This window comes from Adelges cooleyi, unplaced genomic scaffold, assembly GCF_023614345.1.
Source record: "Adelges cooleyi isolate 19-005CV unplaced genomic scaffold, UGA_ACOO_1.1 ACOO_flye_CR_arks_rails_tigmint_CR_PRNA_38, whole genome shotgun sequence".
NCBI classification, from domain to species: Eukaryota; Metazoa; Arthropoda; class Insecta; order Hemiptera; family Adelgidae; genus Adelges; species Adelges cooleyi.
The window spans coordinates 1169252-1241340 of NW_026096056.1; the positions used below are offsets into that span (position 1 = coordinate 1169252).

General features: G+C 30.5%; 4 protein-coding genes across 5 annotated transcripts; 1 reads left to right on the top strand and 3 right to left on the bottom strand.

Annotated features, from left to right (window-relative positions):
* Positions 1-4024: 4024 nt before the first annotated feature.
* LOC126841235 (putative serine protease K12H4.7) lies at positions 4025-9918 on the bottom strand. Its single transcript, XM_050577572.1, has 9 exons — positions 9717-9918; positions 9465-9646; positions 9059-9294; positions 8167-8302; positions 7898-8078; positions 7383-7509; positions 6360-6492; positions 4360-4529; positions 4025-4247 (listed from the first exon to the last, which is right to left on the bottom strand). Exons 1-9 carry the CDS (start codon positions 9903-9905, stop codon positions 4093-4095), a joined length of 1509 nt encoding a protein of 502 aa, XP_050433529.1. The 5' UTR covers positions 9906-9918; the 3' UTR covers positions 4025-4092.
* A 10180-nt stretch (positions 9919-20098) lies between these two features.
* LOC126841224 (trypsin-1-like) lies at positions 20099-23114 on the bottom strand. 2 transcript variants are annotated; one of them, XM_050577558.1, is made up of 7 exons: positions 22975-23114; positions 22245-22392; positions 21525-21699; positions 21233-21447; positions 20972-21165; positions 20472-20526; positions 20099-20370 (listed from the first exon to the last, which is right to left on the bottom strand). In XM_050577558.1, exons 1-7 carry the CDS (start codon positions 23056-23058, stop codon positions 20246-20248), a joined length of 996 nt encoding a protein of 331 aa, XP_050433515.1. In that variant the 5' UTR covers positions 23059-23114; the 3' UTR covers positions 20099-20245. The 2 variants fall into 2 exon arrangements, with proteins under 2 accessions (XP_050433515.1, XP_050433514.1); XM_050577557.1 differs by having other exon boundaries at positions 22963-23114.
* Positions 23115-36146: 13032 nt separating this feature from the next.
* On the bottom strand, positions 36147-40459 carry LOC126841223 (probable cytochrome P450 6a14). Its single transcript, XM_050577556.1, has 4 exons — positions 39421-40459; positions 38672-38896; positions 36757-37008; positions 36147-36591 (listed from the first exon to the last, which is right to left on the bottom strand). The coding sequence occupies exons 1-4, from the start codon at positions 40322-40324 to the stop codon at positions 36422-36424; spliced, it is 1551 nt and encodes a 516-aa protein (XP_050433513.1). The 5' UTR covers positions 40325-40459; the 3' UTR covers positions 36147-36421.
* A 6142-nt stretch (positions 40460-46601) lies between these two features.
* Positions 46602-53013, top strand: LOC126841229 (uracil-DNA glycosylase-like). Its single transcript, XM_050577564.1, has 2 exons — positions 46602-46796; positions 51952-53013. The coding sequence occupies exon 2, from the start codon at positions 51978-51980 to the stop codon at positions 52863-52865; it is 888 nt and encodes a 295-aa protein (XP_050433521.1). The 5' UTR covers positions 46602-46796; positions 51952-51977; the 3' UTR covers positions 52866-53013.
* Positions 53014-72089: the final 19076 nt, after the last annotated feature.

Below are 72089 nucleotides of genomic sequence, written 5' to 3' on the forward strand. Positions count from 1 at the left end.
TTGGGTCGTTGGACGTTTACTTTTTAGAAAAATGAGGAATATATAATAAATGTTTGTTGCGAGTGTAGTGGTTATTGACTTTGAAATTTGATTGACTTAATAAAAATGAATCATCGAGCTCGTTATTTAGCAATCTGGGGAGAAAGGTTTTGTACGATATATTTCTAAGAATTTTTAAAGTTCCTAAATTTTTAAAATTGTTTCGTAACCAGTGTGAGGAGTTCTTGGAATATTATATTTATGACATATAAATCTGAGGACTTTATTTTGCACTGTTCATTATGTCCTGCATTGCTGTGGTCCCAAATTAATGGAGGGTATTTTAATAGGGAAGAGACTAGTGAGGTATATAGACATTTGAGAGCAAGTGAATCATGCAAATCTGAGCAGTTTCTTATCATACCAAATAATGTTAGGGTTTTATTTTTTATCGCTGATACGTGAGCATTGAGAAATAATTTAGAATCAAATAAAATCCCTAAATCTTTAGAGGTATCGTGCTTTTTAGAGTAAGTTACAATTTGACATTTGTCGATATTCAATGAAGTGCCGTTTGAAATACACTATTCGTTAAATGCAGCTAAATCACTTTGAAGGAGTTTAATATTATCATCAAGGGAAGTGATGGATTTGAGAATTTTTGTATCGTCACCAAAAAATAGTATGTTGGAGTGTGCAACTATAGAGAGGACACATGTAACAACCCTGTAGCTCTATACGTATGTATTGCAGGCTGTTTGGGTCTTGTCACAACCGTGGTAGTAGGTTTTTAGATATTTAATAGAATAACTTCAGAGTAAATCACAAACATTTAATTTAATATACTTATAAAACATGTACAACGACAAACAGTTAATAGCATAAGTTCAGTATGCTTCATAAATATGATGATTAAGACAATTATAAGCCGCTTAAGACTTCAAAAGAAGATGATAGGTAGAAACTTCAAGTGTAGTGTGTGGCGGACCCAACTCATCTGGCCTGCTATGACTCAAGTTCTCCCTTATATGCTGGTCCGCTCGGTGAATGGCCGTGGGAATCCTCGCAATTATCGAAAGTCCGCGCGTGGATGACCTCGCTCGTCCATGACATCCGCTTATGTCAACGGTGGAGGAAGGGTAGAGGCATGAGAGTGCAGCCTTCGCATGGTCGAAATTGGCTAGCTTCGAAGTGAGATTCGCACGGTAGTTGCCAAAATCGTTAAGTTCCTTTTAGTGGTTGGCCTCGTTGTTGAGGTCAACTGTGAACAGAATTACAAGTTGTCTGCTTTCGCAAGATGCTGTAATGACCTTTTGGGTCTGATGTGAAATCGGCACGTGTGGTACATTCATATTTAGCAATATTTAACAATGAGAAGTTATATAATATAATATATAGATATATGTATATGTTAGTCCAGATAAGTTGTACAATGTAATATATATATATATGTATCTATTAGCCCTGATAAGGGTGGGTTCGTAACACATAACATAATTTATAAATAAGTTAAATAGGATAGAGGAGAGGTACTCCAGACATAACGTTTATAGGTGTTGATATAAAATTTGTATATTTAATAAATTGGGTTCGATGACGTATGAAAGAGTTAAACCATGATAAAAGGCATGATAGGCAAAGCCAATTTCCTGCAGATTATTGATTAATAAAGCGTGGTTTACTAAATTAAAGGCTTTCTCAAAATCGGGATAAATAACATCGGTTTGTTGATTATTGGAAAAAGATTATATTATATGCTTTATAGTTATTAAATTAGTAAGAGATGATTTATTATTACGAAATCCTAGTTGCTGTGGTGCTAAACTATTTTCAAATATAGGTGTAAGTTTATTATTTATTATTTTAGAAAATGTTTTTGTGAGGATAGAAATTATCGATATGGGACGATAGTTTGAAATCTATGATTTATTACCTTTTTTAAGAATTGGATTAATATAGGTGGATTTCCAAAGCTATGGGAACGAGCCACTATTTAAAGAAATATTGAAAAGATATGTGATAGGGGGAGAAAGTATAAAGCTGCAGTTGAATAAAAATATAGGAGATAGACCATCAGGACCAATAGCGTTTTTATATGAGAGTATATTATCTAATTCATTGAAAACTTCAAGCAGTTCAGTATGAAGTGTATTTAGTCGATTAATAGATTGAACTATGTTAGACTGAAATTATTATTTGTAGGAACTGTATCTTTATAATATACTGAAGAGAAGTATTGACTAAATGAGTCAACAATTTCTTGACCATTTTCAGCTGTCTTTTGGTTAAATGACATTGAGTTGAGCAAACCAGGTGACGTTTTAAGGTTATTAATAAAAGACCGAAATTTCTTAGGATGGGATTTATGAGATTTTTGAATATTACTTAAATTTCGGGAGTAATCTAGTCTACTTACTACTATATATATATATATATATATATATATAGATTAACTATCGAATTGCTAATTATATTTACTGTAATATAATTCACCAAAACGTTTAATCCTCTTACCAAAAGGGGGAAAAACACAGTGATCTTGAAATAACATTGTATGATAAATACCAAACATGATTCACACAGGTCGTTGATTCATAAATTTAAAAAATCGTCAACAAGTCAGGCGGATCATGAAATTCTAAATACTTTGAGTATTTGCCAGCGTTAGGTGCACATTATTATAACGCATGTTCAATATGGGTGTCTAAATAATGTTTACAGCGTTTTAAACGTGTACAATTTTTTTTACAGAAGCGGTTATTGTATTTTCATTTATATAAACAGTGAATCATATTTCTAAATATTCGTTTACTTTTGAACTCGGTGTCACTTTTAATACACTGCAACTTTGTTAATACTGGACCAATTCATTTGAGTGGCAACTCTATAAATCACAAAATTTATCTATTTGGTATCGAGTTGAAATGTACAAGGAATATTTACTTGATAAATAAAGCCAGTACAGTCCAGACCATGCACAGTATAAACCAGCAAAGTTAGAAAGTATTAAATTGAATCGGTCATTAAAAAAACTACTGAAGTCACTGATTTTTCAAAAATGTCTGTTTGTCAAATTTGATAATTATAATATACTTGGTTACGTATTCTGTGTGAAAACTAAATTTGCCAGACTCGTGTTTAATACAAATGTTGAGTACACGAAATTAGAATCACTGCAAAAACTATTTATGAAGATATGAATTTTTTTGTGGGTAGTGTAAAATTTCGATTTTGTGACTTGTGTCTTTTTTGAAATGACCGATTAAATTACAAAATAAAAGCATCAAAGCGTTTATTTGAAAGTGATTTTATTCACTTTAATTTATAACAATTCCTGTAAACCTGTAACCTCCCCGTCTTCACTATGCCACGTTCCCACTATGCCCTGACCCCACTGTATTAGTTTTTTTAATACATTTTAGATTTATAACCAATAGGTACTATTATTGATTAGTTAATCTGTTTTACTACCATATATTGTACTACTTATATTGTAGGGCGCACACTAGTTGCCTCTCAAAAACAACCAATTGCTTCCCTTGCTTATCCTAACTTTTTGGGTCAAAATGTACTAGTGGACTCCCGTGTCGGGAACTTAATGATTTTCATCCGAGTTGCCTCTCAAAGATATGAATTATTTTTATGGTTAATGGTTTAAATATTAATTTCTTTACTATAGTAAGTACTCTGTATTCTGCAACACAGAGTTCTCGTATTGTATTATTTTTTTATAATATATAACATATCCTGGATATCATTCATTTACATTATCATCCATTTATCTTTTTATGAGATTTTAAAAAAAGGTTAACTTTGGTACAGTAATTGAGTATAGATATTGATAATCTATACACAATGGTTCTGTGTACAGTGTATTGAAATTTTTGTAAATTTTCACATTCGTACAAATATCCATACAGATACACTAGACAATAGTAAACTACTCTTACTAAGCAAGTCAGCTATATTCGATAGTCATTGATACGCGGGTGTCACGTATCTTTGTATTTTTAAAAATGTCTAAATCTCGAGCGTAAGCCGGAATAGTTTATCATGAGTTAAAAAACAAATACGTTTTAAAAATTGTTTTGAATAAAATTATTTAAGTGTCAGTTAATCGAATGGAACGGTCTCCTGATTCGCGGAATCCAAGTCATCCGAGATGGTCAACCAATCAGTCAAAAAAGCTTTTATGGTAGCCCGAGCTTTGGTCAGCTGCGGGAGATCCGTGGTAGCCGATGGATACATATTTGCACAGTGAGCCGTTCCTGAAAGAGAACCAAGAAGTCAATAGCGATTCACGGGCTTCACGTCCTACATAGTATATTCTTATAGTACATTAAGTTGTTTCTTGCAAGGGCGAAAAGTCGAAAGACTCACCGACAATATAGATTGCAGCTGTTTTCACTGTCTTCGTACGAGTCATCCCTAACGCGTGCCACGGATCCACCGAACCATGGACGTAGACGACTCTGGTTTCTTTGATGTTCAATTCTCCGTACATCCAGTTGGTTCGGTCCACGCCTTTAGCCAACAAATCTGCGTCGAACCTGTTAAAAACGCATTTATTATTGCTCTGGGCAGTGTATTTTTTGCCGGTTGTCACTGGTTTCAAAACTCGGTCAAGCGGTTCTTTCGGCTTAGTATTTCCAAATAGACAAGATAAAAAATCACATAGACCACGATGCTAATTGATAAAAAACCACACGAAGCTGTGGAGGTTCGGAAGCGGACACCGGCCTTTATATAATTCTCCAAGTAAATGGGAAAGGCAACTAACTAGATATCAAGAAATAGCCAGTAAATATAAATGGTTCGTACAGTAAAACCATTGATTGTTAAAAATTTAGATATGAACATCATTAGAAAGAGATAGATAGAGTTATTAGGTTTCCTGTGGAATAAAAATTGAGAAGACATGGAGTAATAAAATGATAAATATATATATCATAAATAAATGGCAATACACACACATGGAAATATATTACGATAATTAATTCATATTTAATTATTATTCATTATTGTGTTATTCGAAGTTATAAAGCATTTAAGGATACGTATTTCGTTATTTTTTCGGGTACCCAATACTTTCGTATGATGTATTTTTTTGAATAGACATGTATAGTATATCGGTAATAAATACTTAAGAACATTACAATTTCATTCAGATTTTATCAATGAACACTCTTGCTCTCTCTTCCAATCCCTCCAGCTCTACATTGTCTCCCCTTATTCTTAATATAAGATCTCTTTTGTTCCGCATCTCGTCCTCTGGCAAAACCGTTCAATTCTTTTGGGTTCCAGGGCACTGTGGGATAATTGGTAATGCAACTGCCGATTCCCTAGCCACTTCCACCGCTTCCTTCATATTGCTTTAAGGCCTAACCACTCCCTTTTCTGACTTCCTTCCGGGTTTAAATAAAACTACATTACAAGCTTGGCAGGACAAATGGTCCTCCCTACCTCTTAACTTTTCCACTTGGCATCGCTCAATCAGCCCTATCATCCCTCGCAGGCCTTGGTTTCATGGCCTCAATCTCTCACGTAAAGAAATTTCTTGCTTTTCCCGTTTAAGATTTGGACACAACCTTCTTCCCGCTTTCTCTTTTCTCACCTCTTTGAACTCCTCTCCTTATTGTACTTTGCATGATCTACCAGCCATTTGTGATTTTTCTCATCTCCTTTTTCATTGTCCCACTCTCTCTCCCCATAGAGATATCCTTTTTAACCTCCTATCCTCTTTGGGTATTAACGACCCTAACTCCTATACTATTCTTAACTCCCGCTTTGTTCTTATCATCCAATCCGTCCTCAAATTCATCCTTGACGCTGGGTTTCATATTTAAGTAAATAACTTTATGTTATATTTCTATGTAATTATGTGTATAGTTTGTTTTTTCTGTTTTAATTTTAGTCTGTATTGTAGTAATGTTATTCTTATAATCGTTGAGCTATAATATTTTAAATAAAATCTATAAAAAAATTGTTTTTAAAAAATGAGAAGGTCAAACTCAGAGTACTTAAAAGCGGCCGTCGAGTTCCAATTATACATTGGAAAACCATTATGAGAAACTAAACTGATGATAATTAAAATTCAATATTTATAAGTCTATGGCTATCTATATTTTTAATAATCAATGGTTTTACTGTACGAACTTTTTATATTGTGTAATCCGCTGAACAAGCAAACCAAGATAGACGTGCCGAGTTCAATGGCTAATATTAGGCTGGCCTGAAAAGTGTGGTTAGGAGGTCTTTTCATTTATTGTTACTACATTTTTTAATTATTTAATATTTTTTATGATTAACTGTAACGTAGTCTATTTATATCTTTTAAACAGGAGCACAGGACCCAAAAACGCGATATCAAACTAACTTACTTTTCTCCGTAAACTTCTGCGCACATGTCGGTAAAGAAATTCACGGGGAATTTACTGCCGAACACATGTTCGTCTTGATTGGATGTTTGATAAAAACCAAATTCCGTACATGTCTGGTACGTCCATTGCCTGCCTATCAAAATAGTTTCGTGAACATTACAACATTGCTATGTCTTAAACATCATTATGGTCATGTACACTGAACAGCAGAAAGGGCATGGTTATTAAAAAAAATTTAACTCAATACAGGCAAATTAAATTAACTTTATAGCTTCTAGTTAAAAGTTAATAAATTGTTAAACTGGTTAAGTTAAACGTTTTTTTTTTTAAATGTATTAAAACTTTGACGACTGGGCTATTATTATTATTAAATAAGTTCTATTGAATAATTGTCCATCGTTTGCCGTATGAATTATTGCTTTAAAAGGTAGCTAGGCGATTGCTTATTTTAACATGATACTACTACAATAGTAAAACCTAAAATAAATGCAAAGTACCCGCACACTTATCTTATTAATAATTCACAATTAAAAACATGTAGGGTTAGATTACATGTGGAGTAAATGATAACAAAGTAAATACTAAGCTCGTTTTTTTATAAATAAATAAATTTAGATTAATATATAGAATAATTTCAGTGTTATTTGAAATTGAATTAACGCCTTTTGATTGAAAGCATTATTTGTTTCGACGAAAAATAAATATTTTAACTTGACTGTGTTATTATGATAATTAACTGAAAATGTTAAGTTAACTATTTATAAATGTGAACCGGTTAAGCTGTATACGTACTAACTAGCTAAGTTAAAAGTTTAAAAATAATATTTATTTTTCTAATTCTGTTTTTCTCCCAAAATTGGTGACATATTACAGGAAAACTGGCAATTTTCAAATTTGTATTCTTTTTCATACAAGTACTGTAGCATAATACCGTTTTACCCCCCCCCCCCCTCCTCCCGAATAATCAAGAGCAAGTATGGCCGCAATGGCCTACAATTGTAAGTACATAAATATGATTATTACTTGAGGCGTACGGGCTTTCCCAAGATATATTTTTAAGGATATTCACTGTGTTTTCGTACACGTAATCCGTACAAGTCAAGTTGTTCGAGGATAACATTCTGTCGTTAACCGCTGCGTACTTTTCCAACTAAAAATAAGAAATTCGATTTACTATTGAAAGACATTTTTTTTTTTTATTTATTAGAAAAATATACAATCTGTACGGTTATAAATTAGTACAATAAGCATATGGTATTACAACAAGAAAGGCATATTAGCTGTGTATGACGAGTCTAAGGATACACCAACGGCTGGACCATTAAAGAAATTGAATACACAAATTTATTGTGCTCATTATTTTCAATTTCAACCCAGCATCCTTAGTTTTGAAATTAACACCTCCAAAATTGTCTGTGTTCAGCACTATAATTGGTAATCCAATATTTTTTATGATATTAAATATGTTTATTGTTTATCATACTTGAGTATAAGTACTTATATTTATAACCAATACAATTATACTCGAGATTTCGTACAGGAGACGCAATTGATTCGTTAGTCATTATGTCGCACAAAGTCTCTAATGTAATTTCATTCGTCCTGTTGCTTAATCTGTTATCTTTATTGTATTGCACTATTCCCGCAAAGTTACCGGCTAACGTTTCAAACAAAATCGACACGTCTTTATTGTTTTTCGCGTTCAGCGGATCACACAATCTAATATAACATATTAAGCAAATGTTAAAAAAAAAAAAAGCAAGAGTATACCTTTGGTGGTGTTATTCAAATATTTAAACGCGAATACTTGAATTTTTTATTGATATATTTTATTTCCTTGTCACTTTCGATGATGGCGTTCAACATTTGATTGGCTAGTTTTATTTGCGTCACACAAGCCGGCTTATACGTGGACAAAGCGTCTTCCACTACTTTATAATATTCTGTAAAATATAAAAAAAAAAATATAATATATACAGGTTAAGAACCTAATTGATTTTTTGAGTTCCGTAATGTGTAAACTAATGGTAAGGGTTCAATTGTACCTACCATTCAAACGTCAATGGTCAAATTTTATTTTCTCATATCTCGCCTAATACAACAATAATATTTATTTAATTATTCATCAGACCTTTTTCGTATATTCGTATGTCTGTCGACATTGATTAGTGTTCCGTTTGTATTGCCGACATTCAACAAACGACCAAAGCATGGATGTATTGGTTAAAATGCTACCAGTATTGGTATAACATTTACACGGGTTGCAGTATCACAAAGATCTGACAAATATACATATGGTACATTTATGTTACATTTATCTCAGTAATCCTAAACTTTTGGATTAGGGATTAAATTTAATCCAGTAATCCCTTAGTTAGTGGGTTGCGGATTACATTATTAATCCTTAGTAGCCTAAAGGGAACAGAAGAGGATAATACGGTAGTAAACCTCTTCCCCTGCCCTAATCCTTTATTGGCAGAGATCCTCTTCTACTATTCCTCGTCTCCGTGTCATCACGGTTGAAGCGATACGAAAGTTAAGTTTTTTTTTTTTACTCGAATGTGTCTTATAATCGTTTACCAGCCTCCAATGAGCCGTGAGACATATCCATGGTACAATGTCTTTCCTTCGAGGAAAACACTAACCCTCTGGTCTAACCGTTTTTCTTGTAATATAATTATGATCAATCGAATTGTTACCGTGAAAATCAATTTTGGCCAGAAGAGGAGCGCTCGATGAAACAGCAGCGTGAACGAGATGCGGATACTTCATTCTCAACCATGCGGCCAACGATCCGGAATACGACCCACCGAACGCTATCCATTTGCTCTCAGGAGAAATATTATATTTGGCTTTCGTGCCGACCATGAATTCCGCTAGATCGGCCAACGCTTGTTCGGTGCTTAAGTACACCAAATTGGCAGTGCTCGCGTCTCTGAACAAACACAAAGCGATCTCTATCGGTTATAAGTCAGCTAAATGCGATTAAATTCTGTACAGTCGGCGCAGTGACATTGCGAAACAGCGTTATGTGAATTTGATTACCGTTAAAAATTGTACGTGTACTATTGTAATATATGCGTTATACTTTGTAAGTATCATTACTCGGTAGGGTGGCTATCGCCGTAAAATCGATGTTCCAATTGAAAGCACACAGCATTGAATTCTCCGGCGTACTCTATCCAAGCACCGGAGTTGGTCCATTTCGATGACATCTTGTCCTCGCCTCCTATCATAAGAAATACCGGACCTCCTGATTTGTAAAATTGTTCATTAATTTGGTACCTCTAAAAAAAACAATTAACAATACATATTTAGCCACGTTTACACGGTTTAGGGTTTTTTTCGGCTACCAACCTGTTTCCATGTTCTCTTATCAGTAGCGTTGAAATGATCTAATTTCTGTTGGAACCAATAGTCAACGACAGGTTGTGCGTTCCGTGTTTCTGGCGAATTTGGTTCTCCCAAGCCGAGCTTAATTCTGCGAGCTCCGGAAGTGACGTCCCACCAGACGCAGCCCAAAAGCGCATAAATAATAAATCGCATTTTACTTTTTTGGAAAATCTGAAAACAATGACGATTTACAACATTAATAGCATGATTTCATAATAAAAATTAAATTTCAATTAAAAATAGATACGTACTATGTAAGATAAAAAAAAAAAAACTGGGAAAAAAATATTCTCATAACTTTGAGTGACAGTTGTTACTTCTTGCTGAACCATTTCTAATATTATTTTAAACGTATTTTTACTCAAACGAAATCTAGCAAAAAAGTCTCGGTCGTCCCATTTATATAGGTGGTCAGTTCTTGTTGAAATTAAATAAGGTTTTCGAATTTTTAAATATTGGTTTATGTAATATAAAAATTCAACTTCGTCGCCACTACTACTGTCACTACTACTACTACTTATATGAGTCATCTAGATTTTTAATATACATACAATTTATATCAAATGAGTATTTAAATAGTTACAAGTTAAATATTTGTTTTAAATTAATTTGGTACTTACACTGAATTGAAAAAACTACTTAAAAAAAAAAAATACAAAAAATCTATTAAATGTCTGAGTAAAATGTAATATTACCTGATAATATTGATGTTAATCTCAGTTTAAAATCTCTAACTGATCATAATATGCAAGTTAACTTAAACTGTGATTAAGATCCAGTTAAAATTCAACCGAGAGATCATAAAACCAAAATTGTAGTTTAATTAAAGATTAACATTAACCAGAGTTTAATGCCTAAATGGAGACATTTATTTTTAACACGAATTTGTTTGACACTAAGCCTTATTGTTTATAATAAGACATTTATAAGACTGTGTATTTGGATTTTTTTGTTCTTAATCATAAAACTGTGACTAGAGATTTTTGAAATTAAAAAAAAGAAAAACTCACGAATACAAGGTAGATACCTAAATTGACTTTTTTTTATTTGAAAATAATCTACTGAAAATTGTATTTGTCAATTGACCGCATTCATTCCGCATCAAAGCTAAAAAATACCTATTTTATGATTACATTTTTTATTGTTTTTTTTTTTTGCGAACCGATATTATTTTAACCACGTACCCGCAAGCGCATAAAGCCTTGGCCTGGCGGACCTAACCTCTGAGTTTAAACAGAACAATAAAATCATAGGTTGTTAAAATCATTTAAAAATCGGACATTAATGAAAAAATGCCTCTCCTTGTCCTTACTCTAAAATTATCCCGACCATCCTCACAAAAAAAAAAAAAATATATATTTAAAAAATACAAATTGAACTGATCTGTGAGAAAATGTTGGAATACAGCTAGATTGGCCGTATCTCGATGACACAACAAATACAACCACTTACATAAAATGTGAGGATAAGTTCATCTACCTAGTTCTAACACTATTATAATGTGTAAGTATATTCGGTACATTCAATTGTTTGTATGTAATTAACATAATCTACAATATAGAAAAACATTAAATATCAATGATTTTCACGAAGTTAAAAATACATTAAAAAAGTTACTCAATGAAAGGACATTTCTACTTATTTTGTTTTATCAGATGCATAGAAGTTTTGAAATAAAACTACATTAAGGGGTAGTAATTAATATCAAGACTGCTTTGTAGGTTTCAAATTTCAGTAGGTCTCGCCAAATTATACTATTGACAAAACCTTCTTTCTCTTAAAAATGCATTTTTTTAATATTTCCTAATAGTATACATATTTTGTCATACTAATAAGTTCTAAATTCTTTTTCAGGTTTCTAAGGATTCATATTAAATTTGTATAAATTAAGTGATAGATTATTAAAGTAAAAGATAGATTTTTTTTATGAGATAATTTTTTGTTTAATAATTACTTATATTATTTATTATGTATTTTTAAATTACCCAATAGATATATTTTTTTATGTAAAACAAATCACGTGTCGAGAAGTAACGTGTCAAACTTGGACAATAATAAAATATATACTGTAAACATTCTAGACCCTAAACTATGATTATTATATATTAACATTATAACTATTAGTTTAAAATTGAAAACCACACGCACTGAATGTTTAAGTTTTGTAAACATTAATCATTAGTTCCTATTATTAAAATTTATAATTTAGGTTTTTTTTTTACATACAGTAACAGTAAAGTATTTTTTATGTATTAATTCATTTTAAACTCAAGATCAAAACTTTGATGACCGCAAAAATTGTATAGCTAGTTTTTTAAGATGGTACATTATAAATAAATTAAATGACCTTAATATTGCCTTGTTAAAAAAACAATTATTTTGTAACAAAAATGTACATTTAATTAGACTCGTTTGTTTTAATTTGTATTAGTGTTTTTTTGTTGATATATTTACATATCAACTAGTAAGTAGTTTTTTTTTTACTTTTGTAATGATAAAATATACTCATTTCTCTCAAAACCATATTATTTTGAATAATTAGTATTGTAATATGAAGTGTTTATGTATTAATTTAGAAATTGTAATTGCTAATTAAAACAATGCAAATAGTGAATAATATCGGTAAACTTATTTTAATTCTTATCCTATTTATAAATTTATATTTATTATAAATATATGTACTTTTTTTTAAATCGTTGATGCAAACTGCAAACTCAATAGGTGGTAAAACAAAATGTTTTTATTATTGTGTTTATCTAAACTCTAAGGCGAAAGAAGCGGTGTAGATCACAATCACTACTTCACTTGTGTTGAGACATTGAATTCGTTTACACATTATAAATTCATACTTAAAATGTTACGTAGTATGTGATAGCTTGGGGGTAATATAAATAAGTTTTGAAAATTTCAGATTGATCTGTTGAGGCGTCCTGACTACTGAAGTTATGGACGTTCACGGTTTAATAAAAGTCAGTGTATAGTCAGTTTTTATTTATTTTATAAAATATTTAGCTAGAAACAAAGATTGTCAGTAATTGTAATTATTATTTTCGAGCGTTCTTTGAAAAACCGCACACGTATTGTTCTAAACCACACATTCCACTATCGCACGCACATTTTTCTTCGGTTAAACATTCATTTTTTTTTCCGAATTTAATTATTTAAAACCACACGCATTTAGTGGATATTAAAACAGTAACCAGGTTTATTTAAATTTCATTAAATTGATGTCAATAGTATAATAAAACTCTTCAATCGATTAAGCGATTTACCTACCTACCAAGTTTTAAAACATAAACCGTTGACCTTAAGAAAATAATTGTAACAATATATGTTAAATGGAAATGCTTAAGGAAGCATGCCGTTTGCTAAAATATTTTTTTTGGATTAAATTGTCCAAACTTTCGAAGAAACATCCTAGCTACGGCATTAGTATATTGTCTACACGGACAAACTGTTTATATATTTTTTAATATAGTGATTTATCAATTAAGTATAATATCTTTTATTATCTTATTCTTATGCCCACGTCCCGCCTGTCAAAGTATAATCATTGAGTATTTATTGTAATCAAATATACCTATTGTGTATATAATAGGTATGTTTACAATAATATAAAACACATTTTATAACTTTTAGACACCGCGGTGTAGGTAACCCAAAATCTATAATAATAGATATATATGACCATTGGTAAATAAATGTATTACACGACTCACATGACTATAATGTATCATTAAAATCAGTAATAATTAATAACAACGTGACTTACCGGTAATTTGTAAAAATAAAATGACCGTATAAAAGTAAATGTATACCTTTATATTATGTACCAAAATTGCGGTACTCGAGATGAATCACTTTTTCATACGGTATTTATAGATCCACCTTCGTTGAAAATATAAATTTAATACACTTTATTATAAATCGTTTAATGGCATGTGCCAATTTTTTTAATTCATTGCTCACTGCGGACGTCTTTGCAGCGCGGCTATTCTAGTAAGAACAATAATTATTTACAGACATTCAACAAAGGTTACAGTTAGCCGTCTATGACAACTAACAGGGATACTGTACAGTGAGTAGTAACTACAAGTGAAATACCGGCCATTCCCCTTCTTTGTACACTGAAGTATTACTTAATTCGTTTTCAGGAACCATAAAAGGAGGGTGGTGGATCATTGTCGGTCTAGTCAGTCTATATGTTATGCATGATGTGCAGCGTTTGTCTTATCTTAATAAATCATAATAATACAAAATATATTATTAGATTACTATCAGCTATGTGTGAGCTATACTAAACGGTCAATACCGATGACCGTTATGTATACATTTGCCCAAACCAACATATACAATCAGTAATAGATTTTCTCTACTTTGTACACAGCATAGGGGTCAGGTATTTCGAATAATAACTATCGCACTCTGCCTTGGATTGTTAGTGGATATTTTTAACGTCAACTTCAGTACTCTTATTAAATTTCTGAAATACACTTTTAACCTCCAGATGAACTCGGATAGACAAGTAAGTACTAAACAATCAGGCACAGTCATAGATGCAGTATTCCAGCGGAATTTAGACAACTTACAGTCTCGTGTTCATGTATCTTATTATAGTTAACACAAATCGATAATATTTATGATATAAAATATTAATTATTTCTCAATAAAGTTCTAGCATATGATAAGTTCAGCTATATTTTCAAATTGTATTTTATGTAGAACCCGAAACAAGATGTTAACACATAACAGCTATTGTGAGTACTTTTCGCGGCTCACTCGGGGTTTTTTTTTAATTGATCTACAGACTGAAATGGATTCCCATTGCATCGTTCCTCAGTTATCCTTAATATAAAAATCAACAATAAGTTTATACTTTTTAATTTTTTTTTTTTTTTTAATTTACCATTACATAAATTGTTTTATAAGAATAAAAAGTTTTTCTTTTTCTTAGCAAAGAGGTATTCACAGACAGAACATCATTAGAATCACATCATCAGCTCGTATGATCGAGGTTATAGTCTTGATGGATAAAAATGATTTAAGTTATTAATTTGTTTTTAAAATTGTTTTTCCAAATAATATACAGTACCTGTACTGTACAGTATTTACAGTTGTAAAAATATATATTTTCTGCTTTAGGAAAAAGAAGATAAAGATTATTTGGAATGGCTGAAAGGTAATAAGGATGAACTCGAAGATGAAGAAACCAAAAGAGGTCTTCAACATTTACATTCCGATGAAAAATTGAATGCGGTCAATAAACCATCTGTTCTGAAAGTAGATAAATGCACGACCAAACGAAAATTCAAGATTCTTTAAACGATTACTCTGAAATCAAATAATTAATACAAATTCAAATTACAAATTATTTGTAAATATTTATATGTATAATTTTTTTGTCACACATTCGGTACCACATAATATATTATAATATGATGTTGCTCGCGATTGTATTTTTGTATTGTTTCTTTATAGTCACCGTCCATCGTTGCGCATTGTGTAGCTTTGACTCCGATTTACCTCTCCAGGACGGAATTAATTATTTAATTAATGCGTTTTAAATGGGTGCAATATTTTAAAGTTATGCCTATTGATATGAAATAAGATTCTTGGAATGAAAAGTTTATATCGCACCAAATGGCGTAAATTAACTTCAAAATATTTTAAAAGTAAGTTCAAAATGAGCTAAGCAATCAAATTATTACTCTATCAGTTATTGTAATTAATGTTCCTTGTAGAATGACAAATACTGTACATTCTGTTAGGGTAATGTTTTTAGTCCATATTCAAAATAACACTTTTGTTGAATATACAAAAATAAAATAATCCTAAATGAAGCATTTTTTTATAATTATTGTTTTTTTTTTTAATAATTTATATTGAGAAATTACACATTGTAGGTACTATGAATAATAAAAACTTATTTTGTTGTAGTATTATATAATTTTGATAAGATGTACTTTGTCAGTAATTATAGCTATTTAATTATCATTGTTACAACAAATTAGAATAACAAAAATCGCCGAACATGTCAATATTGAACATTGGCCTTTTTAGATTCTATTCCATAACGGATAAAAATACATTTATTTATTACAGACTATTTCATTAATTTATACTTAATTATTAATAATATTATAATATAATTTTATACAATTATACTGATACCTAATATAATATAAATAATATAATATATTAATATTATAAATATAACAATAAAAAAAAATAATTATAATATAAAATATATATTATAGTATAATTATACTTAAATATTAATAATTATTATATTTACTTAGTTTAATATAAATACCATATATTTAATAAATGTTAATTTTTGAACATTTGTTTTAATTACAGAATTAAAAAAACTAGTATACAGGGTGTCCTACGAATATTGTTTATTTTTTGTTATACCTGCTTGGGAATTGAGATTTTTAAATTCAGTTTATACTTTCTTTAATCATTAGATTATAAAGAATATTAAAATTTAAACACAATCGTTACGAATATTGTTACTATTTTTTTTTTTTTTTTTAATTTAACGGGATTGACTTAAGAGAGACTTCAACCGCACACCCCATTTTATACCTTTTACAAAATTTTCGACATTGCGACAGTTAAAAACCTATCTGAGAAATACCATGTCAGAAAACCGTTTAAATGGATAAGCTCGTACGAATATTCATAGAAAAATGTTAATTAACCCCGAAGAAGTGTCGGATCAAATGGCTCAGAAAAAAAGAAAAATTGATTTAGTATTGTAATATCATTTTACAATACATATACATACGTAATACATTTTACTAAAATGTAACAGCTATTTTAACTCGGACTGTCTTGTATTTTCTTTTTTTGCGTATTACACAGTTCAGAACTTAGGTCGTTTAAGTTTGTCGAAAAAAAAAGTCCTGGATACGCGCCTGAGAGCCATTGATTTCTTCTTCTGCTAGAAGATCATTCGATTGGCCACCGCGCTCGTCCTCGGGTACCGTCGACCAGTCAATCGGCTGTTTGCCCATTTTATTTAATATTTCGTTAGTTTCTGCAAAATGTCGGTTAGATTTCGCAAAAGGTTGGCCCTTGAAATTTTGGTCTGCCGCCGCCGCCGACGGATGACGGGAAGTTAGTGTTGTCCATCAGTTCCCTGTCGTTCTTGCGAGGTCGTTTTCGTTTCCAACAAAAACCCTTTTCAAAATCTCACTAAACCACTTCCGGTCAACGTCACTCGGATGTCGGAAAAGCCTCGGATACTTCTCGGCAAAATACTCCATGTCTTTGTCGGGTCGAGTCATCTTTGCGGAGCCAATGAAAAATCGACCTGTAAAAATAAACAACCATTTTATAAATAACACGTTACTCATCTTTACAACTGCTACAGCTCGACTGAGTGCTGCGTTAGTATCAGTTTTGTCGAGTTTAAATTCTGTAGAAGAACAGTCAGCAAATTGATCTCAGTTTAAAAACTTAATTAAATACACACGATGGTTCGAAAGTTTATTATCTCTAATTAAAAATCGTGTTTAGTTATTTAACAAACTATCTTAATTTATTTTAAAAGTGGAGTTTTTTTGTATTACCCATTATATAGTAAACATATAATTTTTAGTACATTGTTTATAGGGTATGTTGTATCTAGTGTATACTTAACCTACACATTTTTTCAAAAAAAGTAAGTTGTTATTTTAAAATAATGAAAAAAATTGTGGAAATGCTCCAAAAATATTCGAAAAAAATACTCGGTGGTTTTATCCCGATCGGTTGTTGAGCATAAACATTTGAAGTTTTTAATTAAAAAATATATATATTATACATAAAAGGATAGTATTGTACTACACAAGGATCCGCTGGTCGAAAATTATAATACTAATTGGACTAACACTAAAAAAAATAAAAAACAACTTAAAAAAGTAAAATAGTAAAGTGCAATAAAAAACGTGGTGCTTATAAATTAATAAAAAAAAAAACAAATCTTAAAAATATTCACTAGAACAAAAGTGTTATTTCATTTGTCTTATCTTTGTGGGACGCCTTGTATAATTATTATCGCATGTCTTCAGTTTTGAAAGTCAAGTAGCCGATGAAATTCATATTTATGTTTGCATTGTCCGATAGGCGAGAACACCGATAACCAAAGTCCAAACACAATGAAATGTTTTGAGATAATGATAGACAAACGGATCTTATCTAACTTTTCAAACACAGCGACAGCGACAGTATGTACGGGGATCAATATTATTATCTAATGGCAAACTGTTTGGCTCCTTTTGTAAAGACCAAATGAATATTGATCTCGAATTGAAATCTTTACCATGTCATAGCAAAAGAAAAGATTGATAAAAAATTCAAGATTCAAACACTAACATTTTTTTTAAAATTTGTTGTCTACATATTTGTGTAATTAAAAATATATGTTCCCGTTTGAAAAGCCAAGTCCACACTTCTTTTACGCATTTAAGCAAACGTTTTCTAAATATGGAAAAATATAGTAAGTTTCAAAATATTCATATTTTCTGAGCAAATGAGTGTCTTACATCAGATGGATGTACGATGTATATTATAATCTGACTTTTCGTCCTACTTTCGACATGACATATGAACTTTTCATTAAACTTGAAATTTCGTCCGGGATTCATGCGTTGCCATTTATAAAGCTTAAGTTCATAAGGCTTTAACACATAATGGATTATTTTTGAAAACTAACTTAAAGCTGGGCGAACTAATTGCAGCTATAAAAGTACAAAAGAGAATAATTTGAAAAAGGCTAATATTTTATAGAATGTATAATGGCAACTAACACATTCTTTTAGTTTTTCAAATTTGTAAAAACACTAGTAAATGTATAACTATTTAGAAATAACCGTTTTATTTTGAAATGTTTGCGGATTATACACCGATTAATATTTACTGTGTTCAGTACTTACAATCTAAATTTTATTTAAAAAAAACACACTACTGATTTGAACCGTCAAAGAGTATATACAATTGTCAAATATGGTCAATATAATTTCGATGAAAGTCCAATTATTATCGCCAGTGGTGATGAAACATTTCTAACTTAAAAAATTCATATTACAGATTTTTTACAAAAATGAAGTACATATATTAACTATTTTAAGCAATACATTATGTCGAAAAAAGTAAAAAAAAAACAACAGATAATATCTATATTAGGCCATGTACAGTAAGGACATCAAAATGAGAACGAAGTCAATTGTTTGAGTGCTTTCGGTTCAACTGTGTAATTGTAGGTCGTAGGGATGCCACACCCTTCCAACAATGAAACGTTTTTGTATTGAAAAAAAGTTATATCAAAGTTTATATTGCAAGCAGCTGTATGCACCATAAGTGTATGATAATATAATATTATGCACGTACAAAGCAAAGTTGTATTATGTAGCATTTGGATAAGCCAATAATTGTCTTTAACCGTATTACATTGTAATATTATTTCTGTTGATAATAATATATTTAATTTTTAATTTTTTTTTTTTTTATCAAACTGTCGGTAATTTATATGGCAAAATGATTTGTGAACATATCTATATAGTGATATTGTATGCATGTTATCCTTGCCAATTTAAATACTTTAGACTTAAATTGTATTCTTGGTGGAGACTCTCTCGACGCTTACAACAATTACGTAGAAAATAAAATAAAAAACAAACTTACAATCATTAAATGCGAAAATAATCTTGCTGAAAATTTAATATGTATTTATGTGCGTGACATAAAACCGACCGCACATCTAAATTGACTGGCAATACTATACTGTAACATTTAACTGACGTACTCACTCTCCACGGCATTAACACAAAAGTGGGAGTGATATGACGTTGGCTGGTAGCTGCAATATTACATTACGTTATTATATCATATTCTTTTTTGTTTTTTACTCTGAAATTAATGACCTACCGAAATGAGATTTTCAAAAAAATTGCTGCCTATTATTGTTGTAAGCACAGGGATTATACAGGGTGATCAATTAAACGCAAGACACTCATTTTCTAGGGAAACATTTACAAGTTGGAATGGAAATAAAAGTGCAGTGTAGTACATACAATTTTTATCCGTGCGCATTACTCAACCGCACTCGACCTCCCGTATAAATTTTAAAATTCTAATGACTTTGAAAGTACATATTCAAAACCGGTTATCGACCAATCGGTATTTAATAGGAAATAATTCTCAATTAAATAGATTCAAGGTAACGCCATTAATTTTTAAGCGACCAAATACCTGACAAGTGACAACCCGCTTTGAGTTCATACTTATATTCTGCAAAGGTGTAAGAATCCATATTATAGTCTATATAAAATTGGTTTTAAACCAAAAAACGTAAGGTGTAATGCAAAACCGTTTATTCGACAAATATGCAACATTATGCAAATAATTTGAATACACATGTATTTATCATAACCGTTGCAATCGATTTTCGTTGATAGCATGGCTATTGTAAAATTCACAATTTAACATTCGAACTTGTCTTCCGTCTAAATGTCGTCACACCAACAAGCGTCTAATGTGTTTTCTTTGATCCAATCTAAGTAATTGTTCACTTTAACATATAACCCGGGTTTTTTTGGTACAGCACATCCATCGCCCCACGACGTGACACCTAAAAGGTACACATAACGATCGATGTATACATTCTGTATTATTTAAAGTAACCATTTCAATGATGTATTTGGAAAATTAAAAAATGTACGTCATGCTTACCGACCAGGCGATGAACTGAACCGTTCGTGACGGTCAATGGGCCGCCACTATCGCCCTGTATAGTTGTAAAATTTTTAATTATTACATTTCGACAATGCCAATGATGTTTTCAATTGAAATTCGCTTTATCTAGTCTCAGTTTCGTGTATTTTCAGTTTAAAAAAAAAAAACCAATTTACACGAATTGTGCGGTATAACAGGGTGTCTCAAAAAGAACGCCGGATGTGTGATCACTCGATCACACATTGCCCCATCAAGTTCGTTGAGGACACGAAGGATTACTTGCTTAAGTTCTTGCTCAAGCGGATACATTTTATGGAAAGAATAATCGCCTGTAGGGCTAGTACGGGGGGGGGGTCATATGCCCTAAATTGTTTTTCACTGTTAAACTTCTCCCGAAGAGAATGATATATTTGTTATGTTTTTTTTTTTTAAGAGAAATAAATTTAATTTATAGCAGATTTAAATCCGGCGTTCTTTTTGAGACACCCTATACTTACTTGACACGTGTCTTTTCCCCCTTCTGGTAATCCAGCGCAAAACATGTTTTCGGTTACCATACTGCTTGTCGCTGCACAACTGGCATGGTCCAATATCGGAACGGTGACTTCCCGCAAGACCATAGGTTTCTTACCGCCTTTTTTTAGCTTTCCCCAGCCCGTGGCCACGCCTAGTCGGTGTTCGTAGGTGAGTCCTGAGTACACCACGTGGACGTGTGAATATTAGTTGAAAAACCGGACTATTAAAAAAACAAAATGCACCTTCTTTCGGCATACAAACGGGATGAAGGTTTTCGCTCATCGGTACACCTCCGTCAATGTCGAGACGCAGTAGGGCAATATCGCTGTCGTGTTTTCTAATATCGTAATTTTCGTGCATTATTAATTGCCTCACTTTGAATCGATAAACGTTGTCCACGTTGTTTTCCAGGTCGTGTTCGTAGAGCCGTACTTCCATTAAGGGTAAAAGCATCGGCCTTAACACAACCAAAACAGTTTAGTCAGTGACGCACAACATTGCAGCAGCAAACGTTTCAAAACTGCATATTATTACTTTATACAATGAGCTGCAGTCACAACGTATCTATCATTGATCAAAGCAGCGCCACATAGCCGGCCATAGGCTTCATACCCGATAGCAGCTATGGAAGCCATCCAAGGATATTTATGCGCATACTGCACTTGTGTGCCTCCCACTATTTTTCCCTTCTTACCTTCAGTTCCGCATTCTGAAATTCAAGCAACTTTAAGGCGCATCGCCATGCACATAATAAACTTTATAATATTTGTATGTATGTAGGTAAACGGCTTATATTTTTCCAGGTTAACCGCGAGATCGCCAAATTTGTGAACAGATTTCCAATTTTTTTTTTTTTTTTTTAATATTTACAACGGTTTTAGTATTATTGTAATTTTTAAATCAATGGTTTGAGAATTAACTAATTTATGAAGACGCGAATTTCTTAAAAAAAAAAAAAACCGCTTGCCTTAAATGCATATTTACAATTTCTACACACATAGGGTTTAGTATTTCTTTAATGCAACTAATGGTATACACTGTATAAATGATAATTAACATAGTATTTATCCAATTAAGTTATAGATAGGTTAATACAATTATAACACAGTTTTTTATTCTTCCTACAAAATGAAAAAGCAACAAGAAAAACATCTTCCAAATGCTTTCTTGATATTTCAGTTGATATTAAAGGCAACCAGTGTTTTCAGTCGTGTTTAAAATAAATAGATAACGATTAGGACATGAAATTCTTACTGCAAACTGGACATGCATGTAGATCGCTGATTGTTGGCGGTTTTGAAGACCGATCCAACATTAATGCTAGAAGTTTATTCCTGATGTTGTTGATCTCAAATATCACTTTGTCACCCATCATTCCTATTTTGTTCAATAAATTGGTATTCTGTAAAGAAATATCGAACAAACCATTATATTATGTAAATTAACTTAGATGCGGAGCTGAAAACGTTTCGGTCTTCCAACGATGAGTATTTTTCCATGTCTGTTATTATCTTATATGACAAATTATATAATTAACAATAAGCGGCTTACTTTGTAAGTAAAAATAAGCGGCTTAAGTCAAAGTCGTTGTTGATTTAGACATCAGCTTTTGAGTAAAATTTAAGTCAATTCGACTTCATTTAACATACATATGCATTTTAGGTGATATTATTAAAATAATTCAATATTTTTTAAATGATTTTGTTCTAAACTTATTTTTAAAACAAAATATGTATATAAATGAAAGAGTTAATAAAATTATTAAACAAAAAAATATTTGTTTTATGATGCATTTCGAGTATGTTGAAAAAATAAACAAAATCTTCACTTTACTATTTTTATTAGTAATATAATGGAAATTGTGGTTAAGAAAATTCAATTGACTTTAACAAATTTAACTGAGTATGAGTACAAATACAGCCCATTTTATTTCATCACAGTTAAACGCTTATACGCAAATCATTTTTCTTACAGTTTGGTTTACCAAATTTGTATGAATTGGACTTTGAGGCAATGGCTTGATCAGCGAAACAGGAACCACGATAAAGAATAATATTTTCCACATCATTGTTATTTTTTTTACAAAAGCACAGCTTCACAACTTAATGATTATTCTATTACTGAACCTCTTAATACCGTATAGACGACTGTCTTTATACTACTTGTATACAAAACACTATTAATTTTTTTATAGGTGGTCGATGGTAATAAGAACTAATTGAAATATTTATTATTCCGATAAAGAATATACTAGGTCACATAATGGAAATATGTAATTGTTAGATGACAATAAATACTGGTTTAAGGTCTTAGGATAAATTGAATTCGAATTAAAATGGCAAGTTTGACCTACTTAAACAATGAGTTATACATTAATTAAAAGTTTTTAGCATCATATAATAATATTTAATTGCAACTTGTGTGAACAAACTACTGGAGTATATTTGAGATAAAGTGATAATTTAAAAGTTCCACTAATTAAAAAATGTGATATAATTAATTTTAAAATTCTGTCCCAAATAATGATCCGTTGCAACGATACATGTTAATTATAGATAACGCCTTCCATAAAAAAAAAGTTGAAATATTTCACTGTAGACTTATTCCAAGCTTGGCTAATTCGGAATAGTAAAACACAATAGCCATATTTACCTATATTATAATAGACCCATATTAAAGCGGTATATGATCTGAAGAAATGTAGTGTTCACATTTATTATTTATTATTAAAATATTTTATACTACCACACATTAAACAAACAATGAATAACACGAATTTTCTAAAAGCTTTTATTTGAAAAAATATAGTTAGCACAAAAGCACAATTTTATAAATATTTTACATTAAGATGTACATATAAATATAACTATGTAAAAAAATGTTGTAGTAGGGTTTTCGTTTAATCCATTTAAGATGTTAAAACAGTTGGTATTATCACAGATTCCTTAATCTTTTTTACTATTATGTTCAACTAATCTATGGTACTAACAATACTTAATCATTATTTTATTAGGTTTAGTGGGATTTGCGTTGTTTTAGCTTAAGTATTGTCGTTTGTTCTTTACATCTGAATTGTGAAGGTTATGCAATTTATCGTGAAATTATAGGAAGAAAATGTAAGTAAAAACGTTGTTGTTCAAATCGAATTTCCAAAAATTATATCTCATTAATTTATTGTAATATATTTTAACTATAGCTTGTATAGTATGAAATGGGTTTACTCTACTATCTAATTAATAAATTAACAAAAGAAAAAACAAATATTTTATATGAATAGTAATAATTTTCAGAAAACCTTGTATTAAATTATACAGAATGCACACAATATTTATCGAGTATACAATTTTAAACAAAGCATTAATAAAATTAAAAAAAAAAACTAAATAAAAGTAAATTTATTGTATAAAAAAAAAGAAATTTCTTCTTGGCGGGTTTTTTTGTGAAATTGCTCTTGGCACAATAAATAATTTGAGGTTATGTACCATTTGATTTTTTTCATGAATTATCAGTTGTCAGAAAAACTGCTACGTCAGCTAATTCGCGGATGTGTAATTTTCCATTATATAATAGATGCTGTAAATCCGTTTGTTATTTTGCCTACAAAAGAATAATAAGTATTGATTAACATGCTATTTGAATTTGTATTTTTTATGCTCAGAACTATGTTGAACTATCGAATGAACTGCTAAACGTAAGTACTTCATATTATTTTATTATTGATTATATATTCTGCGCAGATTTCATAAAAATAAACGGCAATTTCATTTCTATTATTGTGCGAAATCCTATAAGATTATTTAAGATTTGTGCTGAATAAAATTCATCTTATTATTACTATACCGCTCGAATTGGAATCACTATAGATGTTATTGGAAATTCCAGTCATAATGTGTATACATCGAATAGGTATTTTTAATCCTTTTGCCCAAGAAAGACTGTTATTATAGGTAGCTGTGCTTATCTAGATTTAATAATCGTTGGATTAAGTATGGCTGGTTAGATCCACAAGTACAGAAGCTCAAGATCTCTAAATTGAGTCGTATCCGAATTATCTTTATTTGTTTTATTCCAAATTTCCAGTTAGACATTTTGTTTTTAAATAAATTATTATTTTTTATTCTTATGTAATTAATAAATAATATTAAATTACAATATTTCTTTACAACCAACGTAGTGTAGTATAGTTCTTGAAGACCAATGTATTTTAGCAAATAAGCAATTAAATGTAGGCCAAACAATCAAAACAAAACTACACAAAATTGTCTACACAGTAAAAATGTCAATAATGTTTATTATTTAAGGCCGCCCAAATTACTTTGTCGGGGACACTCTCCCGTAAGCGACCGTTCTGTTACGAGGAGGGTATTGTCGCGTGCATTATTGTTTTTACATTGTTTTATATTTCAATAAAATGATTTCAAAGTAGGTCGCCGTACTATTTTTTGGTAATATTTTCAATCTTGAAGTCATATTAAAGTAAAACCATGGAACGGTAATCATACCGCAAGAGTGAAATAAATTAAATGATTTACTATAGTGTATGGGTTCTCTTTAGATGTCTTTTAAATAATAAAACATAAACACATTAATTCATAATATTAGTATTAGATGCACAGATCATTGCCATAAGTTGACTGTAAATACTAAATATTTTTTTTGAAATTCCATGTTGTGCAGTTTGATTTGAACTGTACACAATTTTGAGTAGTTATCTAAAACAAAACACAACAAACAAATTGATTGAGTACCCGTTTTATAATTTAACATTAAGTAATAAGTTGAAACAGTTTTCAAATAAAAGTTATCGTGAAATTGATGTCAGTGGTGTCAAATTACATTTTGACTACAGTTTAATCTAAAATGTAATTAAATCGACTTGCAAATAAAAACAAGTTGTAAGTACTTGTAAATCGTAATTATTAAAAGTTAAAATTATTACTAAATAGTCATAAATAATATTTTATTTTTTAGTTTTGAACCATAATTTAAAAACAAAAAACTTATCATCACGTTTGAAAATCAAAAGTTGCTATCGAAACAACTAATTTGAAATCACATTGTATAATAACAGTATGGAAAATTAAATTATATTGACTGGTTCCTGATAAAAGAATTACCCTGTATATATATATATATATATATTGTTAGGAAAAGATTTAAGGGTTACCGATTTACGACACTAATAGAATAAAAAGGCTAGTTTAAATTACACACACGAACAATACTATATTACGGTACACAATCTACACCTCATCGGTAGACCGCCACACAGGCACTAACTAACTTATATAGTTTAACAGACAACAGGAAGCCCTCTCCCCCCCTGTATTAGGTGTAACAGTGTATTTTAACGCTACATTCGTCCATTCTGACGTAGGGACGTCCTCGTACATGAACGAATTAAGTTGAACAATAATTAATAATTCAACGGTGGTTACTAATAAGAATGATAATAATAACAGTATAATAATTAATAACATCAATATAAAAATATTAATATAGAATATTTAGTAGTGGATTTTCTTATATATAGTCCCGTAAGTAAGTAGGTGGACGTCGTCGTCTGTTTCCTCGACGCACAGTCGTATGGATACCTTCATTGTCCGGTTCAGGCCCTGCGGAGTCCGTTTGTAGTGATAACTCCTCTTTGGTTTCGTTCGGTTCATCTTGGTCTTCTGGTAGGCTCTCCAGTTCACTTGAATCATTTACGATTTTCCAGGACTTTAGATTTGATACATGAGCAGTTGTGGCATGGACCCTACCACCTCGTTCAGTTGTGCCCATCACTATGTACGTGTCTCCTGGTAATTTCTCGATAATTTGCAATGGCCCACGGTATTTGGGTTGTAGCTTAGATGACTGCCCCGGGGTCGGGACCCGCGGCATTACCACGACTTCACCCACCTCGAATATGGGCCCGCAAGTGTGTCTGGCGATCATGGTCTGTTTTCATGCGTACTTGAGCCAACTCAATGGCTTTCCGTGCTTCGTCCTGAAGAACCGCTGGGTCAGACCATTCCGATTGAGTTCTACTTAAGCTGCGCAGTTGCGTCGATTATAATTTCGGTTGATATCCGTGCAGAAGTTCAAATGGAGTTTTTGATGTAGTCTTATTAACTGCTGTGTTAAGCTCCATCTCGATGTCCTTGATATCTGTGTCCCAATGTAACTGGTCGGTCGCGTGTATAGCTAACATTGGTATTAGTGTTCAATTAACTCGTTCGACTTGTCCGTTTGCCCTGGCATGGTTAGTCGAATTCAGTACATGGTGTATTCCCTGATCAGCACAGAACTGCTGGAATGCAGTTGACGCGAAACAACTTCCTCTGTCACTTATAATCCGCCTAGGATATCCACGTTGTTTGACAAAGTCCGCCATTATGCGAATAATAGTATGGGTATCTGTACTCCAGGTTGGGTATAATAAGACATATTTGGTCAGATTATCAATGATAACCAGTAAATATCGATTTCCCTTAGTACTCGTCTCAAATGGTCCCAAATGGTCCATATGGATTGTGTCAAATGGTCGTGTACCAGGTGGTATTGGGTGTAATACCCCCTGCTTCTTGCCAGATTGTTTCTTAGTCATCAGACAATCGATACACATATTTATGTGCTGTCTCACGTAACGTCGCATGCGCGGAAACCAATAGTCCTCGGTTATTTTTGCTATAGTCCGCTCCAATGCAAAGTGACCACTTTGTTCATGGGCAGCAATGGCAATTCCCTTCCTCATCGACCGCAGTATCACCAGCAGCTCCCTTCCATCATTGACTCGGTATAACAGCTCATTCCTAAGTACGAAATTGTGGACCACACTCCTCTTGTATTTAGATTGGTTTTCTCCTGTCTCTTGTAGTATATGAATGAGTCCCTTGATGTCACAGTCTCCCCACTGCATAAGCCTTACGCGTTCTTCAAGCGTCAAAAACGTGTAGACATCGTAGCGTTGGTTGATTATTTCCTCGACGTCCGTCACCGCTTCGTTAGACGGGGCTCTACTCAGCGCGTCGACATGAGCCATTCTTTCACTTGGTCTGTACTTGACATCCATGTCATACTCTTGTACCACATCGAACCATCGAGCAATCTGTGGCTTGGTAGTACGGTGTATGTTCAAGTACACTAGTGCCTGACAGTCTGTGACTATCGTAAAACTCAGTCCGATTAGAAACGGTCGTAATCTTTCCAAACTCCATATAATGGCAAGTAGTTCTAGTTTTGAGGAATGATACATACCTTTGAAATTCTGAATCCCAAATACCGTAATTCAGTAGCTCCGAACACACACTTGGATGGTTTGAGAGTTAAGTTGGCCCGTTGGAGCGCTTGTAAGACGTCACGTAGGATGCCCATGAGATGTTCCCAGTCCTTGCATGACAGTATTATATCATCCAGATAACAATGGACTGCACCCGTCGACAGTACATCCTTCAACACTTTGTCCATGAGTCTTTTAAATTCGGCTGGCGCATTCTTCAGTCCAAATGGCATTCGTTCAAACCTCGCTGTTGTATCTGGTGTTATGAATGCTGTCTTATCTTTAGCCGCTTCCGTTAATGGTATCTGTAGATACCCATTAGCCAGGTCCAACGTTGCGAATACTTCTCCCTCCGACAGTGCACTTAATTGAGTATCAATATCCGCCATGGAGTATGGTTCCCCTTTCGTTTGCTTGTTAAGGCGCCCGTAGTCAATACACAGTCGCTTTGACCCATCTTGTTTTCCAACTAATAGTACTGGACTAGCATAAGGCGAGTTTGAGTCACTCACTATTCCAAAATTGTCATTATTTCCTGTTGCTCACTTGGTGAAACTTTGTACGGACGACAAACCACAGACTCGCTGTGTTCTACCTCGTGTATGTCCATTCTTGCAACATTAGTGCAACCTAGTTCGACCAAACTCTTAGCAAATGTACCTCGGTATTCATTTAACAGTCCAAGTAGCTCCTGTCGTTTTGCCTCGGTGACATTATCTCCAATAACAATGTCTTGCTCACTCAACGGCTTCCTCTGTAGCACGCGTACGTCTGGGTCAACTGCTCGGGTACACTGTTCTCGATCACCGGAGGTCCCCTCAACAGTAAACTGGTGTGTAGGCCAAGTGTCCACCAGACAAGCGCGCACAGATGAACTGTCATCCTTGTCCTCGTTCGGCATTTGTTCCAAGTCCCTTGTGTCGTTGGTCAGTGGCTCTAAAACAAATTCATTTTCCCTTTTAAAATAATTTACCTGGGGCAGATCAAGCCAAGTTCGGCCAACAAGGACATCATTTGGAATATACTTATCTGGTACTACAAGTAAGGTCGACCAACAACGCCATTAATCGCAATCGAACCCGTTCCTACCCCAACTGCGGCGGCACCAGGCTGCTCCATGTCTCCCACAACATACAACGGCCGAACAGATGGTGTCATCGACAATCCACAGCGAATCGCAGCACTCGCCCGGACCAAACAACCGGAACACCCAGTATCCACTAGACTGTTGAACTGCGTCCGTTGTCACCACTCCTTGACATAAGCCTTACTGATGTTTGGACGGTCAATATCGGCGTGATAACCCTGCGCTCCTTTCCTGTCCTCCGCCGGCCTTCCCGTCTCTGTTCATTTGATATATGGGAACTTCTTCTTGCTTGCCCTGTAAGCCCAGTTGTGCCATCCATCACCGTTCTCTGCGGCGGTTCTTCCGTGTTCTTAACTGGACGGGTAAAACGTGGGCGTTCTTCACGGGCGGCCGATAAGCCACGCTGTCGACGGTTGCCTACTAACCGTTCATACTCGAAAATGTCACTCAATAGTTCATTTTTGTCAACGTGGTTGCGACCTAACAAATACACCGATAACTCTTTCGAATACAACCCTTGAATAACTTGGTCTCTAGTGTCGACGAACTCGAAGCCTAATTCTCCGCACAATCGACGGTTATCATGGAAGTAATCTACCACCGGTTCCGTCCGGCCTTGTACACGGCGCTTCATCGCCTCCCACTGATCTGGCTTACTAATCGTGCGAATAAATGTTGCCTTGAAGTCACTCATCAGTTCTGTCCATTTGACAAACTTTCCCATTAATAGCCAATTTCGAGCCGCTCCTACTACATTATTTCGTACAAACTGTATCTTGAACGCTTCCGGCCATTCGTTCAAATTCGCCATACCCTCTACGGTCCCTAGCCAATCCTCCGCTTCTTGGGGACTATCCCGGCCATTGATCTCTTTCACTGTTTTGTCGAAATCAAACCACGCTATCCGCTACGCAAATATTACCTCGACGACAAACTACAACACTCGGCAAAACTCACGACACGGTAGACGCTAAGTAATCCCACTTCTGAAATGTCAGGAAAACATTTAAGGGTTACCGTTTTACGACACTAATAGAATAAAAAGGCTAGTTAAAGTTACACACACGAACAATACTACATTACGGTACACACTCTACACCTCATCGGTACGACAGGCACTAAATAACTTATATAGTTTAACAGACAACAGTAAGCCCTCTCCCCCCTCTATTATGCGTAACGGTGTATTTTAACGCTACAATAGTCTTACCATTTTTTGTGTTGGACATTAAAATTACTATTATTATAAGTAAAAGTAATTTAAATATAAGATGATTAAATGAAAGAAACTAACACAGGAGACAGGCAGTTGATTTAAAAAGTATTCTAAGCCTTAGTGCATTGGTTATGAAATGTACAAGTTTTCCAAATTTATTTGTATTTGCTAAATTAACGGTCGGACGTTGTGTGTAAAAACAGTTTAGTTTTGGCCATTTTCATGTTTACCGATTTCGTTACTTACGGCGCCGCATTTCAGTGTCTCGTGTGCTTTAGTAATACATATATTTTCAACCAGAGGACGCCACACAATCTGCTTTTACTGTTTATAGAATTGCGTACAGCAATGGAAAAATACTGCTGTTTCGGAGCCTCTTGATAATTCGTCGCTTGGGGTTTTCCTCTGACCTCGTTTGAGACCACTACAGTTTTTTAAATTTATCACATAAAAGCGGCGATGGTCAATCGCGTTTTATTGCGGCAAGTGTAGCATTTTAACGGTTTCAATCTAATTGCGTTTTCTTTTCAAGCCAAGTTTTACGGTTTATTAAAGAAACGCAAAATTATGGCAAAATTATGACAACTACTACCGCGTGTTCGTTTCTCGATATTGGCAAGGTATATATAGGAGTTTGCATTCAGTATTGGCCAGGGGGCGCGATGGCAGTGAACACCGAACTAGCCACATGGCATTGGCCTTGTGATACATACGATTTAGGCGTTTGCTGCCGTCCATAATCCCCCGGCCAAACATTTTTTGTTCACCAACAATATGGATTTTTTGTAAAATATGAAATATATTTTATTCTTTTTGCAATTACGGTTTTTGTACTATGCTTATGACTTAGATTTGTCATATATATTATTGTAATACATTAAGAGTATTGTAATATTTAGGGTATTGCTCCGGTCGGTTTTTTTTTTTTGGCGTTTTAGACCCAAAAGCCAGACAAAATTTCGTCTACTTAGTACGGTACGATTTCAAATCTGTAAATGTATAAAATTTCTTTGGAAACTTTACTAGGTTGTGTGGGAAACGGATTTTTGTGTTTTTTATGTAAAAAAATTGGGTTTTAATATTACATTTTTTTTTGTAGTTGCGTTAAAAAAGTTAAATATTATGTTATCGAAAAACAAATTTAAAAAGTTCAAGTAAAAAATAAAGATAAACATTTTAAATTAAAAAATACATATTCAATAAAATATACTCAAGATTTTTTCGCAAATACTCTTGGAATATTATTTATATACAGGGTAACTACAATTTAATGATTCAAATAACTTGCTTTCATGTATTCAAATTATATTACAAATATATTTTAAATATAAAAAAAAATTAAGTTATTGCCTAAACGTTGTTTAATTTGTGTGTATTTTCTTGAGTATCGGAATGAAAGATCCGTGTAGGTATATAAAAAAGTATTTGATAAGGGTTTTTACTTTTTATTGACTTAGAACTAATTTTTAAAAGCTCAAAAGCGGAGGGTTAGATAAACACCGAACAAATTCAGAGGCATTAAAACTATGGTGACCAGATGATATAGATGATGATAAGATTTTGTAGGTATTCATTTTCTTATTCATGACCAATTATTATTAACACTATTAAACTATTAAACATGTTATTTGGTTGCGCTTAAACATTTTTAATATTAACAAAACTATGTAGGTATGTTTTTTTTCCAGATTGGATTACAGACAAACGTCAAAAAACCGTTTCCTCATCAATGATGATGGACATTTCAACAGTTCATTCACTTCAAAACTTAATGAAACAAGTAGAACAAATTATATAAAAATATTCTTAACATTTATGACAAAGACAATAATTTATATTAGGACTTTCTTCATTAAGGTGTATTTATAAAAACAACTCGATTTTTCTAATCTAAATAACCAACTACTTCTTTTAATACCAATGCACTTTAAAAGACCTAATTATGAAACTAATTAAAATTTTGAAAAAATAATACTTTATCAGATACTATTAGTCCAAGACATATATAAAAAAAAATAGAGCCCCAAAGTTAGTTAATTCAATTGTTTGCAAATATATCGATTAATATTGAATTAAAAAATTACTCAGTATGGCTGATATGTTGAAAAAACAGGGTTTTTCAATTATTTTGGCTATGACCGTAAAGAGTGGTTTGAGAATTTGTCTAATCACCTCTTTTTTTATTAAAAAAAATCATTAAAAATTAATTTCTTATGTAATATAAATTTAGCTAAAATAATTTTAATATTTTTGAAAAAAATATATAAATTCTCATACTTTGGGTAAAAATAGAAATATTTCTTTAGATCATAAACTTTTTTTAATAGTTTTCTGTTAAGTGAAAAGAAAAATAAGTTTTTTTTCAGAAAGCCGAGTTTATTTAACATGAGAAACTGGTTATTAATTTTTTTTTTTTTAATGGCTGAAGATACTATAAACAAACAAACAATAAAAAAGAGTGTTAAGATAAAAACTCAAAATACTTTTTAAGATTATGGCAAATATAATCATAAATAATCTAAAAAATTGAGAACATATTTTTTTTATTGTAACAGACATGCTGTGTAATTTTCAAAATATTCGCCAGAGTTTGGTCCAAATTTTCGATCATACTTTGCATTTTTACTCATATAATGTAGTGTCAGTTTTTTGTTTTGTGATTATCAAACTGATGAAAGTAAAATTGCACTTACGCAGTAGAAAGAGTATTCACATATTTGTCCTTGATAAGTGCTATATCTTGATTTTCTTCAATTTGTATCGTAGATTTGAAATAACAATCATTATCGATTTCGTCGACCTCCCATTTATTTACAGACATGGTGTTTAATTTGCTAAAATTAAAAAATCACATTTGTAGAGTAGTAATGAGGTAATATTTAGGTGGCTCCTAAAATATACTTTTGAAATTTAAGTTAAAGGAGAAACTCGTTATATTAATAATGATGGTTATTTAAACAGTTAACAAATAGACTTACTCAATAGATAGCAGCTCTGGAACTAAATTTGTGGAATCTGAAATGTTGTCGACTTCAGTTTTTTCAACTTTAATGCTTGTCGTATCGTAGTTTGATTCAACAAAACTAAAAAAGACATTACGTAATTGGAAATAAATCAAATACTTCTTATCTAAAAGCAACAAACTTATCTTTTTTACACACAATTATTAGTAAAAATTTGATTTTTAAACAATTTAAAATGAGGAGAATCAGCTCGTTATTAAAATTGCGATGAAAAATTGAACTTACCCAGTAGTATGGGAGTCCATATATTTTTCCATTATGACTGATAAACTTGATTTCTATCTTGAATCTGAAATAATAGTTTTAAATTAATTCAAATTAAATTACCGTCACGCTTTTTGAATTGCTAACAATACAAATGTTAAGACTGAGGTTATATAAGGTATATCAGAACATTTTTTTATACTTTTAAAAATATATTCCAATTAATTATTCCAAGACTTTTGAATGGAGTCTTAAGGAATGTGATAATTGTGTAACGGGATATAAAAAAATGATTAAATAGACTTACACTGTAAAACGAGACTCTAAATTTGATAATATTAAATAAGAATTGTTTTTGAGTTAAGATTCTTCAAAAAACTTATTACTAGTTGTATCGGTTCGATAAAAGCAAGTTAAATTATATAAGGATTTAATCATTAAGAAGTACTAGAAAAATAATTAGAATCTATCAATGAAATGATGTATTATTTATTGATGTATTGATTTAGTCTGTAATGTATGATGTAAAACCAATTTTTAACTGAGTTGCACAAATAGTTGAAATAAAACTCATTCATATCAATATAATAAAATATTATTTTTTAAATTAAAAAAAATATATTTAAAAAAGTTTTTCACAATTTATTCACATAAAAAATAAAAAATAATTATAATGTTCTCGTGTAATTTTATAGTAATCTACTTTGTTTGTATTTATATCTATGTATAACAACTAATTTTAATATATTTTGTAATATATGTATACAAAATTATGTTAAAAAAGTAAAACACTTCTTTAACAATACAATGGTATATTATAGAACAATATATTATTTTGTTGATAAAATATCTTACGGATTTACATAATTTATTATGTGATGGAAAAATTAATATGCGCAAAAGAGCTGATGAGAGCAGTTTTTCAGGAAGCACGCCACGGAGCCACCAAAAATCGACACGGAGCGACTTGACAAACAGCCACCCGAGTGATGCCAACATAATATATAATATTTGTATAAAATGCAGGATTGTTATTTGTATATGTCATGCGGCCGATACCACGTATTATAACGGAGTAATATAATTGGATAGCAAAAAAAAAGTCATAGTCTACATAAAACCCAATTGCTTAAATTATAAAACATGGAACGTGTATTAGCCTGCTGGCTCCTGAATATTGATTATTACTGATCTTTAATCTCCTTGCGATTTACGATAGCTAGGCAAAACACAGAGCTGAGAATCAGCGAGAACGAGTCCAAGGACAAGATAAGACCTAACCTAATCAGACTTTTTAGTTTTTTTTTTATAAATTTCAACAGTAAAAACTAATTTGAACATAACTTAAATAAAAAACACTCAAAAATGTATTTTTTAATGCTAAATTTGAAAATAATTCGACAACGTACTTAAATATTATATGTTAATAATGTTATATTTTTTATAGGTCTATGATATACGGATATTATATCGGGAATATCTGATTAGTCATTATGTTTGATAGTAGTGTTAGGAAAAGATTTAAGGGTTACCGATTTGCGACACTAATAGAATAAAAAGGCTAGTTTAAAGTTACACACACGAACAATACTATATTACGGTACACACTCTACACCTCATCGGTAGACCGCCACACAGGCACTAACTAACTTATATAGTTTAACAGACAACAGTAAGCCCTCTCCCCCCCTGTATTAGGTGTAACAGTGTATTTTAACGCTACAATATATATATATATATATATATAAATAAAATGTTTGAATCATTTTTTTTAAGTTTGTATACGTAATACATAATATATTAATATTTAAATATTTAAAACAAACCCGAACTTTAGTAAAATGTGTAAGATATAAAGTCCCAGCTTAAAAATTATTCTTAATATTTATAACAATTTTATTGCCTCTTTAATATGATTTGCTTGGAAATTATTTATAGTTTTTAGAGATTTTTACAAAAAATTTGTGCACTTCTTGATATTTTATGTTCTTTGAACCTAACCTCTATGATATCACAGATTTTATCTAATCTGTGATGATATTTCATTTTGTCTCTCCTACATAACATTTATCACATTTTTCACATTGTATTTTATAAATCACTAATTTTTTTCTCTTCCCCTAACTTATCTTTGAACTTTTAACTTTAATCGAAAACCGTTATGATCGTAATACTTCTTATGATCAAAAGAAAAAGACAATTTTAAATGCCATAATATTATACAATAATAAACCGGTCGCGTAAAAACACAACCATCTCAAAATCTGCTTGCCCTTCACTGCTCAATATTCCATAAATCATGTTATTGTCATCTACAAGTCCTAATATGTACTTAGATTTTTCCAAACTATTAGATGTACTCTTTTTAAGAGGCCATGAGAATTATTGTCCCTACATTGTAGTTGTTGTTTAAATATTACATGGATATAGTATATTCAGGTTGGCGCTTGCTTCTAGACTCATATTAGCACAACTCGTCCAAATGTCACAAAAGGACAGAAAATATTAACTTTTTAAAGTAGATAAGACAATGAAAAATAAAATAATAGCAATAGACAAAACGGTGTACACTTTGTTAGTAGTCGTTCAAAATATTATGAAACAATAATTTGTTTACAGTTTCTTAATGATGTATAATTAGGAATCAAGGCTCTTAAATTTCAACCATATTCCATTTTCTGGTACAGTAGTCAAAGTTAGTTTTTTAAATTTCATTGGAGCATCAGTTTTTTCACATGGTTCTACTTCGTATTTCGATAATATTTCCGAGAGTGCTAATTTCATCTCCATTTCGGCAAAACGTTTACCTATAAAATATATTGAAAATTGTGTTATCAGTAAGTTCAGTTAAACATAGGAATCAGTTACAACAAAGTTTACACAGAACGGCAAAACAAATATTTTACCGTCAAATGATTTGAATTATATTTTCTACTTGCGCCGTCCAACGATAACCGAAGAGCTTTATTTACCTAAACACAGACGAGGTCCTTCTCCAAAAGGCATGTAAACACCACTGGGTCTTTTGGCTTTTTCTTCGGGGGTAAAGCGTTCCGGATTGAAGGTAACAGGATCCGTGTAATACATTGGATCCATGTGCAGGCTGTATGCAGGTATGGCGATTTTAGTTCCCTTTTCTATTACCAAATCTTCTCCGGGAACTTGGTAGGACTTTGAAGCCTCTCTGATGAGTAACGTCAATGGTGGATACATGCGTAGAGTTTCTACAAAAAAAAAAAAACGCATTCAAAAAATGTAGTGTAGAAAGAAAAAAGTTTTTCAGCTGAGTCTGCAACCACGAAATGGCATTTTCATGTCTCGAATAAATTTAGAGTAGTGGTGGAATTATAGATAATGAAATAGTATATGAACGAGCTAGTATCTAAGGTGGCTAGTAAACATATCAAGTTTCTGGCTTATATTTTAGTGTTTTCATAATATCTGACCTTGAACAATTCATAGGAAATGTGACCTGTTAAAATACATTGAATTTATTTTTCAGTTATAATTTGATCGTTGTGAATATAACGGGCACAGGGCAGTTGGCCGAAAAATGATAAGCGATTTTATCACCGATATCATGCACGAGCACCTGCGTCGCAAAAAAAATATTCGAATATTTAAAATCCTTATCAATAGACTTAATATGTATTGCATTTGTATTGATGATAAAGAATTTGTATTGCTGATAGACGAAAGTGAATGATATACTGTACCTAAATTGTATTATTAATAAATTAATTTATTCTTTTAAGTTTAAACTATATTATAGCTATTATTATCATGACAAAACAGCAAACAGCTTAATTTGTTGTACTAATAATTTAATAAGTCAAAAATAAGAATAACTCCTTAATTATTTATTAGTAACTAAACTTAAGTGATACGATAAATGGTAGACATTTTCAGGAGTGAAAAATATATATTTCCAAAATAAAATAATTTTATTAACTATTCTCCTGATTCTATAAACAAAGACAAGCCAAACAAATTATTAAATCTAAAAGAGTGAATCACAACTGGAATTATTACTTCTATAAGAAATAGAGAAGAAAAACTTTTATACAGTAACTTAAATGTCTAAGCATATTAACTTGAATGAGCAAATTTCTTTATACAAATTGACAACACTGTACTTTGTACTATTACGAAATTTGCAATTGAGGGGTGACATTTCAAAACGTACTATTTCCCGTGTTAAATTGAGTTTAAAACATTGCTATACTTTCATACTTTATATTTTGTTTTATTTTAATAATTTATCAAAATCAAACAGTTTATACAACATTTATAAAAGCAAAGACTGTAAATGAATATTTGTGATATAATAATACTATATTATTGTAACATTTGTAAAGGCCTACTTGTCAAATGTATATTTGTTTTTATTTCTACTCTATTCAAATGAAATAATTGATTTATAAATTGTAAGATAAGCAACGACCGCAAGTTGAAAAATGTTGATAAAGTGAGATCAAAGATTAGGTATTGTTTGCTGGCGTTATTAATGTTTTACAGTTACTTCTACAAAAACAGCATACGAAATAATTTAATTTTAATTAATTTAGTATTATTATTTAAATGATCAAAATGTGTTTAATTATTCTGTTGTTTTCAATTTATTTTATATTTGTATGATTACGATATTTTTTTTTTAATGAATAAAAAAATAAGGTTTTATTTTTTATGGAGATCACACAAAACATATTGTAACAAATTACAGACACATGGAAAAAACAAAGTATGAATTATTTACTTTTTCAGGAAATAGTTAGCTATGAATGAATAAAGAAATATACTCACAAAAAATAGAATTAGTATGTTTTGAAATATCGCCCCTCAAATACACTGACTTCATATACCTAGATATAGATTAATGCTACTAACCTGCCAAAACCATTTCGAGATATGGAAGTTCTGCTAAGAAACCACTATTAAGTTCATCGTCATGGTTTGACTTTGCGGTTAGGATTTCTTCACGGACACGGTCTTGAATGTGTTTTTTTAAGGCTAATTCATATAAACAGAAGCTCACAGTCGTAGATACCGTCTCGAAACCGGCCACAAACATTAAGAAAGCATTGGCTATTATATCCATTTCTTTATAGCTCACTGTGAAATAATAATATAACAACAATATCAATACAATAGGTTCTCGATTGAAAAATAATGTTAAACTAATACGATAAATACAACTTAAAATCAAATTTGTATTATATTATGAAGGGCACAGGGGAAAAACGGTAGTAGTCACATTATGAACATTTTAGAGTATAGTAAAAATAATGTTTGTGAATTCCTCTCCCTCTTACACAAGAACAAAAAAAAATCACATTAAATGCTATTCTAATAAAAAATGTATTGACATAAATAAAACAAATTAATGGCATAAATTGAAAAAAGAAATTTCATAATGTGACTACTACCGTTTTTCCCCTGTGTCCTTCACATATTAATATCTATAACATGACAAAGTTAGAACGCAATCACATGATGTTGATCTCAAAGAATATTAACATTTTTTGTCCGACGACCAAAATAGTGTTTTTCGGCATGTAGTTTAATAAATTATATATTATTAAATGTTAATATCGTACATCATTTGAATTGTAAATTTATTGGAATGTATCAGTTACCGGACGGCTCCGATTTGTTGATGACCAAGTCTGTTCTGGCCTGTAGCAGACATTGCACAAAGTCATTTCTTGTGATGTGGTTCTTTTGTCTGTATTCCATTGTCTGGAAAAACGATTTTTCAAAAAAATCCGTCGCAAACTTTGGGAAATCGTTTATTTTCAACATTTTCCTCAACCCTGGCGAGATGAACTCGCACATGTCTTTCAGCTGAAGTCTAATTGACGGCGCGAACACAGCTCTTCCCGCCTTGCGGAATAAGGAATTATCATCGACTATGGTGTTCAACTGCAGTCCGAAGGCGCAAGTGCCGATCACGTCCATCGAATAATCGCCAATGACGCCACGCACCTCCAGCACGTCCGACTGGGCTAGTTTCAACTGCAGGTTGTTCATCAGTTGGTCGCCACAGTCTTTTATCTGTTCTCGCATGTTCTTCAGTTTCGACGACGTGAACACCGGGCTTATTTTGGCCCTGATGATTTTCCATTTCTGACCTTTCATCGTGAACATGTGGTTGGTTATAGGAGTGGCGTCTATGTCCACGGGGAACCCGTGATCGGAGAAGTGCCAGAAGTCCTTGACCAGCACCTTGGCGATGAGATCCGGGTCGCGAAGCATCAACGTTGGCGTTCTCATCTGGTAAAATCCCCAGTATTTGTGTCCGGCACTCTGTTTGTACAGCCTGCCGAAAAACTCCGTCTGGTGTTCCAGTCCAATCAACATGCGGCTAAAATTTCCCAACAGCGGCACTGGCCGGTCGTGGGGCACGTTTCTTTTGCGCCAGTATCCGTAAGTGGAGATGCTGAAGTAATACAATAGAAATCCTACGGCTACGGACAACGCGCCCGTGTACAAAAACCAGGTGCCGGTAAAAGGCCATGCACCGGCTACGGATAACAACATGATTGCACTGTACAGTGCAATGGAAACACAACTAAAGCCTCATGGCTGTTTGCCGTGTTGCTTAGATAGGTGAAATCACTATTCGAACAGATAATGTTTGACGTAGGCTGACTTTGTTATCAATTTAAATAATATTAAACATTCGTAGCTGTGTTAATTAACAATTAAACGTGTTGATCCAAACGGTTGAATAAACGAAGTTAGAATGGATACAATAATTGTTTGATATGCGGAATATAGGACGTGTTGTTCACGCGTCCTATATTCTCTAAGGTCTACTACTGACCTTCACCTGTTTTCTCAGTAGCTGATATTTAATTCGTACATTTATGTATATTTTATTTGTTTTGTAGTTTTCAAAAGACCTCGTATATTTTAGTATTTTACTAACGGATGAACAGGGTTATGCAGGGTAAATAAGGGAAGAATTAAAACAATTATTTATTTTTATCATTTTTTAGCTAATAGTTCACCCAATTCTGATACCTTTTTCAACAATGTTACCTGTCCCTTAATGTATTAATAACCAACAAACATACGATTTTTAAACAGTAATGTGTAATAACTGAAATTTTTCAAATCGAGAATAATTTATTGAAAAATTTGACTGGTTCAAAACAAATCAGCTTTGAATAATTACTATTGAATTTATTAGAGTTTTAAACTTAGGAGGAGAGGTGGAGTGCGGTTGAATAACGCGCTTAAATAATACTATTTTCCACATCACATCCCTACCTAAAATATTAAACTTCAATAACTTTAAAATAAATTAATCAAAATTAATCATCTACCGTATGATATTTTCCAAAAATTATCTTAATTTAAAAAAAGTTAAAAAAATGTTTACATTACCATTTAAAAATCTTAAGTTCATAGGTTATCAAGTAATAACACATAATGGATGAAGTAATATTGTTGGAAAACATTTTGTATTTGAGCTGACTAAAATCAATAAAAAAAAATGTTTTTAAAAATTCTAATATGTTTTTATAGATGCAATAGTAAACCAATCACACAATATACATATACACATATGAAATGGTTGGTCGATAAAAAGTTTGTAGCATTCATTAAACGATACCTAATGCAATTCTTCAATGATTTAATTTTAATATTAGTAGAATTTTGTAGGTCATTAAACATCACGTGTTGGCTCGAGAATGATTGATTAAATTAATTAACTTGTTATGTACTCGCGGTATAATAATATAACGTTTTTTTTTGCTATCTTATCTAGTTCTTATATACCTACTGTAATATATCACTAAAATCAAAAGGGCAATTCGTTGAGATTTGATTCAAATAACAATATATCTGTAAGCTGTAGTCTGTATACTAAGTGTTGCCGCACGAGTCTGACGTTAGGAACATCTGGTGGGCGGCGCTCACACCGAACATCAGACCGGTCCGGCCGCCGCGCCGTGATGTCCTCGTGCGGCAATTACGCTTAACAAAATGATAACAAGCACACCAGAAAAATGATAACAAGCACACTAGAAAATGGTAAAAGTCTCGATTCTGAAAATATATCTCTCTACAGACACATATTGTCGTTGCCGCGAAAAACTTGTGCTAAAACCTAAATGTTAAGGAGACACTATAACGTGTAAAACGTTTTATTATACAGTAGGGTAACACATATGAAATTCAATTTTTTATTTTTCATTTATTGTACAATGGAGATAGCACGTTAGAGATTTTATCATATGATAGCTTATTTTTTTCTGTACACGGGATCCTAAAAACTCAAAATTGTAAAATTGGCACATAGGAGGTTTTTTGAGGCAACGATGATGTACTAAAGACATCCTCTCTAATATTAGAAATTATATATCTTGAAACCTAATTATTAAAGGGCATAGGTACGCCTTTAAATTATAATAAGAAGCATTTTGTGGGAAAAACTCGCTGTTTCAAATTTTGTTTTGTGTTTAGTAGACGACCGCGGTAATGGTTGAGCTAAATGTGTGTTTTCTAGTACTCTTGTTATAATAATAATTGAACTTGGAAACTTCAAAACACAAAATATATCTTTATATATCATATGACAATTTTTTTTTACCATTTTTATGATTTAGCTAATTTAGCATTATTATTTGAACATGGATATTATGTTATTAGACTGGGGTAAATCGGATAAGACTTTACTATTTTATTAATTACTATAAAAATGTAATTGTTATTTAAATAATACAAGATGACCTTTCCTCTCCTTTTCATTATAACCAAATTTATGGGATTCATAAATATTATAATATAATTATATTAAAAGGTGTAACAACCCCGTAGCCCTGTACGTATGTATTGCAGGCTTTTTGAGTCTTGTCACAATCGTGGTGATAGGTTTTTAGATATTTAATAGAATAACTTCAGAGTAAATCACAAACATTTAATTTAATATACTTATAAAACATGTACAACGACAAACAGTTAATAGCATAAGTTCAGTATGCTTCAAAAATATGATGATTAAGACAATTATAAGCCGCTTAAGACTTCAAAAGAAGATGATAGGTAGAAACTTCAAGTGTAGTGTATGGTGGTCCCAGCACATCTGCCCTGCTATGCCTGAAGTTCTCCCTTATATGCTGGTCCACTCGCTGAATGGCCGTGGGAATCCTCGCAATTATCGAAAGACCGCGCGTGGATGACCTCGCTCGCCCATGACATCCGCTTATGTCAACGGTGGAGGAAGAGTAGAGGCATGAGAGTGCAGCCTTCGCATGGTCCAAATTGGCTAGCTTCGAAGTGAGATTCGCACGGTAGTTGCCAAAAACGTTAAGTTCCTTTTAGTGGTTGGCCTCGTTGTTGAGGTCAACTGTGAACAGAATTACAAGTTGTCTGCTTTCGCAAGATGCTGTAATGACCTTTTGGGTCTGATGTGAAATCGACACGTGTGGTACATTCATATTTAGCAATATTTAACAATGAGAAGTTATATAATATAATATATAGATATATGTATATGTTAGTCCTGATAAGTTGTACAATGTAATATATATATATATATATGTATCTATTAGCCCTGATAAGGGTGGGTCCTTAACAAAGGTTGTAGCATAAAATATAGAAATAATTAAAAATTACCCACCTAAAATACCTGTATAAAATATATAGCTACATCAAATTTACTATACTGTGTTTACTTACTAAATATTGTAGTTATTAATGTATGTACATATTTTTAACGTCAACAAAAATAAATAATAGTAAGCACAGTATCTTTAAAAATTATACTACAAATAATAATAGTTTCTCAAAACATAAGTCTGTTTTATTTTTAAATATCATGTAAGCAAGTTATTACTATAGCTTTATCATTTGAAATATTGATAAACATTTATAATTAATTTTAAATAAGTCAATTAGAAATGAATTGCTCTGACTAGTTATATCTACATAGAATTCACCAAATACATTAAAATTCACTGGCGAGTCAAATAATGGTAATAAATTAAACTTATCTAATTCTAAATATATATTTCCAATGGCATTTCTAATAATTTTTTTAACACAAATAATGGCATTATTTTATAGCAAACATATATATATTTATTATTAACAGTACTTATATTCAATTTTTCTAATATTTTATATTCGTATAAAGTAACAGTAGGATCACGGTACGAAAAATTATTTTCAATATCATTTTGTTCTAAAATTCTATGATAAACATCTTGAAGGGGATATTTAGCATTTTTTAAAGTATTTTTATTATTTTGTAAACAATTTTCAAATTTAAATGCGCTAAATGTGTCCAGCCAACTGTCGTATTGTCTTATATAGGGAGTAAATGCGTCATTAGCGGGGGAGAGGTATGAAATAAATCCTTTGGAAAATCACCCAACCGTATGATTATATGGTATGACTCAATATATGTTATGTGTCCTGTTTTATTTTAATATATCCGTTTATAAAAATATTGTACTCAAAATAATATATAAATAATTATATGCGGTATTATTATTTGTGCATACAATTGATTATAGAATATTTAACTTATATTATGTAAAATTACATTATTTAATTGTGTGCAAGTATGTGATTTAGTGCATACAATATAATTATTACACAGCCATGTATTTTAACAAATTTTGGTATATGAATTGACCCATGAACCTTGATAGTAAAGTATTGGCTAACTCATTATATGTAATACATGTTTCGTTTGACACAAGTAGTCGCAAAGCACAATGTAACAACTAAAAATGTTTGTATAATGACTTTTGTAATTTCCCTTTAAAATAATAGCGCCTGAATAAACCAAAAAGGAACTAAATTCTACTGCCTTCCAATACGCAAGTTCTTCTAAAGAACGACGTAGTCTGTTTAATTCTTTGGGGAGATATGATTTTAAATGTTCAAGTTCTGAAGATATTTCACTATCATTAATAAAACGGACGGGCTTTTTGCCCTTTTTCCAAAATTATAATAATCGTTTCATGACACCAAGACATACATTGAATTTTCCTACACATAAATTGCCACAAGAATCTTTTAAATATAAATGTATTATTACACTCCTGCATTAAGTCAAATTAGACATTTACTCAGTTAAATACATAATCTTAAATATTTTTTAAATTACTATAACTAAAATAAGTTATCAATAATTTTATACTCACCGTGTATATGATATATAGTAGTACATATAGAGATACAGTTTGTTTAGCTTTGAATGTTCTTTTCCCTAGTATAGCGCTGATTACCATGGCGAAACCACTCTTTTACACTTTCTTCGAAGGCGATACCAGTGGAGCTGAAATTTATTCTACCGAAATCTACAAAATTAATAAACATATGTATAGGTACAAATAAGTAAAAAATAATTAAAAAAAAAAAAATCTTAAAAATATTCACTAGAACAAAATTTATTTCAATTGCCTTATCTTTGTGGGACACCCTGTATAATATGGTATTTTTACTAAGTGTGAAGCAGGAACCATAACAGCGACACGTTGTATAAATAAAAGAGCAAACCGCTAAAATTTAATACTGAAAAAGCAATTATTGTTATACAAGCTCGTCTCTTACATCACAATACATTGCTACCATATTAAATTTCATAAAACATAAAACTATAGAAAAGGTAATTTTTTTTCAATTTTGACTCAGTACATTCCAGCCTAACGGATAACGATTTATAATGAATAGAGGCAATAGGGGCTCGCGCCCCCTTGCAAGGGGCGAAAGGCTACAAATATTCGTCAAGACATATTTTATTATGTTAATTAAAAACGTATAAATCAAATGTGTACCAAAATGCAGCTTTCAGTGAATATTTAAAGTATATTTTATTAAATGTTCATTATTCTAGTTTCTGATATGAGCTGTACAGTTATAGTGCCGCCGCAGTTATCAACAACGCTGGGGCTTACAGTAATGTATATATATAATAAAAAAAATCTGTATCCTATGTAAAATTGTAAGGTCTTTAATTTGTATAATTGGTCATTTTTACGTATGACCAATAGTTTTAGCAAATAAAGTATATAACTTAGCATATGGTAAATTCGACGGGCTTTAATTTTTATCCTTTACACTTTAACCGTAAGTCTAACGGTTATCGGGTTATAAGAAGAAACGGCGAGGGGGTAGCGCAACCCCTTTTTAAGAGATGGAGGGCTACGCACAAGGGGTAGGCTTGGGGACTTTTGTAGTATGTTGATCAGTATGGTATGGACTGTTTGTGTACCAAAATTCAGCTTTCGCGGAATTAGTTCCAATCTTTTTGTCTAATTTGATATGACTATAATATGTAATAACCGCGCAAAGTACATTATTTATTTGTTATCTTATTATTTTTTCACTAGATATTATATATTGCATATTATTATTAGCATTAGTGCTTAGATCATCAACATGTGGGGGTGTAAAGGGCAATGTTGATTAACTTGTTTTCGCATTTACTTTTATCTCTTATTCTATTTCTTATTGTTAAATAATACACCTATATTTATGACTTGTACAACTTAAATAGGAAAGAAACGGAAGGGAAACGGGTCATTGTTGCAGAAGCGATGTTTGGATGTAACTAGTATAACGTTAAACATATTAATAATATTCATTTTATTTAATTAAAGTGTTCTATTTTTTATTATTATACAAAGTATATTCTAACGACTCAGTCACGTTATTACAATATACTATTGTAGCTACCAGCCAAGGCAATAGCACTCCCACTTTTCTCGAGGCGTCACAGTGAACGGTCAACGCCACAGGGAGTGAGTGTGTCGGTAAATATGTTTTTATTGCTCCAGCAGTATTGTCAGTGGACCTTAGGCGTGCAGTCTGTTCGATCTCACGCACCCTCATAAACATATTAGTTTTTAGCAAAATTATTTTTCACATTTAAAAAGTTTTAATTGTAAACTCGGTTTTTTTATTTTCTACATAATAGTAGTAAGCGTCGAAAGAGTCTCGTCGAGAATTCACCTATTCCATACGAATCAAGTCGACAATATTTGTATTGGTAAGCATAGCGTGCATATAATTATTACTATATAAGTGTTCAGCAATTATTATGCCAATACATTACCGGCGGTTTGTTAAAAAAAAAAACACCTTGAAAATCTATACTGCTCGCATCACAAGCTAACTAGTCTACTATATCAAAAAAAAAAATTAAATAGGTATATTATTACTATAAACATAAAAATAATAATATGGTTAAAGACAATAATTGTCTCATTATTATTAGCTTATCCTACTGCTACATTATACAATTGTTTTGCTTTGTACGTGCATTACATCTACCGTACACTTATGGTGCATACGGCTGCTTGTAATATACATTGTCATTGTCGGATGGACGTGGCCTGTCTTTGTGACCTACTTATATATTGCTTAAAAGTGGTAATATTCGTACTTCGTCCTTGAAAAAAATAGATTTCGCCTTTTTCTTTAGTTAGCAATGTTTCATCACCAACGGCTAAAATATTTAGACTTTATTCGAAATTATATTGACCATATTTGACTATTGTTCAGATTTTTTTAAGGTGGAAATCGGTTAAGTGTTTTATTATAATATAATATAGATTGTAGGTACTTGCGTTTGAATTACAGCTAATAGCAATCGGTGTATAATACAAAAATTGCAAAATAAAACAAATAATTGAGAATAGTTGAAAAAATGTTTAGTTACCTGTTACCTCTATTAATAATAGTTAATCTTAAACCACGGCGGTGTCTACTTTTTTTATTTTTATATTTAAATTAGCACCAAATATGTATTGAATATTCTTTATTAGATATAGTACTACCAATATACAGTGAAAACCCAATGAAATAAAAATATATAAATTATCATAAGCACACTTTCCCGAGGAGGGGTAAATTTGTTTTGCTTTTTGCTAGGTGTAGTTTGTAGGATTTAAGGTCTAATAATTAGACTTAAAGTGCGTCTATAGTGGAGCAAAAACATAACCAATTTTCTTAAAACCCTGTAGTCAAAACTTTTTAAAAAAAAAAAAGGTTTTCATTAAGTGTATCGATCAACTACAAAAAAGTGCATCACAACTTAATTTTTGTTCAAATAGGAACAATTCGAATCAACGTTTTCAGACAAAATTGTGTAGTACATTAAATAACAATATAATACCAATCTGGAGACATATGTTTAATACAAAATAATTAATTTGCTAGAGCGCTAAATAATTGAATTTTTATGTATAGTAATTTTGGGGCATTTATAATATTATACAAATACGACACGACCTGTTTTGACAAGTCTCGACACGTTTCGACATGTTCTGAGACCGCGCGTTAACCATTACAAGGCTTTCGATCAGTGGTTTTCAACCTTTTCGACAACACGGCACACCTAATCTTCTACACAATTATCGTGGCATATCAAACCATAGATTTGATTATTTATTTCTATTGCCATGTTGATTCTAGAATCTAGAATATTAGATTAAAGAGTTAATAATTGTAAAATAAATAATGCAATGATGAATAGAGTTTTATACGACGATCATGTACATCACCTGACCAAGAAAATACTGTGTTTGAATAATTTTCATGATACTGACGTCTAATAATATTTTTTGTTGTTTTTTTTGGTGGTTCACTCATGACTCATTGAAGAGTGAAGTGTTATTAGCAGAACGAGATATAAATGTATCTATAATAATAATTGTTGTTATTGAATAAAAATAAGTAATTAATTTAAAAAAAAAACACATATACTGTTTTATAAAATAAACTAAATATTAAGCCTGGTCCACACTAAGGTAACATAGACCAACATTGTTGCTTTCCATTTGTTTCCATGTTTCGATAAAAAGCCAAACATGTGGCAACTAATGAATGTTGCCTTAGGCCCGGGCCGACGATGCGTATCACCGGATCCGGCGACGCCGGATGTGGCAAATTTAACGTTGTCATAGGTTTGTTATTTTATTTTGGTCCAACGACACGTTTTTGATCAACGATCTGATCAATTGCGACGAGTATAATAATAATATCACTATAGTTGTCCCGTGCACTATATATTCGCACACAAACAGACAAAAATAATACAAAAACTAAGTATAAACGTTAGAACCACCGCGGTTGAGATAAACAAAAAAAACTAATCAAAATAATTTAAAATCAACCGGTCCAGACGTCTGGTATAGGTATAATATACTGTGTGATATTATTTTATCTACTGTAGCTTATATTAAGTATTGTATATACTTGTTAGTGCGGGTTTTTTAGATAACGTTGTCAGCGGATGTGCGAAATGGCCATCCGTACATACCTTATCGGTTGCTGTCAGTGTGGACTTTGTCAAAAGCCGACATAATGGCGCATGCCTTTATTCTACTGTAAATACTTAATACTTGTTATCTTTACGACATTATTATAATATATGTGTAGATGTGTGTGTGGGTGTAGGTCAGCGTACGTAACAATACTTAAAAGTACAGGGTTATTTACTAACTGTCTGAACCAGTCAATATTTCATAAGATATTACCTTTTATACAAATTATTAATTTTTGTACTATTATAAATGTTATTAGTTCGGCCTAAACAACTTGACTAGACTTGTTTTTTTTTAAACGGGAACCCTATGTTTTTAGTTACATAAATATGTTGACCAAAAAATTAAAAAAAATTTAGGGTTAAATTTTTAAATTTCATCAATCTCTTCGTTCGCTATTCAAATTTAAGATCAATATTTGTTCGGTTTTTACAACAGCACCACAGTTTCCAATTAAATAATAACATTGACCAAAAGCACTGTCACCGTCACTGTGTTTGAAATGTTGTCTATCATTAGCTCAAAACATTTTAATGGTTATCGGTATTCTCGCCTATCGCAAAATGCTAACATAAATATGAATTTTATGGAATACTGGAATTTGGAAAACCGAAGACTTTTAATAATAATTGTTTAAGGTAATGATATATATTTACAAATTCAAAGCAAACAAACAAATTGATGAAAAATGAAAATTCGAACGCCAACATTTTTTTAATAAACGTTGTCTGAGTATTAACGGAATTAAAAAAATATGTTCTCATTAAAAAAAAAACGAGATTCATATTTGTTTTACGATGAAGGTAAACATTTTCATTGCATTGAAATATAAAGTAAACTATTACCTATAAGTACAGGAAAAAAATTATTTTCAAAATATTCATATTTCCTGAGAAAATGAGTGTCTGACATCAGATGGATCACCCTGTAATAAATTGTACAACAATTAATAAATAAATAATAATTAAACAATTTATATATGTTAGTCCAATTATTAATATCTTTTTCGACTTGCGTATCTTTGAAATCGATCGGGTATTATAATTATAATTTTTTTTTACTGGGTGATTGGTTAACTTTTTTAATTATTTTTTTTTTATAATTTTATAGTTATTAGTTGGGACAAATTTAATATATTTTTAAAAAAATATAACCCCATCCCTTATATGTTAAAAACGTATGAACTTAAACATTTTAAATGATAACGTATATATTTTATTAACATTTTAAACTGAGAACAATTTGCTGAACATTTTGACTGGTCGATAACCAGTTTTGGATAATTAATTTTCAAGTTATTCAATTTTAAAAGTTATAACGGGAGAGGAAGGGCGTTGAGTAATGTGCCCAGAAAAAAACATCTCTACTCTCCACCCTTACGCCCGTTTTAAATTTTAAACTTAAATAACTTTGAAACTAATTATCCAAAACTGATTATCGACCAGTCAAAATATTCAGCAAATTATTCTTAATTGAAAAAGTTAATCAAATATATACGTTATTATTTAAAAAACTTAAGTTTATAAGATTGCAATATAATATAAGGAACGGAGTTATAATTAAAAAAAAATATATAATAATTTTGTCTCGACTAATAATTATAAACATATAAAAAAAAAAAATAATAATCTAATATCTTCTAAGTTATTGACTGGTCCATAGATAACCAATCTGGGCAGTACATAAAATTATAATTATAATAGCCGATCATTTCAAAGACACGCAAGTCGAATATTAATAATTGGACTAACATTTATAAATTGTTTAATTATTATTTATTTATTAATTGTTGTACAACATATTACAGGGTGATCCGTCTGATGTAAGACACTCATTTTCTCAGAAAATATGAATATTTTTAAAGTAATTTTTTCCTGTACTTATAGGTAAAAGTTTACTTTATTTTTCAATGCAATGAAAATTTTTACCTTCATCGCTTATCTGTAAAACAAGTATGTATCTCTTTTTTTTTTAAAATAAGAACATATTTTTTTAATTTCGTTAATGTTCAGACAACGTTTATTAAAAAATGATGGCGTTCAAATTTTCATTTTTCATCAATCCTTTCGTTTGCTATGATTTTGTAAATATATTACATTTCCTTAAATAAATATTATACAAATCTTCGGTTTCAAAATTCTAGTAGCCCAAAAAATTAATATAATTTTGTTACAAACCACCATAAGCTGATATTTAATCATTAAAATAATGTATTTAATTATAATATGTTACCTTGACGCGTACAATCACTATAAATTAATACAATGTAATATTTTGCAAATGCTAAATTTGATTACTTTGGCGGCATTGTTTAAGTGGTTTTTTAACGATAATACATTAAATGTGTAACAATAAAATTATATTCAACAATAACATGTTTAACAAATATTTATATGACTTTAATTTTGCAACTGTCACAAAATTGTATTTTTATGTTGGATAATTGATTTTTGTACGATAATTAAATTAACACTTTCGTCCATCGTATCAAACATATAATAATCTATACATTGTACATCAAGCTATGGTCGAAGCGGGGCAGAGGGTACCGAAGAAACCATCGTTCCATTTAATTTAGTTAGTATTTTCCATCCCCCCACAAATTTAGTTTAAAATTATCCACCCCTTTTGGATTTTAAAAATCAACTGCCATATAATTTGGGCAAAAATAAATCAGTTATATGAGTAAAAAAAATTCCATTTCGTTTTTTTTTTTTACGAAAACTAGAATTTTAGGAACTAACCTGATTAGTTACATTCCCCACTTCTTTTAATGCACTTTGATCACTGACGACAATTAATGTTACACGACGAGTCGAGCCGTTGCAGTTTGGTTTAGGTATTATTTTGTTATAAAACGGTTACTTATTGTTACAGGTTGATTTTTCATTGGCTCCGCTAAGATGGCTCAATCCGACATAGATATGGTGTATTTTGCCGAGAAGTATCCAAGGGTTTTCCTAAATCCGAGTGACGTCGAGCAGAGGTGGTATCATAGGATTTTGAAACCAGTGTTTATTGCAAAAGAAAACGACCTCGCACGAATCGACAGAGAACTGATGGACACGGGAGAACTCGACGAAACGACCGGCGTGTTTAATATGGTCAGTCCGAACACGTCCAAAAAGATTTGGTCGTTCACGCATCGGACACCACTTGACCTAATCAAAGTGATAATTACCGGACAAGACCCGTATCCGCCAATGTTTCGGGGCAGGAAAAACGAATTCGAGTCCGACGGGTTGGCATTTTCCACATTACACTGTGGAAACAGTCTTCCCGACAATAACGTGTTGAAGCGAATATTCGACGCTGTAACAGACCAGATCGAAGATCCAAATCTGGACATGTCCCGCACGACGTTAGACTATTGGGCTTGGCAAGGTGTACTTTTGTTGAACACTGGACTTACTCGGGGTGACGAATCGCACACACAACTCTGGATGAACATCACTAGGGAAATTGTCGTAAGAGTATGCAATTATGTCCGCGCCCGGGATATGCAGCGCCGGCCCCTCGGCGTTCTGCTGTGGGGCTTCGAAGCCAAGTATAATTTTGGAAGGATTTTGTCACGGCACTGCCACAATAATATAACACTAACGTGCCGTCATCCTTCGGCGGCGGCAGACAAACATTTCAAGGGCCGGCCTTTTGCGGAATCTAACCGACATTTTGCGGAAATTAACGAGATACTAGAAGAAATGGGCAAACAGCCGATTGACTGGTCGACGGTGCCCGAGGAAGAACGCGGTGGCCAATCGGACGACTATTGGGATTATTACAACCAATAGTCTTGATCATGTTTCATAATTATAATAATCGTACCCAGCTTCATTTAGACGGATTAGTTACTCAATTCAGTGACATTACTTTCAAAAAAAAAAAAAAAATATATTGAATAATTGTTTTGTTCTATATCCGTCGTACATAAGTGGATAAGACCACCGCGAAACCTAATATGTGCAAAGACCCGACCAATGGTAATACAAACTAATAAATAATAATTTCAAATAGTTTCCCTTACTCAGAAAAATCGAAAGAAAAATTTTAAATAACGATACAGCTATAGTAATATGAAAATCATTATTATTCAACATATTATTATGTTTATTTATACAATTTATAAAATACACGATTTACACTTTATACGTTTATTATAATATAAATTAAATTTTTCAAAGTATAACAAAAAAAGTTAATCTATGATTTGAATTGAAAAGTATGTGTTTAATGTAAAAATAAAATTAAAAGAAGTGTAATTTGTAAAAAATATATTAGGGTGTGTGCAGAGATAAGACAAAATTGAATCAGTCTGAATTTATAATTTTAATTTTTCAAAAAAAATCAAACAAAATAATAACATTTGTAATTATTAAATGTAAACATTAGTATTCTTTATAATCGATTAATTTATAAGAAAAACTGAATTTAAAAATCTCCAATTCCCATGCTTATATAACAATAAATAAACAATATCCGTAAGACACTCTGTGTACCAGTTCTAAAATGCTGCGATTAAAAGAAATGTTCAAAAACCATCTTTAAAAAGTTATGTGGTATTTATATCAAACTATATAATTATACTAACTATTATTATTGCACAAGTATAAAGCTACATTTATAAATTAACAGAATAGTCTGTATGAAATAAATGTATATTTATCCGCTATGAACTTTAAATGCAAATGCTTAATATTATATAACTAGCCATGCTGGGCGATTTTTTTTTGTTCTATTTTTTTGTAACAATAATAATTATTATATGGCTATAAAAACTGTCAAGTACATATTTTCAAAATTAAATCATATTACAACAGAACGAATTTTTATTATTTATAGTACCTACAATGTATAATAATTTCTCAATATAAAGCATTGAAAAACAACATCAATGACAATTATTATTTTTAAAAAATGCTTCATTTAGAATTATTTTTCTATATTTTTCTATTGATCAAAAGTATTATTTTTACCTCTTGGAACGATATAAACTTTTTGTTCCAAGAATCTTATTTCATATCAAAAGGTAAATCTTAACTAAAAAATGTTTTTTAATCTATCATTTTAATCTCCATTCTTTGTAGTTTTAGGACAATGAGATCAATTTTGACTTGGTAACGTTTTCAATAAATGCAAGTAAATTACAATATGAAGATAAGTTAATTTCATTTTTTGTAAAAAATTTAATGTCGAGTCAATGATGTTCATATAATTATTTCAGGAAAAATACTTACAAGTCATTGAGTGAGAAAAATGCAAAATTAACTCTAATAGAATATGTAAATTTACTTTTTTATTCTAAGACTACGAACATTTAAATGGCTTTTATATATTAATTTATATTTTTGTGTCTGGAACTATATTATGTCCTTCTCCTCGCAATATATAATATAAAATCAGTTTTCAGTTTAAGGATCTAAAGAACCTATTCTTAAGGTTATGTAACGACTGCCAGTTTTTATTTCCTTCAAATGGTATTAACTATTATTCCTAACCAGATGGTGTCTAATGGTGGTCCACAACATTATACTAACATCTTATTAGATGTTGGCTTATAAACAAACCACAAGATTAAAGACAGGTGCCTATTTATAGAATCATCTGTCTCGTACTAAATTATATAGAACTTGTCAAATCTCAAAATATACTTCATCCAAAGTACACGGTATCTAAATTCTACGGTACAATTCTACTAAAGTTATTTCAAATGAAACTAGATGTTTTGAACAAGTTTTGTTTTTGTACCAGCAATAGTATTTTAGTTGGTTAGAAAATTTGTAACTATACCCTCAAGCTCTCCCTCACATTGGATAGATTTTGCCAGTTATTTGAGTTTTAACTTAAAATGGACTCGTCAAATTTCAGAAAAAAAAAAAAACATGGATATATCCGAAAATTAACAAATTAATATTTTAATTTTAATCAATCCACGAAAGCTTTAAATCTAACTTACTCTCATACAGGTAACTATTAGATTAAATTGTATAATTTTTCTTAAATGTTTGTAAATTAATTTTTTTAATAACATCTGTTTTTTGTAATATTTAATTATTATTAATTACAATTATTTAAAACAAAATAGTTAAATATTTTTTTGTGACAAATGTCTTTTGATAATTTTTAACTCTATTAAGATTCTTTTCATAATAAGCAAAATTTCGTACACCTATTTAATACTAAATCAATAATAATAATAATTTGTACATTTGGTAGGTAGGTAGTACCTTTAATAATCACACAACATTTTTAAAGAAAATATATTTCATCATTTAAGTTTCTTTCCTTATCAATACTCACGGAATTTGTAAAAAATACCAACAAAATGATAATATTATCTTATTAATGCCAAACCAAAACAAAAAAATTAAAAATACCTCAAATTCTGTATTTCACTATAACAAAGAACTAATTATGATTAAATTTAATTATTAATTTATGAAATACAACAAATCGGTTGGAAACCTAATAATTCACTTATTATAATATTAACAAAATTAAAATTTAAAAATATATGTAACAAGATATGTGTGCGCCTTAACAGACCAGAGGTATGCAACTACACATACACCCCTGACAATGATGGGGAGGCACGCAAATCAGACGCACACCCAAACAAATTAACCTCTTATACATCAACGGCCTACCTACTTTTCTTGTCTTTATAATAAATTACTGAATGTATACTAAATGTACGGTGACAATATAAATGTTTAACGATCCTAACCCAAAAAAATGCCAGCCACATTACGCCAATGCCAAACTCACAACAAATATGCAAATACAACAAACGTGACAACCACTCGCCAATTGTTCACCCAATCTCAAGTAATTTGTCTGATGTTTTTTTTTTAAATCCAGATTTACTTTTTTGTTTTACTCAATTTTTTTTTATATTTATTTGAAAATAGTATGCATACCACTGATTTTACCATGAAAGGATATTTTTTTGAGTAATTCTTCATGTATTACTCAGTATTTAATAAGTACACTATTCTAGTAATTTAAAAATAACTAACTTGTTGCCTCATATCTAGGTTTAACATCATGTTTTATACTACGTTTGGTTACAAAATTATTTTTGGTATTAGAATAGCTGTTTTTTCTGTGCTAGAAATAGTGTTGGTTACTCAATATGATACAAAGTTTATGTTCAAACTTCGAGTAGGCTCTTATAATTTTAATGATAGTATAGACTTAAATTTTATAAATTTAATTTACTAAAAAATTAGCTTTATACTATCTTCATGCTTGTTTAATATTTTATCTGAATTATAAATTACTCTAAAACCTATATGCTATTACTTGTGTAAACTATAACCAGTAGGCGAGAATATGTTTGGTATAAAATATGAATATTTTTCAACATATTTGTATTAAATGTAACATTGTGTTTGATCTCATAATTAAACATTTTAGATGTTAGTAAATTAAATGGAGATCTAAATATTATCGTACTATATTTATTATCAAAAACTAAAATGTAAGGGTTACTTAATTTAGTAGTAATTTAATTATTATTTACTTGTTTTCAGATACACGTATCTAAGCAAACTGTATTCCAAACATTAATTATTGTGAATCTCTATAATTAGTTTTACAAAAAAAGTATTTGGCTAAGCAATATTTTAAGCAAATAAATAATTATCGCCTAGTAAATTACCTTTACGTTGACGCTATTTAATAATTAGTTAAAACAAAACTTGTTTGATTAGTGAAGTATAGTCGAACAATAGTTTATCTGATTTTTAATTTAGTTTCAAACATAAAACTTGAACATAAAATTTAAATATTATCTACAATAATGTGTTTCTGTTCTACATAATAACAGATAATGTACAACATACTACAAATGGCATAAATATGAAATAATTATATTGCCCATTTAACCAACAGCCTTTTTTTTTTTTTTAATTTTACCATAAAGGAACAATAATCACTACAAGTATTGACCAAACATAACTGATGGATAAACTGATGAACTGAACAGATAAAAATAGAGTAATTTCTAAATGTATTTCATATTGAACGTAATTACGAATGCCATTATAAATGTATCAGTTAATTATAACTTAGCGTATCATTAAGGGATTTAAAGTGTACGATAAAAAAACTTTTAATTCTACTAATTAATCGTCAATTATTTTTATTATTAATTGTTGGCCACCTCTAGGTTAAATTTTATCATTTAATAATAAGTTATTAAAAATGTTCAAACATTTATTTCATCGACCATTTTATAAATAAATCATTAACGCAAATACTAATAATAAAAATAATATAAAGCATGTTTTAGTTGTAGTCCATTGAGATGTTGGAAAACTTTTAACAAATCAGGGGTCTCGTCTTAGGCCAATGCGAACCAATAAGTCATTAATGACAAGACCATGGGGGTAGGTGTATAAATTATTTTAATTGTTAGAGAGGGAGGATTTTGTATGATTTCGCACACTGGCACATGTGTTTCAAAAGTGAACAAAGATTTTAGAACATGATTTTCCATGCCAGTGTTATTTATCGAATTCTCGCCTAAGAGCCCAACTCCAAACAACACGATTTTTTATGATCGATAAAATGCTTATTCTCAAGAAGTCATCGTAATTCTTCCCCCTTCGGTAAGAGGATTTAGAGGAGGGGTGATTTTGTAATCTCTTATAGCAACCCGTATAATAAATATAATAGATATGCATGTTAAGTTTTTTTCGGTTTTTTCGAGTAAAATAGAATACGATTGAAGTTTATAATATCATTTCAAAGGGCCGTAGCGCTTAAACATTTTTTTTTTTTTTCAAATGTTATTTCTACAATAACTGTAAAGCATTTTAACGACTATTTTTAACTATTTAATTAGATAGGTTGTTTTTTTTTTTACATTTTTTATAAATAAGTATTAACGTTTGTATTAATCGAAATAATTTTGCAGACTGAAACGCCAAAAGAGTTCACGAAACTTTCACAATGTTCTATGCAAGGTTCCACACTAAACCCAATGGTTATCCGAACCAACTCGTTTACAACCTCGGTACTAGATCTTTACCGGACATTTAGATCTTAATTTGTATGTTTTTGAAGTATTTTGTTTTAATTAGTTTGTTGATTTCAAACAAAGTTAAATTACATTACAGTCGCTTTCGTTTTTTTTTTTACCAGGTGCGGGTGCCTCAAGATTATATTGCGTTTAAAATAGTATTAAATTTTCTTCAAAAGCAAAATTATTTGAGCGTACCTTCATTTCATGTAGAGGCACGTCAAAGAACAAATATTACCGTTGAACCGGATCGGTAAAGTTTTGGGCTAAGACATTTTCTTTGTTTTATATTTAAAGTATTTTTCGTCGATAAAGGCATAAACAACTTCAAGGACAAAGTCGGCTAGAAGTCGTTCGGTTTGGCTTTTTCTATTGCAATAATATTGAGTGTAAAAAGCCAGCACAATTGGGTCAGGGCATCGCGGTACTCATTTTTATTTTGTAAAAAGCTGTCATACGAATTTAAGGTAAATATGCGCAATAACATATTACAAACCGTGTGTTGTTTATACACTTTATCGTTTTTTTGTAATACACTAGCGCGTTACATACAACGACAATATTGTGAGTAAAAAATAAAACCTAATTGTCATCAATTGGAAACCCAAATTTGGGTCTTTGGATAAAGATATCTGCGTAGACGTTCGAAAATAAAAGACAGTACAGTTAGGTCGAGTCATAGTGGGGTCGGGTAGGTCACGGGTTAAATCAATATTAAATATTAAATAAATCCTTCAATGCCAATCTTTGGATAGCAGGGTCAAACCGATACAGTCCAAACCAAGCACGGAATATACTAACACAGTAAGAAAGTATTATACGTGAGACAATGTGTAGTAGTAAGTGTGTAAGTAAGAGAGGTCTAGTGTTCACAGATAAAAAATACAAATACCGACAAAAGCATTGTACCTAATGACAATAATTTGCTTAAAAATTAATTTTTAGTTTAAGGGTGGATACGATTAGAGTTGATCGTCTGTCTATATAAACTAATTGCTATAGTAACCCGTATATCATTGTTTACAATATTATGAAATATTTTCGTTACCTGTTTACTCACTCACACATACCAACCTGGAAAATAATTGAGTAATCGGCCAAAGTGTAATTATTTTCCCCTATTGTTGGAGTTTTCCTTAATAAAAATTAGGTTTGACCATAGATTTTTTTGAGAAAATTTCATATGTTATATTTCCATTCCAGATCTACTTTTGGCCTAATTTTCCTGACTTAAATCATCAAAACTACTTAAAAAAAAGTGTAATAAAGATGACAATTCTACCCTATTTTGTTGGAAACGGTTTGAATTCCACACAAATTTGGAAATGATTCGACAGTTTTTAAGAAGAACGCCAAAGTCATTCTAAGAATGATTAAACTGTATAAAAAAATAATAATAAATTATTTAGTCGCCATAAAAATATAAAAAAAAAACAATACAATAATTGAGGCGTTGAGCGCAACAGTGGCCTATGTCGTAAATCGGTTTATAGCAGTAATACAGCTTTTTAATTTTCATCATGAAACATAAAATATAGTAATGCAACAACCCGTACACAGTGCTATTATCTAGTGGAAAATTAAATAGCCGGCCTATTTTTGATTTTTTAATTTTGAAACACACATGCCCATGTGCGAAATTATACAATAACTTCACTCTCTAACAATTAAAATAATTTATACACCTATGTCATGGTCTCGTCGTTAACGACCTATTGGTTTGCGTTGGCCTAAAATGAGACCCCTAATTTGTTGAAAAATGCCCACCATATTTTATGGCCACTGTCATTTTAAATATTTTGAAATTGAGCGGAACTCGAAGCAATGGGCATTTTTAAAATTGACAAAACTTTTTTACTGGACACTCAAACCAAATGTTTTCATCATTGTTTACAGACGGAATAAGTACGGTTAAATTTTCAAAACGTAGTTTTTTTTTAGTGTGTATAAAAAAACGTTAGTGTAAAAAAAATAGAAAATATAAATTGTTTAGTAATTCTATAATATTGTAAATTAACACCATATTAAGTGTCTCGAATTATAAAAACTAACATAAACGCTATTATTTTAATAGAATATGAGTGGCCTGTCCTTGATGAATGTATCAAATTTTTAGTGTATTTTGATTTATCGAAAATATCAGAATAACACGTTTTTGTAATATTATACTTGAAGGTACACGTTTATTATTATTAGGTGTTTGCTTTACATAGGTTTATCATTTTGCTTTTTTTTATCGATGCGCAAAAAGCATTCAAAGGAAACGAATATAGCCAAATAACGACTGAAAAGACATAGTACTTTTCCGAAGGGTTTAAAAAGTTCCTCGAAGCTAGACTTTTTAAAGAGAATATTTTGCCGAAAATTATACAATAATAGACCGATTTCTAACAGTTGATATTTTGATTCTTTTTCGATACTAATTACTTAGAGTAACAATAACTAGTGTGCAAAACATTGAAACATTTTTAAACAACCGGCGGCATTTGTTGACAGCTGTTATTATACTATACTTAAGAAGAAATTATTTTATTTTTGCGGTACAGCTGCGATGGCTGACTATACACATAAAGAAAACAGCTATACGTCGTATTGGGTTAAAATATATTTAACTGGCAAATTGTAAAATTTGGTATCTACATTTTTTCTTCATGTAACGGTAAATCTTATGAAAATTCTCTTTACGGGTGTAAAAAAAAGGGAAAAAGAATAAAGTGAAAAATTCCAAATTGCTGGAAAAACTAGAAACCATTTTTTTTTTTCAAAATACCCATTAACGGTTCTATTTTGTTGAATTTTTCAAATGTGTGTTGATCGGTCCACTTGTACATCCTCAATAGCTACATTAATATATTTAATTGCAACTTAAATCGAATGATAACACAGCTAATACAGTGGCATCATTTGGGTAGAGGCTAATAAGGTATTTGCCTCCCATCCCATAACCAAAAATTATCGTGTCTGGCTGAGATTTAATTAAGTAACTTGAAATTAAAATAACAAGCACCGAGTAACAAAAATAATTGCAAAGTATTGAAATTAAAGCTTTAAAAGTTAAAATTGACCATTTGGGAGCGGGTACATTATTTAAGTTATATTTCCATTAAAACTTTATTTTTTGAGTTGTTACTGTTTTGTTTTACGGGTGCTACATGATTCGTATTAATTGTATGCAATAATTATAGGCTATTTTTAAGTACATTATTGTCTTTACAGTGCTTTTATCAATACGTATACTATATTTTTACCATATAAATTATAACTATCGGCGACAATGTCACATTAACGATTGTACGCGTTTTTTATGAAAATGATTTTATCAATTTCGAGAAAAATTGTCGAATCGAGTTGAAGTATATCTGTATATAAGTCCTATTAGTCTCATACTTAAATAATACCCAATTGCCAGCGCCCCACGAGCGGTGCAAGTTTTTTTGTGTTTTTAGCCGTAATTTTAGGACCTTTTATTTGAAAAAAATTTGTCAAAACTCAGAACTTATAATATGTATCCATAACATATTAGAGGAAACGGGTTTTTCGATTTACACTTAATTACTAATTGTATGTTGTATGCTATATATACGTCTTATAAATATTAAAATATTTAATAATTTTTATTTTGTTTTTAAAGTTCCCCTGACAAAGTCATCTAAACTTATTGTCAATATAATTTACATTTTTCGCGTTTGTAAAATAGATAACATAATTATTTTTATTTTTGTATACAGAACAATTTTTTTTATTTCAACGTGTACAGAATTATTTAACTAGAGTCCCAAATTTGAGTATCCGCAGTTCAAAATGTTATAGATTTTATTTTATACATTGAACTTTTGTTGTATAAAATGCGCTAGTATATTATTTACCTTAAATTCGTATCGATATGGAATAACATGTGAATAAGAATAATAATAATATAAATTTCACCATAACAGTGTATGTACCAAGATTTATTGTGCTGTTCAAAGCGTTAGACACAAAAGACCTTGAATTTACTAAGTGTGCAAAAACACAATACAATTTGTATTGATTTTAGTGTCTTATTCTTTTAGTTTCGTAGAAATGAGAATAACAACACATCGGTGGTAATAGCCTACAAAAAACACTTTTCTAAATCAACACACATCCACATAAACAATTTTACAAACTAGGAATTTAGCGCACAATGATGCGTTGCAAACAAAAATTGAAATCGTCATTCGTTTCAAATTAAAATATTATATAGGGTTAATTTTCGTACCCGGCATTGTTCTTGAATAAATCATATTTAAGCCCATCAATTGTGGTGGACCACGATGTAATTGGATCTTAATCCTATATAGTAGTGCAGAAATAAATGTATTTATCCATTCACTTAAAAACAACAAAGCAGCACACTTAAATAAACAATATCTTGTGAACTGTGATAATAATTATAAGAGAGAAAAAGGTGTTGGCCCAAAAAACACTTTGCTTACAGATTTCCGATAAAAGCAATATTATAAAAATTGAGCTTACAGTCGCTTGTAGAATTTATTATAATTAAATAATATTGACAGAAATATACGATCAGTATTTAAATAATATACTAAAATGTAATAAAAAAAAATGTTATATTTGTTATTTGACCCAAATGTATTTATTTAATATAATATAATCATTTTACTTAATACATTTCTTATAATAATGTGATAATGTTTATAATTGTGAAATTGTAATATTTGTACATGTAAGTTAAGATACTTAAACATATTATAAATACCTTGTAAAGATACTTATCTACTGGTATTACAGTAAATAAATCAAAATTAATATCCTATAATTCATACAGCTAATCTGGGATTTGCTACTCATATTTTCCAATCGCTCGTTAAGGAATTATGTTGTGTTAGTGCTTCTTAGTTAGTGCTATTCTTTTTTCAAGGAATTCTTTCACGACAAATGCTTGATTTGAAAAAATCAAATACAAAATGTTCTTAAAATCCTTCATGTATAGCTCTTCTAAAAAACAATCAAAACATGTATTTTTCATTTAAAAATTGAAACTGTGGTAGGTATAAATTATATTTTTTGGAAACTTTCGAATATACAAAATCCAAGAAACACCCATGCTTAAAACAAACTATGGAGATTAGAAAATATTTTGGCTCTTTTGGTTTTATATAGGTACTAATAATTTATTTTAAACGAAACAAGGAGTTTTTAAAAAGTTATTTAATAGTAAATATTTATTTAAAAAAGTGTTTTAAATTATTTATAATGTACATCTAATATTTACTTTTTCCTTCTAATAAAACTGAATTCGCTGCCTCCAAATAATTATTCTCGTCTTCACCCACAAAAAATAAAAAGTCAGAAAGACGAATAATTTTTTCTTCAGTTTTAGTGTAGGTTTTATTAACAAAATCAAAAGCTTTTTTTATAACCTGAAAAGTTTATTTTGCTCATTAATTGTTATTTCTTAAAAGCGAGTAATAAAGTTAAATTGTTCATATAATTGTGCAAATGTAATATTTGTGAATGTTAGTGATGATATTTAAAAGTAATATTATGTTTATAATTATCGTATCAAGATATACTGATATTACTACACAAATTAATCAATATTCAATACTAATATGGTATAATATATATATAACAAGATTACCGCAGCTACTGCTAGTCTTTTTTCTAGGAAGTCCTTTAAATCAATTTGTTGTTTTGAGCCAATCAAATACATAATTTCCCTAAATTTTACGAAGCTTATCTTATCTATAAAACAAATCAAAAGTGTATTTTTTATTTAAAAATGATCATGACATGAAATACATAGTATTTACATTTTCGGGATATAGAAAAAAAGTAAACAGTTGTTAAGAGTATTAAAATAACTGTGGTACAAAAAATATATTACCCAGAACGAACAAATTCCAAAAAACAAGCGCACTCCAAATAAACTATATATTTTCTTGTATTTATTAAAAAATATTTCTGCCCTTTTGCACGTATGAAAAAATTCTCTTACTAATGATTACTTTAAATGGTTTAGTACTTTTAAATGTTTTTTTTTTTTTGGAAAATACAACATTTTAAAGCATTTCAACATTTCCTTTTATATTCTGATATTTTATTTCAAATAAAAACATGTGTTCCAATCAATTTTGTTTTTGTATTAAACCATATTAGATATTGAGTGGTTCACCATAAAATGATCACTCTGTATACGATAGAAAGCAAGTGAAGATTAGTCAAAACTATTATTATAACTGTGGCATGAAAAATATATTTAAGTAACCATCAAACAAAATCCGAAAAAACAAGCATGCTTTAAACAAAACTGTTCAATTTCCTGTATTTGTTAGAAAATACTTTTGCTATTCATTTCTAATTAAAATTTTCAATTACACATGACTATATAACCAGGTGTTATAAAAAAGTTTTGGTTTTGTACCAACAACAATATTTTTGTTGGTTCAAAAATTTAAATTTCGTTCTCCTCAACACTGGATAGATCTTTGATAAATAATTTAAATATTTCTGGGTTTTCGAGATTTAACTAAATTTATACGGCAGTTAGCTTCATCATAAATATTTATTTAAAAATACAAGTTACCTCGTGTTTCTACCGAAACAGGATTCGCTGTCCAATAATCATTTACACATTGTACGAGTAAATCCACATTCCCTTCGTCTTTACCCAAAAAATCTAAAAAGTCTGACTGACTAATAAATCTTCTTCCAGCTTTGGGGAAATAGGAGGTCTGATGTATAACTACGTTTAGAGCACAACAATTTTCATAATAGCCTAAAGCGAAATTAAAAGATTTCATGATAACCTGAAAAGTTTATTTCATTAAAAACCTAATTTAATTCTATACAGAGTAAAGTAGATTATAAAATAATAAAAAAAAAAAATTAAAGAGTTAAATTATACATTAAAAGAAATACATCAGTAGATAACTGATTTATAAATATAAATTAAACAATACTAATATGATATTATATCCAAAGCTAGGTTACCTCAGCTACTGGTATCCTTTCTTCAAGGAAGTCTTTCACAACAAGTTCTCGTTTTGAGCAAATCCAATATACAACTTCCCTAAACTCAGTGAAACATATGCGATCTAAAAAAACAATTAAAAAATATGTTTTCAATTTAAAAATTCACCATGTATCTACATGGTTCTTATAGGATATAGAAAGCCGGTGAACAATAGTCAAAACTATTAATCGAACAGCCACAAACTGTCAAAATGATTAGTATATTATTCTAAATTCCAAATGTTAATGAAATGTATGCGTTACTAATTAAGATTCAAAAGTTTCTATCAAAAAAAACCAATAAGTTGGGAGGGGGTAAAAACAAAAATAGTTAGATTGAGATCACATTGAAAAAAAACATTATCAAAAAAAAATTATATTTCTTATTGAACCCAATTAGATATTGAGTGGTTCAATAAAATGATCACTCTGTATACGATAGAAAGCAAGTGAAGAGTAGTCAAAACTATTAATATAACTGTGACACGAAATATATTTTTTAGAAACTATCAAAAAACAAGCGTGCTTTAAACAAACTATTCAGTTTTCTGTATTAGTTAAAAAAAAACTTTTCCTCTTTATTTCTAATTAAAAACGTCAAATTCACATGATTACTTTTAAATATTTGAATATTTTTAGATATATTTTTAACTGAAAATACATAATTTTCAAGTACTCCAACATTGATCTTTATATTCTAATACCTTATTTCAAACGAAACCAGGTGTTATACAAAAGTTTTGGTTTTGTACCAACAATAGTATTTTAGTTGGTTTAAAAATTGAAATTGCGCTCTCCCTCAACATTCAGTAGATCTTTGATAAATAATTTAAATAATGCTGGGTTTTTGTGTTTTAACTTTAGATTATCACGAATGTTTATTTTAAATATTTACTTAATGTATTATAATTATATATAATGGTTACCTGGTACTTTTCCTGAAACTGAATTTGCTGTCCAATAACTATTTACATATTTTAAATTGTCCTCTTTACCCACAAAATCTAAAAATTCAGACTGACCAAGAATCGGTCTATTTCTTATAGGACCAGTGACGTAGAAGCCATTAGCAATATCAAAGGCATATGTTATTAACTGAAAATATTATTTCGATTATTTTATTTATTTATATAATCAATTCCTTATATATCTATTATATTTCATAAAAACGATTTATAAAGTTTAATTATGCATATACTACAGTACAATATAAAATTTACAAAAAAAAACCGATAGTTATATACAAAATTACTACTAATTATTTTGACCAACTTATTTGGTAATTATATCAAGTAGTGTACATTTTGGTTTTATAACATTTTTAACTCCTGGGTAATACAATGTATATAATTAAGCAGTTGTAATATTTGTTAATGTAAGTGATGATATTTAAATGTGTTATTGATGTTATACATAGTGTTCAAGCATAAACGGTAAGTAATAGGTGATTGGGCTTCCCCCAAATAAGCCGCCCGTTTTCCTTTTTTCGTTAAGTCAAAAATTTAAGGTTTCGATAGTTAAATGAAAAAATAATGACTTAAAAAAATATACATATTCCCTGATATTCAGTGCAAAAATCTCACTTTAATAGAGGGGTCACATAATTTTTAGTCACTTTCCACCCATTACTCAAAAAATGATGGGACCCCTCTTTTTAAGTATCTTACACTGAGTTCGTAAGCTTGTTTATTTTTAGTTTTTGACAAGGCAAATTTAATTGACTTAAGCATTGTATTGTAATAGTGTTTTTAATAAGCTCAACATTTGTAGAAATATTTCAAAATGTAATTCCGAGTGTTTTACTCGGAATTAGTATCAAAGTTAATTTAACTTGCCAAAAACTATAACAGAGAATAAAATATTTCTTTAGGGCATTATTATTTTTTACTTAACTGTCGAAACCTTCAACTTTTGAATTAATGAAAAAAGGAAAACGGGGGTTTTTTTTGGGGTCCTCCAGATGTCCAACCACCTATTACTTACCTTTCATACTGGAAAACCCTGTAAAGATACTTATCTACTGATATTACAATATAAATTAAACAAACAAATATGTTATTTTATCTAAAGCTAGAGTACCTTAGCTGCTGCGTTTCTTTTTTTAAGAAAGACTTTTATATCAATATCTTGATTTGTGCAAATCGAAGACACAAGGGTCGAAAAATCATTTAAATATATATGATCTAAAATGCAAATAAAAAAAAATCATCATTTATTTACATATTTAATATATAAAAAGCAGGTGATTAGTAATCAAAACTATTAAAATGACTGTAGCAAAAAAAAAAATTTCTTGGAAACCCCCGAATGTAAAAAATCCAAAAAACATGAGTGCTTTTAACAAATTAGGTAATTTACTGAATTTTAGTGGCGTATACAGGATATAGTTTCGGGGGCGGGGGAGGGGCTTATAAAATAAGAGTAGAATTAATTAAAATTATAAATTAACTTTGACTAAATGAATTCGCACATGTGCCATACCAACCACAAATTTTTTTTTTTTGGGGGGGGGGGAGGTGTTTGAACCCCCAAAAGCCTCCTCTATATACGCCACTGCTGAATTTATTATCAATTATTTCTGCTCCTTTATTCAAATTAAACATTTCTCTAACCCATGATCACTTTTAAAAATGTATATAGTTTCAACGTAAAATACACATTTTCAAGTTCTTCAACATTTATCTTTATATTCTAATTCCTCATTGAGGAATATATGCTTTGAGGTTTAGCTATTTCGACAGTTTATTTTAAATATTTTATTGAATAAAATTAATATTATGTAATCGGATCATGGAATATGTGTATGCCATAAGTAATAAATTTAGTATAACTTTCTGTACAACAGTGTGCGAATATTATAGAAATAATTGTATAATAATTGAATGTTGTTTGTTACAAGACCAATTTCAATTATGATCTAGATTCTAGTATAACAGAATGATTCTTTTATCATAAACCAGTCAATATGTCACTGGGTTTAGTTATAATTTAATTTTTTTTTTTTTATAATGTTTTTATAAATTGTGGTCATAATTTTTCACATTTTGTTTTGTTTATACCCCCCTTACAACTAAGTGTATTTGATAGCAACTTTTAAAACTTAAATGGTAACGTATATATTTTATTAAGTTTTATTAACTGAGAATAATGTACTGAAAATTTTGACTGGTCGATAACCAGTTTCAGACAATTATTTTTAAAGTTATAAGGGTTTAAAAGTTAGGATGGGAAGGGAAGTTCGGTTGGGAAATGCACGCAGATAAAAATAAAAATTCACTGCACCTTTCCTCCTGCCCTAAACTTGAAACTTCAATAACTTCAAAAATAGTTATCCGAAACTGGTTATCGACCAGTCTACCCTTTTAGTACGTTATTATCAACTTAAAAAGTTAATTAAAAATATATACGTATACACGTAAATACATACCATTTATGTTTCAAAAGTTGCTATCAAAAAAGCTAAGTTGGGAAGGAGGTAAAAACAAAAAAAATTGTGAAAAACTGACATCACATTTTACTAAAAATATATTAATCAAACCCGGTGAGATATTGACTGGTTCATGATAAAATAATCACCCTGTATATAAGCTTCAGCATTATGGTTTCGGATACCTACTATTATGTATATTATATAATTGTAACGTTGTATGCTGTTCTCTATTTTCTATTATACTGTGTGATTTTATGTTTAATAGTTTTGGTTTTAATCATATTAATATCATTGTGTTTTTATTTCTACATAAATACTAAACTTCCACCAAGATATACAATCTTAAACATTTATATATTTACTTAAAAATTAATATGAAATGATACATTGAGTATATAACAGTATAATGGTTACCTTTTGGTCCATCTGATTTCTCTGACAAAAATTTGTTTACAAGTTCGAAATTGTCTTCTTTGCCCACAAAATCTAAGAAACCTGACTTGCTAAGACTGATATCGCCTACAACACGTCCTACTTCAGCATTGAAATAACAGGAATAAGCTAATTCAAATGCATCTGATATAACCTGAAAAGTTTATTTCAATAACTAAATTTTATTCAATATTAGTCTAATTTATTCTATACATAAAAAAAAAAAAGTTTCAGACAACATTTCTATCAACGTGTTCTATAAAACGTGGTAGTTGCCACGTAGATTACTGAAAAATTCTAACCTAAAAAATATTGTTATAGTTTTTGAACTAATTTAAAACACTTAAATTCTAATAGCATATAAGTTATGGTTGTTATGTGTTACATACACAAATATTGTAAATATTTTTATTGAAACTCGTTAAGCTAAAAAAAATTATAATTTTTAAAAATAAATTGTTGTAGACTAATAAACTGATTGACCTATTTGTAACAAATAATCTAGCAATACACTGATAAAATACTTATAGTTTCAAAATATTATTTTAAGTATATGAAATATAAGATATTACTTCAGCAATTGGTGGTTGCGATACAGAATTATTAACTATGACAAAACATAGTAACAAAATAGCGAATTGGTAGGCCATTGTGTTTAAGTACTATAAACTGAACTTCAACTGATCTACAAAACGAATAGTTCTTAGACTCTATACTTGCCATTTCATGCAAAGAATTTAAAAAAAAATGTGTAAGACATTAAACAAATATATCACGTTTATTTGCTAAAAATCGTACGAACTATTGCATTATTTCAAATGTCAATTTAAACAGTTATAATATATCTATACAGGCGGTCCCGATCCGGCGTTGCCCGTGTATTAGCTGATCAGATCACTGTATCCCTGTGGTATGAAAAACCATACAGAAGTATTGATAACTATTGATACTATTGTTAAGGCCTCTGGATACCGACCATTTTTAAGGAGTTTTGTATAGGCAATATTTAAGAAAAAAGTGGTTTTATATCAATTTCGACCACGTTAATTAATTTACCGGTTAATTCATATGAGCTTTATGGTATTATTTTTAATTTAAATAATTTTGTCTATGAGTAAAAGCCATTTTAGTTGATATAATAGTACATTTTTTGTCCACCGCACAGGCTGAACCAGTAATCCGATTAGTAATCTGAAAACAGATTTGAATTTGTCATGAAGTTTACTTGAGATCGGTCAGCGTACTTTTTTGATATCTTATTCCTACTACGCAAAAAACACGTTTGAACATTTTATAAAATTTAAAAATTTTAAAACCAAATTTGGAAAGGGTTAAAATTAAAAATTGAAAAAAAGTGCTCTGACCGATCTCAAGTAAACTTCATGACGAATTCATATCTGTTTTTAGATTGCTTATCGGATCAATGGTTCACCCTGTGCGATGGACAAAAAATGATGTGTTTTGGCTGAAAAAAACGGTCGGTATCCAGGGGCCTTAATCATAATTAATCATTTTAATTAATTAAAAACATGTTCTATCGGATCAAATTGTGAGTCTAAACCTTTCTCGAATCAACTTAATTACGCACACAAAATCTATCCAGCTGTTTAGGAGGAGTTTGCATATTTACACACGGACAGAAGAAATATATATATATATATATATAAAGATGTATATAAGTCATACAAATATGTAGCTATCAAAATTCACAAGTGTGTAAGTGCGTTTTTTAGGATTTTCTTGAAAATAATTGAGAAAATGTTTAATGCTAAACCGATGTAAGTATGGAATATCTTCCGTTCCATCTTATATAAGAAATACGAATTTCTGGCTTCCAATATTCGTATACAATTTGTAGGAGAAAATCAGTTGTCTCTTGACACTTGCTATATTCTTCACCCTTAAATATTTCAGATTTTAAGTCGGTTAAGTAAGGCCAGGTAACAGGTCTTCTAAATTTATTAAAACTGAAAATGATAAAACCACTTTGAGATATACGCTGTAATGCAAATGTTTAATTTTAAACATCGATAAAAAGCATTAAAAAGGAAAAAACGTGATAAATCGTAGCATTTCGTTTAGAGGGAATGAGTTATTGTATTTACTGAATTCCTGTGGTTGCTTATCCTCCTTATCCCCAATTTGCTTCGTCCCAATATGTCCAGATCCCAATGTTTTCGCTTTTATATATTAATTAATATTTTTGTGTCTGGTACTTATTATGTCCTCTCCCTTACACTGTATAGTATAAAATCAATTTTCGGTTTAAGGATCTAAAGAATCTATTCTTATGGTAGGTAACTACTGCCAGTAGTCTTATTTCCTTCATTGGTTCCAATATTATTCCTAACCAGATGTTGTCTAATGGTGGTCCACAACATTATACTAACATCTTATTAGATGTCGGCTTATAAACAAACCACAAGATTAAAGACTAGTACCTATTTATCCTAGTGCCATTGTTATAGGTAAATGTTAGGCCTATCTTCTTGAATTTTTCTACATTTGACCCTCCAATCTACATACTTTTCCGTATCTATAGAGGTGCTATACGAGACTGTTGTCAATAAAATTTGTCTAGGGATTTAGCATCCCTAATATTTTAAGGCGAATTGCGCTTATGATGCTGATTACGGATCTGCAAAATTGTTGGGCCACATACACACACTTGGTTTGGAAGTTATAAAGAAACGCGCCATGATATTACCCGCGGCGAAGTCTCAAAATATACTTCATCTAAAGTAAACGGTATCTAAAAGGGTACAATTCTACTAAAGTTATTTAAAACGAAACCAGGCGTTTTAAACAAGTTTTGTTTTTATACCAACAATAGTATTTTAGTTAATACAAAATTGTAACTATACCTGCGCTCTTCCTCGACATTGAATAGATAGATATTTTTTAAGTATTTTGAGCAAATTCTATTTACAAGGCCCGAGGAAATAAGTAGGTATATCCTAAAACAAGATCTATCTGGGTCATACTAAGAATACTTAGATACGATAAGTTTTCACTTTTTTTCCCTTAATATAAATTGGGAATGATCAATATAAGCGTTTACATCATTATAATTGTAACAATAGTCATACCTAAACGAAATCAAGTCTTTTTCAATCCTGAAAAGTTTAT

Excerpts from the sequence above, each read along its gene's own strand:
- LOC126841223 (XM_050577556.1), bottom strand. The coding sequence starts at position 40,324 with ATGTTGTTATCCGTAGCCGGTGCATGGCCTTTTACCGGCACCTGGTTT. Across the intron at positions 37,009-38,671 it reads TCTCGAAATGGTTTTGGCAG|AAACTCTACGCATGTATCCA; the intron begins GTTAGTAGCATT and ends TTTTTTTTGTAG. Across the intron at positions 36,592-36,756 it reads AGGACCTCGTCTGTGTTTAG|GTAAACGTTTTGCCGAAATG; the intron begins GTAAATAAAGCT and ends TATATTTTATAG.
- LOC126841224 (XM_050577557.1), bottom strand. The coding sequence starts at position 23,058 with ATGATGTGGAAAATATTATTCTTTATCGTGGTTCCTGTTTCGCTGATC. Across the intron at positions 21,700-22,244 it reads ACATGCATGTCCAGTTTGCA|AATGCGGAACTGAAGGTAAG; the intron begins GTAAGAATTTCA and ends CTTGAATTTCAG. Across the intron at positions 21,166-21,232 it reads CGTTTGTATGCCGAAAGAAG|GACTCACCTACGAACACCGA; the intron begins GTGCATTTTGTT and ends TGGTGTACTCAG.
- LOC126841229 (XM_050577564.1), top strand. The coding sequence starts at position 51,978 with ATGGCTCAATCCGACATAGATATGGTGTATTTTGCCGAGAAGTATCCA.
- LOC126841235 (XM_050577572.1), bottom strand. The coding sequence starts at position 9,905 with ATGCGATTTATTATTTATGCGCTTTTGGGCTGCGTCTGGTGGGACGTC. Across the intron at positions 6,493-7,382 it reads GGAAAGCCCGTACGCCTCAA|GCAGGCAATGGACGTACCAG; the intron begins GTAATAATCATA and ends CTATTTTGATAG. Across the intron at positions 4,530-6,359 it reads GCAGAAGTTTACGGAGAAAA|GTTCGACGCAGATTTGTTGG; the intron begins GTAAGTTAGTTT and ends CGTTTTTAACAG.